Source organism: Trachypithecus francoisi, unplaced genomic scaffold (genome assembly GCF_009764315.1).
Source record: "Trachypithecus francoisi isolate TF-2019V2 unplaced genomic scaffold, Tfra_2.0 Lachesis_group6, whole genome shotgun sequence".
In the NCBI taxonomy this organism is placed as follows: Eukaryota; Metazoa; Chordata; class Mammalia; order Primates; family Cercopithecidae; genus Trachypithecus; species Trachypithecus francoisi.
The window spans coordinates 36,598,253-36,670,341 of record NW_022681471.1 but is presented as its reverse complement, the minus strand read 5'-3'; the positions used below and the strand labels follow the sequence as shown (position 1 = coordinate 36,670,341).

The window sequence follows — 72,089 nt, the reverse complement described above, 5'->3', positions numbered from 1 at the left end:
AGGGATACAGAACACTGGAATGTCATGGATATGTCTGCTATCTTTATTGCACTGATTCTTTCACAGCTGTCACCTATGGCAGTATTTATCAAATGGTACACTTTAAATGAGGGCAGATTCTTGTCTGTCAATTTTTTTTTTTTTTTTGAGATGGAATCTTGCTCTGTCACCCAGGCTGGAGTGCAGTGGTGCGATCTCAACTCACTGCAAGCTCCGCCTCCCAGTTCAAGCCATTCTCCTGCCTCAGCCTCCCGAATAGCTGGGACTACAGGCGGCCACCACCACGCCCGGATAATTTTTTTGTATTTTTAGTAGAGACGGGGTTTCACCATGTTAGCCAGGATGGTCTCGATCTGACCTCGTGATCCGCCCGCCTCGGCCTCCCAAAGTGCTGGGATTACACGCGTGAGCCACCGCGCCCGGCCTTGTCTGTCAATTATACCTGCACTACTACAGCTTACAAAAAAAGAAAACCTGTGTAGCTGGGGCAAACAACTAAGTAGAAAAGCGGTAAGTGATGAGGGCAGAGTAACCGTATCTTGTTGACAACGAGTTGTCGCTGGTTCTTATTTTAATTCTAATTTTAAGGGAAAGCACTGTAGAGTTTTAGGCAGGGGACTGATATGATTCGAATGATGGAAGACACAAGAATCATATATATGTATGAAACTGAAAAACACTGAGCTCTTTGGAGAGGTCCATAGGTGTCCTTGAGGTTCCTGAATTTGTGTGTATGTGCACATCTGCTTTTTATAAAAATCCCACACCATTCACCAGCTTCTCAAAAAGCTCCTTGAAAATAAAATATGGGCCGGGCGCAGTGACTCACACCTGTAATCCTAGCACTTTGGGAGGCCAACATGGGCGGATTGCCTGAGGTCAGGAGATCGAGACCATCCTGGCTAACATGGTGAAACCCCGTCTCTACTAAAAAAGATACAAAAAATTAGCTGGGCGTGGGGGCGGGCGCCTGTGGTCCCAGCCACTTGGGAGGCTGAGGTAGGAGAATGGCGTGAACCCGGGAGGCGGAGCTTGCAGTGAGCAGAGACCGTGCGCCACTGTACTCCAGCCTGGGTGACAGAGCCCGACTCCGTCTCAAAAGAAAAAAAAAATACAAAAAATTAGCCATGCGTGGTGGCAGGCACCTGTGATCCAGCTACTCGGGAGGCTGAGGCAGAGAATCACTTGAATCCAGGAGGCAGAGGTTGCAGTGAGCCGAGATTGTGCCACTGCACTTCAGCCTGGGCAACAGAGTGAGAGTATGTCTCAAAAAAAAAAAAAAAAAAGAGAGAGAGAGAGAGAGAGAGAGAAAGAAAATACTAAGAACCACTCATTTATTGGACCATCATTTTAGTTGAGGTAATTGAAATCTAGAGAAGTAAAATGATTGGTTCAATACCAGGGTGACAAGTTAATGAAGTCATAATGGGTTTATGACGCAGACTACCCTCTCTCACCTGGTCCCCTTATCTCTCCCTGCCTCCAATGCTGTTTTTTTTTTTGTTTGTTTGTTTGTTTTTTGTTTTTTTTTTTTTGTTTGAGACAGAGTCTTGCTCTGTCGCCCAGGCTGGAGTGCAGTGGCACGATCTCAGCTCACTGGAAGTTCCACCTCCTGGGTTCACGCCATTCTCCTGCCTCAGCCTCCCCAGTAGCTGGGACTACAGGCGCCCGCCACCGTGCCCGGCTAATTTTTTTGTGTTTTTAGTAGAGACAGGGTTTCACCATGTTAGCCAGGATGGTCTCCATCTTCTGACCTTGTGATCTGCCCGCCTCGGCCTCCCAAAGTGCTGGGATTACAGAATACTTTTGATAAATAAAACACAATCATAAGGACCTGGCACACAGCCCAACAAGCCAATGTCTGCTGAACCTTGGCTTCAGGGTTTGCCCAAGTCACCAAGAGAGTGTGTGTGCTGATCCATTCGAGATTGGAAGCCAATAGAAAGGTTTGAAAGTACTCTAATGACTTTCTCATGAAATGTGTATAACTTTCTAAATTGCCTACAATAAGCATGTATTATTAAAACCACAAAGAAGGCCGGGTGCGGTGGCTCAAGCCTGTAATCCCAGCACTTTGGGAGGCCGAGATGGGCGGATCACGAGGTCAGGAGATCGAGACCATCCTGGCTAACACGGTGAAACCCCGTCTCTATTAAAAAATACAAAAACTAGCCGGGCAAGGTGGCCGGCGCCTGTAGTCCCAGCTACTAGGGAGGCTGAGGCAGGAGAATGGCGTGAACCCGGGAGGCGGAGCTTGCAGTGACCTGAGATTCGGCCACTGCAGTCTAGCCTGGGCCACAGAGCAAGACTCCGTCTCAAAAAAAAAAAAAAAAAAAAAAAAAAACCACAAAGAAGAATACATCATAAATAATAAACTATTTACCTTTTATTGTTACTGTGAACCTACTCTGTGCTATGGAGAAAAGAATAATATATAATTGGCAGGCTACAGCTGTAGTTTTCTTTCTTGAAATGCACCACAAATAAGTTTATGCTGGATCATTTCCAACAGCAATTTCAGTAAGTTGTAAATAAAACTGCTTAACCACAAGGCCACACAGCAGAGTGCACCTCATATGGGAAGGTTCACACAGCCTTCAGAGATCCCAGAGTAGAATGCCAGGAGGGTCCTTTTTTCAGCAATCCAAGCAGACAAACAGGATCACCTCGAATTGTTTCCCAGCTCTACAGTTTATAGAAATATCAGGCTATTTTGATAGCCTTGCAAGGTCCCAGGTTACTAAAATAACCCTGCCTTTCATTGCTCAATGTTGAGCATTGAGAACATGGCTATGATGCAAGTCAAAGCCTAATGAACATACAGTTTCTATGAAACCTCCATGGTACCAGTACAAACTGGATGAAAATATTTCAGAAAGTTATACTTCCAAATATAAAGGCATTTAGCTCTAGTTAAATATTGACCTTTTCTGGGGCTTTCAGTTTAATCTGAGTTCAGCAGTGTTAGAACTTATCAATAGGTTATTTTCTTTTTTTTTTTTTTGAGACGGAGTCTTGCTCTGTCGCCCAGGCTGGAGTGCAGTGGCTGGATCTCAGCTCACGGCAAGCTCCGCCTCCGGGTTTACGCCATTCTCCTGCCTCAGCCTCCCAAGTAGCTGGGACTACAGGCGCCCGCCACCTCGCCCGGCTAGTTTTTGTATTTTTTAGTAGAGACGGGGTTTCACCGTGTTAGCCAGGATGGTCTCGATCTCCTGACCTCGTGATCTGCCCGTCTCGGCCTCCCAAAGTGCTGGGATTACAGGCTTGAGCCACCGCACCCGGCCCTCAAATAGGTTATTTTCAACTACACAGGGAGAACTCTCATCATCATCATAATTAACAACTCTAACCATAGGATATGGTTAACACGGACACAGTGCCTAACCAGATATTAAGAGAGGAAGTTCAGTGAGGGATGTACCTTTAAAAATGAGTCTATTGAGGCCGGGCACGGTGGCTCAAGCCTGTAATCCCAGCACTTTGGGAGGCCGAGACGGGCGGATCACAAGGTCGGGAGATCAAGACCATCCTGGCTAACACGGTGAAACCCCGTCTCTACTAAAAATACAAAAACTAGCCGGGCGAGGTGGCCGGCGCCTGTAGTCCCAGCTACTCAGGAGGCTGAGGCAGGAGAATGGCGTAAACCCGGGAGGCGGAGCTTGCAGTGAGCTGAGATGTGGCCACTGCACTCCAGTCTGGGCGACAGAGCGAGACTCCGTCTCAAAAAAAAAAAAAAAAAAGGCCGGGCGCGGTGGCTCAAGCCTGTAATCCCAGCACTTTGGGAGGCCGAGACGGGTGGATCACGAGGTCAGGAGATCGAGACCCTCCTGGCTAACATGATGAAACCCCGTCTCTACTAAAAATACAAAAAAAAAAAAAAAAAAAAAAAAAAACTAGCCGGGCGACGTGGCGGGCGCCTGTAGTCCCAGCTACTCGGGAGGCTGAGGCAGGAGAATGGCGTGAACCCGGGAGGCGGAGCTTGCAGTGAGCTGAGATCCGGTCACTGCACTCCAGCCTGGGCGGCAGAGCGAGACTCTGTCTCCAAAAAAAAAAAAAAAAAAAAAAAGAGTCTATTGTACAGAAGGGAGTAAAACACAATCAAAGGGCAATTGAGAATGTGTTATATACATATCAGATGTGGGACATCAGTGTCTGATCTTCATCTGTGCTTGAAGTCTGGGTCCACACCGCCACAGGGCCACACCAGCTGTAAATGATAGTCTTCTATTTTCTTAAAATCGTGTGACCTGAAAATGAAAGAAAATATTGTTGAATTCCTTTGCCACAGACACAAACCAATTTCCCTAAGTAAGTATTCAGCAATAAAAAAAAAAAAAAAAATCAGTATTTTTAACTATTTAAAATATAGCAAGGGCCAATAGATAGCAATGGCTCATGTCTGCAATCCCAGCACTTTGGGAGGCCAAGACAGGCGAATTGCTTGAGCCCAGGAGTTTGAGACCAGCCTGGACAACATAGCAAGACCTCATCTCTATTTAAAAATAAAGTAAAATAAAAAAAAACAACAACAATTTTAAAAACCCTCCAAGCCACTACACACCCTTAGGAGAAATTAGCCTAAGGCTGAAGCTGGTATGGCGTTTATAGGGCCACACCTATTGTGATGTAATCAAATATGACCAATTAGTAACCTCATATGGTAATGTCTGGGATTCATACTTGTGGTCAAAGATACTGAACAGGCTTTTCTGCTTACTTAAGGCATTGTTCCTTTTCTGAAGTCAATGAAATAAATAATCTCTTAGGTCCACCACATCCAAACACACGGAAATGTGTTCTCACCTGTAGCTTATTGATTCCAGTCATGGTTGAGTATCCTGACATTGGGTGCGAAGCAACAGTTTGCAATTCATACAGCATTGTTACTCAAGTAGCTATAAACACCTTACAAAACTGGACTGTACCACTTAAGTGAGAGGTCATTGCAAGGACCTGTTTATACGTATTCCCAAAACATCCATTTTATAGAAGCATACACATTTACTATTTGTGGCTATAGCCTCAATTTGTTCAAAATATCAAAGGTCTGAAACCATGTCCTAATTGTGTGAACCATGAAGGTAACTGTGGCCTTTAATCCTGACCAATTCACATTGCCAAACGACAACACAGCACCCCTTGCATCAAAATTGGGGGAACATTACTATTTGCCAGTGATGAATACATTGACAGGGAAAAATCCATGGGAAGCTTAGGATACTCTCTCTCATTGCAACCCCCATCCCCAGATATCCACAGAACTCCTACATCTCCTCCTTCAGATCTTTCCTCTGGTGTCTCCTTCTCAGCGAGGCCTTAACAGCACAATCTACCCAGAAGTGCAAATCCCACACCCACCCCACAGTGTTCCCCTTCCCGCTCAGTTTACTGTGTAGCACATATGACTATAATGATACATACATATCTTATTGATCCTATTTTTATCAGTCTCGTCTACTAGAATGTGAGCGCCACGTGAATTGGGACTTTTTTTTTTTGGTCTATGTCCTGGCTGTACTTTCTACATTAAGAACATGATGAATTTATACTAGGTGTTCAACAAATGTTTGCTGAACAAATTAATGAAGATCATCTTTGTTCACCAGTCCTAATCTTTATGCTATTCCCAGAAATGACCTTGTAAACAGTATAGTGCACTTTTTTCAGAACTTCCTTCCACTTATTACGTTCCGATTCAAAGACCCAATAAAAATCGATACCTTGTACCTCAATTAAGCTGCTGAATATTTTTACAATACTTTAAACAAAAATCATCTTTCTTCAATCCTCTCTAGAAACCCAAGAAATTATAGCTCTGTGAATGTGACCATAATCAACTCTTTATTTGTATTTATTTATTTATTTATTTAGAGACAGAGTCTCACTCTGTCGCCCAGGCTGGAATGCATGGCCTCACCTCACTGCAACCTCCGCCTCCTGAGTTCAAGCAATTCTCTGCCTCAGCCTCCCAAGTAGCTGGGATTACAGGTGCCCACCACCACGCCCAGCTAATTTTTGTATTTTTAGTAGGGACGGGGTTTTACCATGTTGGACAGGCTGGTCTTGAACTCCTGATCTTGTGATCCACCCACCTCGGCCTCCCAAAGTGTTGGGATTACAGACGTGAGTGCCTGGGGGTATTTTTATATTTTAAGACAGGGTCTCATTTCGTTGCCCAGACTGGAGTGCAGTGGTGCAATCTTGGCTCACTGCAGCCTTGACCTCCCAGGCTCAAATGATCCTCCCACCTCAGCCTGATGAGTAGTGGGGATTACAGGTACATACCACCATAACCACCTAATTTTTGTAAAGATGAGGTTTTGCCATGTTGTCCAGGCTGGTCTCTAACTCCTGAGCTCAAGCAATCGGCCCACCTCGGCCTCCCAAAGTGCTGGAATTACAGGCCTGTGCCACCACACCCAGCCCAACTCTTTTATTTGTGATATTTTCACTCATAGTTCTTACTAATATACTCAAACTCCAATTTAGTTGTTTTCTTGTTTACTCTTTATTATGGACAATTTCAAAGCTGATAGAAGAATGTATCAAAAATTTCATGTACCCATCAACCAGCTTCAACAATAATCATCGTTTTTGCTTTTTTTTTTTGAGACAGAGTCTTGCTCTGTCGCCCAGGCTGGAGTGCAGTGGTGCGATCTTGGCTCACTGCAACCTCCACCCCTGGGTTCAAACAATTCTCCTGCCTCAGCCTCCCAAGTAGCTGGGATTATAGGTGTCTGGTCCCATCCGGGTAATTTTGTATTTTTAGTAGAGACGGGGTTTCACCATATTGGCCAGGATGGTCTTGAACTCCTGACCTCAGGTGATCCACCTGCTTCGGCCTCCCAAAATGCTAGGATTACAGGTGTGAGCAACTGCACTCGGCCTAATAATCACCATTTTCTTGAGCAGATATTGCACCACTGTACTCCGGCCTGGGCATCAGAGCAAGACCGTGTCTGAAAACAAAAGCAAAAACAAAAACAAACCCTAAAAAACAAACAAAAAACATCACAATTTACCAATTATGTTCTATTTTTTTGGGCCGAAATACGTCAAAGTATGTTCCAACTATCATATGATATATGATTCATGTATGAATTCACACATGAATTATAACAAGCTATATAATCCATGCAGTCTACAAAAATATACAATGTAAACAATAAGGACGTTAGGGAAAAGTAATCAAGATGCCATCATTGATTTTAACAAATTATAATTATTATTTAATGGCACATGAAAATATCCATGTCCAATTTCCCTGTTTGACCTAAATATGCCTTTTAAATTTTACTTGTTCTTATTAGGATCTAAAGAAGCATCAGGATAAATAACTAATATATGTGGGGCTGAATATCTAGGTGATGGGTGACAGGTGCAGCAAACTACCATGGCACACGTTTACCTATGTAACAAACATGCAATTTCTGCACATGTATCGTGGAACTTAAAATAAAATAACTATTACAGGGCCGGGCGTGGTGGCTCACGCCGGTAATCCCAGCACTTTGGGAGGCTGAGGCGAGAGGATCACTGAGGTCAGGAGTTTGAGACCAGCCTGGCCAATATGGTGAAACCCCATCTCTGCTAAAAATATAAAACAATTAGCGAGGCATGGTGGTGGGTGACTGTAATCCTAGCTACTCAGAGGCTGAGGCAGGAGAATTGCTTGAACCTAGGAGAGGGAGGTTGCAGTGAGCCGACACGGTGCCACTGGAACTGCACTCCAGCCTGGGCTACAGAGTGAGACTCTGTCTCAAAAAAAAAAAAAAAAAAAAGAAGAAGAAGAAGAAGAAGGAGAAGGAGAAGAGGAAGAAGTATTGCAGATAACATTGATTTAATATTTCCTCTTCATCTTCTAATCTGTAACAACTCTTCCATTTATTTCTTTGCTATTCTTTTGGCAAGAGACTAGTTTATTATTTGTCCTGTAGAATTATTCACCTTCTACATTTCACTGTATCCATTCCAGTGCAAAACATACTCCTTTTTAAGGAGAATATCTTGTAGTTATATCTATGGATTTGGTTAGATTTAGGTACAATTTTTTTTGGCAGGAACATTCATAGTTGATGCTTTGTACTTTGATTGCATGATATCAGCACTCACATATTATTATTATTTTTTGAGACGGAGTCTCGCTCTGTTGCCCAAGCTAGAGTACGGTGGTGCAATTGGTCACTGCCATCTCTGCCTCCTGGGTTCAAGCAATTCTCCTGCCTCAGCCTTCTGAGTAGAGTAGCTGGAACTACAGGCACGTATCACCACACCTGGCTAATTTTTGTATTTTTAGTAGAGACGGGGTTTCGCCATGTTGGCCAGGTTGGTCTTGAACTCCTGACCTCAAGTGATCCGCCTGCCTCAGCCTCCCAAAGTGCTGGGATTACAGGCATGAGCCACCACACCTGGCCACACTCACATATGTTTTGCACATATTTGATGTAAAAGATCAGTGAGTTGCAGTATTCTCACCTTGATTCACCCATATTATAAAATTCCCACCAATCTTGTTCCTGAATTTTACTAAATCTATCTGCTGGTTTATTTTCTATTTTTTTTTTTTTTTGAGACGGAGTCTGGCTCTGTCGCCCAGGCTGGAGTGCGGTGGCCGGATCTCAGCTCACTGCAAGCTCCGCCTCCCAAGTTCACGCCAACCGCCTTTCAGGTTCACGCCATTCTCCTGCCTCTGCCTCCCAAGTAGCTGGGACTACAGGCGCCCGCCTCGTCGCCCGGCTAGTTTTTTGTATTCTTTTGTAGAGACGGGGTTTCACCATATTAGCCAGGATGGTCTCGATCTCCTGATCTTGTGATTCGCCCATCTCGGCCTCCCAAAGTGCTGGGATTACAGGCTTGAGCCACCACGCCCGGCCTATTTTCTTTTTTTTTTTTTTTTTTTTGAGACGGAGTCTCGCTCTGTCACCCAGGCTGGAGTGCTGTGGCCGGATCTCAGCTCACTGCAAGCTCCGCCTCCTGGGCTTTCGCCATTCTCCTGCCTCAGCCTCCCGGGTAGCTGGGACTACAGGCGCCGCCACGTCGCCCGGCTAGTTTTTTGTAGCTTTTAGTAGAGACGGGGTTTCACCGTGTTAGCCAGGATGGTTTCGATCTCCTGACCTCGTGATCTGCCCGTCTCGGCCTCCCAAAGTGCTGGGATTACAGGCTTGAGCCACCGCGCCCGGCCTATTTTCTATTTTTGATAAGCAGTTCATGTACCATATACATTCACCATATAAAAATATACAAGTCAATACTTTTCAGTGCATTCAGAAAATTGTGCATCCATTAGCACAACCAATTTTAGAATATTTTTCTAAAATGAGAAAGCTCCATTTCTTTCTCTTTCTTTCTTTCTTTTTTTTTTTTTTGAGACGGAGTTTTGCTTGTTTCCTAGGCCACAGTGCAATGGCACAGTCTTGGATCACCACAACCTCCGCCTCCCAGGTTCAAGCAATCCTCCTGTCTCAGCCTCCTGAGTAACTGCAATTACAGGTGTACACCACCACGCCTGGCTAATTTTGTATTTTTAGTCGAGATGGGGTTTCTCCATGTTGGTCAGGCTGGTCTCGAACTGCTGACCTCAGGTGATCCGACCACCTCGGCCTCCCAAAGTGCTGGGATTACAGGTGTGAGCCATGCGCCCTGCCAAAATCTCCATTTCTGTTAGAAGTCATTCCTTATTCCCCCTTCCCCAGCCCCTGGCATCTACTAATCCACTTTGTGTCTGTTTAGATTTGCCTATTCTGGCCATTTCATATAAATGAGATCATGCAATATGCATTCTTTTGTTTCTGGTTCTTTAATGTATTACAATTTTTTTTATGGTTAAATTCACATTGTATTATGTATCTGTGCTTCATTCCATGTTATGTCTAAAATAATCCATGGTATGGATATAGCACATTTGTTTAAACCTTCACCAGTTCATGGACATTTGGGTTGTTTCTCCTTTTGGGTTTTATGAATAATGCTGCCACAAACATTCATGCCTAACTTTTGTTTGAATATCTGTTTTTAGCTCTCTTGGGTATATACTTAGGAGTGGAATTGATGGATACATAGTAACCCTATGTTTAACTTTTTTATTATTTCAATAGGTTTTGGGGAAATAGGTGGTGTTTGATTACATGGATAAGTTCTTTAGTGGCGATTTTTTGAGATTTTGGTGCACCCATTACCCGAGCAGTGTACACTGTACCCAATGTGTAGTCTTTTATCCTTTGCCTCCTTCCCACTCTCCCCCCACCCACATCCCCAAAGGCCATTGTATGTATATATATTATATATATATATATATTTTTAGACGGAGTCTCGCTCTGTCACCCAGGCTGGAGTGCAGTGGAGCAATCTCAGCTCACTGCAACCTCCGCCTCCTGGGCTCAAGCGATTCTCCTGCCTCACCCTCCGGAGTAGTGGGATTACAGGTGCGTGCCATCACGCCCAGCTAATTTTTGTATTTTAGTAAAGGTGGGGTTTCCCTATGTTGGCCAGGCTGGTCTTGAACTCCTGACCTCAAGTAATCCATCTGCCTCGGCCTCCGAAAGTGCTGGAATTACAGGTATGAGCCACCCCGCTGACCCATTGTATCTTTTTTTTTTTTTTTTTGAGACTGAGTCCCGCTCTGTCGCCAGGCTGGGGTGCAGTGGCCGGGTCTCAGCTCACTGCAAGCTCCGCCTCCCATGTTTACGCCATTCTCCTGCCTCAGCCTCCCGAGTAGCTGGGACTACAGGCGCCCGCCACCTCGCCCGGCTAGTTTTTTTTGTTTTTTGTTTGTTTGTTTGTTTGTTTTTCTTTTTTGAGACGGAGTCTCTCTCTGTCGCTCAGGCTGGAGTGCAGTGGCGTGATCTCGGCTCACTGCAAGCTCTGCCTCCCGGGTTCCCGCCATTCTCCTGCCTCAGCCTCCCGAGTAGCTGGGACTACAGGCGCCCGCCACCACGCCCGGGTAATTTTTTGTATTTTTAGTAGAGACAGGGTTTCACCTTGTTAGCCAGGATGGTCTCGATCTCCTGACATCGTGATCCGCCCACCTCGGCCTCCCAAAGTGCTGGGATTACAGGCGTGAGCCACCGCGCCCGGCCCGGCTAGTTTTTTGTATTTTTTAGTAGAAACGGGGTTTCACCGTGTTAGCCAGGATGGTCTCGGTCTCCTGACCTCGTGATCCGCCTGTCTCCGCCTCCCAAAGTGCTGGGATTACAGGCTTGAGCCACCGCGCCCGGCCATTGTATCATTCTTATGTCTTTGTGTCCTCACAGCTTAGCTCCCACTTATTAGTGAGAAAAAACGATGTTTGGTTTTCCATTCCTGAGTTACTTCACTTAGAATAATAATCTCCAATTCCACCCCGGTTGCTGTGAATGCCATTATTTAATTCCTTTTATGACTAAGTAGTAGTCCATGGTGTGTGCGCGTGTGTGTGTATACACACACACACACATATATATGTGTATATATATGCGTGTGTGTATATATATATAATATAAATTCACATATATTCTTTATTCACTCATTGATGGGCATTTGGGCTGGTTCCATATTTTTGCATTTGCGAATGGTGCTGCTACAAACATGCGTGTGCAAGTGTCTTTTTTGTATAATGACTTCTTTTCCTCTGGATAGATACCCAGGAGTGGGATTGCTGGATCAAATGGCACTATGGTTAATTTTCTGTGGAAGTGCCAAGTTGCTTTCGATAATATTAAATATCTATCTACATCATTTTACTTTCCCACCAGCAGTGTATGACAGTTTCAATTTCTCTACATCTTCACACACTTGCTTTGTTTTTTTTTGAGACCTAGTCTTGCTCTGACGCCCAGGCTTGAGTGCAGTGGCACTATCTCGGCTGACTGCAAGCTCCGCCTCCCAGGTTCAGGCCATTCTCCTGCCTCAGCCTCCCAAGTAGGGAGTAGCTGGGACTACAGGCGCCCGCCACCACGCCCGGCTAATTTTTTGTATTTTTAGTAGAGACGGGGTTTCACTGTATTAGCCAGGATGGTCTCGATCTCCTGAAGTCGTGATCTGCCCGTCTCGGCCTCCCAAAGTGCTGGGATTACAGGCGTGAGTCACCGCGCCCGCCTCACACACTTATTTTCAATTTTGTTTTTATTCTAGCCATCCTAATAAGTGTGAGGTGTATCTCCTTGTGAGTTTCCTTTGTATTTGCCTATTTGCCTAAATGAATGATATTGAGCAGCAGTTTTTTTTTTTTTTTTTTTGAGATGGAGTTTTGCTCTTGTTGCCCAGGCAAGCATCCTGTACTGAGCTGCTTGGCGGTTTGCATGGAAAAAGCAAAGGATTTGCAGCATTAGAGCCTGGCATGTTTGTATCCATCCTGCCACCTTAATTTACCTTGGCAAAGTCATTTAACCTCTGTCGACTTTGGTTTCTGGGCACGAATGTGCTTATTGAATCTGTGTCCGTTCAGGGAATGTAGACAGAAAAAAGGGTATGACTTGGTTCACTGTGTCAGGCGATGGACATTCCTCCCTTAACGGAGGAGAAAGACAGGAAGTATCCAGAGAGGGGCAGCTGAGATTCATAGCTCAGCTACTTTTTGAGTAATTCCACCTGGGGTGAGGGGACGCTCTTCAGTTTCCGTTTTCTACAACGTGGAGTTGTGGCAGAGCCTTAACCCCTCCCCCAGCTCTCCCCTCAGCAGGTGAAGGCAGCTGCATGACAAGAACGAAACATCACCTGTGCCCATTTATTCTCCTCCTCCCCCCACCTCCTGGTGATTCCTACCCACCTCTGCCCAAACCGCAAGGGAATAAGTAAGAGAAAAGGTCTGGGAGTATCTGGCAGCAGGTGGTCTTAGGGTGGGGGTGGCGGACTGAGAGTGTGAACGTCAGTTGGTGAGGAGTGAAACGGAGCCAGGAAATTGAGAAGTTGGAGCCGGTCAAAGGCCAGTTGTAGTGCCCTCAGAGGCCTTGGATTTCTTTTTGAAGTGTCTCTTTTAAGATGACTTCACTGGAGAATGTATCTGGGCAGGAATGCTTTGGTTCCACTGAAAATACGTTTGTATTAGTGAAAAAAAAAAATTATCCCCAAAACCAATCAAGGACTACATTGTGAATAGGAAAAAACAACAACAAAAAAGCATCCACATCTTCACGGTCAAGTTTTTAAGCAAACCGAATAGTTTGCATGATTCCCATGGGCCTTGGGAACTCACCAGGCTATTATTTTTAAAGGACCTTTATTTGCATCTTCCTTCCCCTTAGGGAACAAGGTGGGAACCAGGTGCTGAGAGAATGCATGCCCCAAGTTAACACTCCTCAGAGTACTGTCATCAACAGATTAGCTTCATTTTCCTTAATACACTACAGTGTCTCCATTCTGCAAGAGGAGCAAGTCCTTTTTTTTTTTTTTTTTTTTTTTTTTGAGACGGAGTTTTGCTCTTGTTACCCAAGCTGGAGTGCAATGGCGCGATCTCGACTCATCGCAACCTCCACCTCCCGGGTTCAAGCGATTATCCTGCCTCAGCCTCCTGACTAGCTGGGATTACAGGTATTCGCCACCAATCCCGGCTAATTTGTATTTTCATTTCAATAGAGACAGGGTTCTCCATGTTGGTCAGGCTGGTCTCGAACTCCCGATCTCAGGTGATCCACCCTCCTCGGCTTCCCAAAGTGCTGGGATTACAGGCGTGAACCACTGCGTAAGGCCGTTTAATCCTTTTTTTCAAAAGAAAATATCAATCGGAGTACAGGTCAGGCAGGGAACCTGCAAGTCGCTGTCACTCCTTTTGGCCTCAGCACATCCCCACCCACCTAGGCGGCATACGCGCCACCAGCAGCATCCCCTGGGAGGCTGCAGAAGCAGCGCTGGGCCCCTAGCAGTTTCAGAAAAAAAGTGGGAGGTGAGACGGCACCGGCAGTGTCTGGTCTTGGGAACACGCCTCTCACCTGGGGAGGGAGCAATTGAAGCTTTCAATAACGTCAGGCATACAGATAATATAAACTTATAACATCGCTTGAAAGTGTACTTGCTTAAGCTTCTTTTTCCTCTAAACAGTTTGTGAATGTTAAAAGGCAAACTTTGCGTTTTCTCGATACATCAGTTCTCCTTTGCCCTCTTGCCAGGGAGGACCTTACTCAAAGGAAACAAATGGGACAAATAGGTACTCCTCAGCAATTAGCTAAGACGAGAGGTTTCCCACCCAACTTTCCAAGGCTGCCTCTCTCCGCCCCTTCTTGCACCTGGGGCAGCCTGAGGACCACCCCCCCCCACGCCCCCCAAATCCTATCCTGGGCGGAGCCGGCTCTAGGAAGACCGGATTCCTCTCCTTTCCCCTCCCAGGATTCTTTCAGCCCTCACCTCCCAGGAATGGGGAGGGGGCATCCTACCGCGTATCTGAGTTGCGACTGCCGGACGTAGAGCGGACTGGGCCTTTCCCGCTGGCGCGTGACCTCAATCAGGTAGGTCTCCTTGGCCTTCTCTTTCTTTTCTTTGCCTTCCCTTTCCCTGACACAGGACACGGGATCAGTGTTTGTGCCGTGGGCAGCCTTTCTGGTACACAGGACTTTCCCTGCCCTCCGGCTTCTGGGCAGCCAGTGCCGGGCGCGCGACCATGCGCAATGGCGGCTGCAGCTGGGCTGGCTCCAGCGTCCTGAGGGCATCGGAGGGCTTTGGGGAGCGTTTTGGACGCCGAGTTCTTGCCGCTGCCTCAGTTTTAGTTCTGGCAAGTGTAGGGAGGTCCTCCTAGTAGAGCCTTTCTGGCCCTCCCCGTCGGGAGCCTGGAAGCTTCTCCTGTGGCAGGGCGGGCAGAGGGAGAAGGGTGCGACCTCAGATTCCTTGGTCCCACTCGTGTTCCCACCTACATGGCTGAGGAGGTGTGCGCTCTCGTTCGATTTAGATTGAGTGGTTGTTAAACTTCATGGCAGCCCTGCCCACAGGGGCTGGGCTCCCCACAATGTAAAACTGAAGAAGAAACATTTCCTCTAACGAATATTTGACCAAAAAGAAATACAGCTTCAGGCCGGGCGCAGTGGCTCACGCCTGTAATCCCAGCACCTTGGAAGGCTGAGGTGGGAAAATCACTTGAGGCCAGGAGTTCGAGACCAACCTGGCCAACCTGGCTTAACCCCGTCTCTACACAAAAGTTAGCCAGGCATGATGGCGTGGGCCTGTAGTTCCAGCTACTCGGGAGGCTGAGGCGGGAGGATTGCTTGTGCCCAGGACGTTGCGGCTGCAGTGAGCTGGGATTGCTCCACTGCACTCCATCCTGGACATCAGAGCCAGAGCCTTTCTTTTAAAAAAAGAAAGAAAGAAAAAAGGCAATATAGTACATTTCCATGTATGCACTTAACAACATGGAAGGACAAGCCTTCAAAATTTTCCTGGACTTGCCCAGGTGAGGTGGCTCACGCCTGTAATCCTTAAACTTTGGGAAGCCAAGGCGGGCGAATCATGGGGTCAGGAGTTCGAGACCAGCCTGGCCAACATGGTGAAACCCCGTCTCTACTAAAAATACAAAAAATTAGCTGGGTTTAGTGGCGGGTGCCTGTAATCCCAGCTACTCGGGAGACTGAGGCAGGAAAATCGCTTGAACCCAGGAGGGGGAGGTTGCAGTGAGCTGATACCGTGCCACTGCACTCCACCCTAGGGACAGTGTGAGATTCCGTCTGAAACAACAACAATAAGAAAATTTCCGGCTTTCCGCATTTTCATCTTTCTACGGTTCTGTAAAATAGGATTTGAAATGACCATGATTATTAATGAAATAAAAAGAAGATATAAATAAATAATTTAAGGTATCAAAGATGATAGAAGATAGTGGTAATAATACAAAATATCGATACAAGTTGGACAAATTATGTAGATAAAAAGTCAAAACGGAAAGAAAACACAATTAAATTGGTTATTTCTAGACGACAGTGCTCAGTGTGTGTGTATCTGTCCTGTGTGTGCACATGTTTCTTGTTACTGATACTGAGGCAAAAGTTTGGCTTTCTTTTCTCTTTCCTTCTCTGATTCTTTCTTCCTTTCTTGAGACGAGTCTTCTTCTGTTGCCCAGGCTGAAATGCTGTGGCACCTTCAAGACTCAGTGCAGCCTCAAGTTTCTGGCCTCCAACAACCCCCAACCATATCCTCCCAAGTAGCTGTGATAACAAGTATGTACTACCACACCGGGCTAGTTTGGTTAGTGTTTGGATGGTTTTTTTTTTTTTTTTTTTTTGTTGAGAGGAAGTCTCGCTCTGTTGCCCAGGCTGGAGGGCAGTGGCTTGATCTCAGCTCACTGCAAGCTCTGCCTCCTGGGTTCAGGCCATTCTCCTGCCTCAGCCCCCCAAGTACCTGGGACTCCAGGCGCCCGCCACCATGCCTGGCTTATTTTTAAAATATTTTTAGTAGAGACGAGGTTTCACCGTGTTAGCCGGGATGGTCTCTATCTCTTGACCTCATGATCCGCCCGTCTCGGCCTCCCAAAGTGCTGGGATTACAGGCATGAGACACTACGCCCAGCCTTGGATGGGTTTTTGTTTTTGTTTAATTATTATTTTTCTTTTTTAACAGAGATGGGTTCCGCCATATTACTCATGCTGGACTAGAACTGCTAAGCTCAAACAATCCACCCACGTTGACTTCCCAAAGTTCTGGAACTGTAGTGCCTGGCTGGCCCCAGCCTTATTAACAAAATATAATAACTCACATAAGTTCTGCGGTGACATGTAAAAACACAATTCCCGTTAGAGCTTTTCCAACTTTGATTTTTTTTGCCGTGATGAATATTATGCGTTCTTATATATCCATGTTGCCTTTAAAGGCACATGTGGGCAAGAAGTTCAAGACACTCCAAGAAACTCAATGATGTAGAGACATGGAAGCAGAAAAGGAGCAGGCCCAGAAGAAGTGGAGTGAGAGGCGCGTTGGGCTGGAATGTGGCAGAAGAGAGACAGAGAGATAGACTGAGACAGACAGAGAGAGAGAACAATGTTGTACAAAAACCCAAAGGAAAGTCCGTGTGGAACAAGAATACTGGAACGGGCCAGGGAGGTAGCAGCTTGGTTAGTGTGTTGCTACTGTTAAATCTGTCTTCAGAAGAGCATTCAATGTCACTGTGTTCCTGCAGCAGATATTAGGCCTCTGCCCACCAACTCACTGCCCAAAGAGGTCAACAAAGGGTTTCTCTCACAGAATATGTTTGGGGAGGAAGATCGGCACACTTGGGGCTGGGACAATCGACCCACGTCGCCATCAGGCACACAACTCAACGACATGCATGCCTCTCTAGGTTATCTATGACAAGTATTCTGGGCAGAGCTGTGGAGAGTAGGAAATAGGACAGATGTGAGGATGACAGGTGGGTTCGGGGTGGCAAGCTCCCCTCCTGTGTGACCAAGGGTGGTGAGGGATCTTTACATAGTCCATGGCAGCTAAATACACGGGAGAAGCGCCTGGGACAAGTACCGCTATACGGGAATTGCAGGTTGACCTCAAGTCTGAGGCCAAAACCCCAGGGGTCAGTGGGACGCCGGTCGCCTTTGACCTCTTGGTCAAGCTGGCCTTGGAGTGACCCGTGAGTACGCCCAAGGGCAAATGTGTCCTGGAGGGCAGAGCTAGGGTTGGCATCCTACTATGTGCCCAGTCCTCCTTCTCTTCGCTGCGGGTTCCACCATCCTCCATACCCTAAAGGGATGTTTAGGGATGTGGATAGTTCGGCTCATCCGCAGGCGCTCAAGGGGACCACTTTCTGGTTTCTCAGGAAGACCGGCTGGTAGAAGGACCCTGCCGAGTCCCGTCTGCCAAGGACAGGGTCCCGCAGGTGGGCCAGCGCTGGCCCAAAGCGGCCGAGATGCTGAAGGGCCATGTGCGGAGCGCTCTTGGCGTTTTTTCCTCAGCAGAGGGCGGAGGGAGTGGACCTGGGGGAAGGGCAGGTGGGCATTTCTGGAGCAATACTGCCATCAAGAGGAACTCGCTTGGCAATCGAGCACCCGTCCCTGTGCTCGCCTGGGGAGGAGTGGCTTGGGAGTGCCCTGGGGGAGCAGGCAGGACTAGGACCGGTGCCCGGACGGACCCGAGGTCTCTGGAGGCCCGAGGGAAGCAGGGTGCGCCGCCAGTTCGGGCCGCGGAAGCCCCAGAGACAGGCGCCAAGTCTAGCTGCACAGCCAGGACGCCTGGCGGTTGCCGTACAGGAAGCCATGGCCCGGGAGCCTGGTGGCGGCCATGATGTGGGCGGGACTAGCGGAGGACTCCGCCAAGGAGCCTGGGCTCGGGGCCGTGGGCAGTTTGCCTGGTGCCCCTTCCCGTGGGAGCACCCGGGGTGACGGCCTAGTCGGGTCCTCGGCCCCGGGAGGCTCCCTCGGCCACACTGCACGCCAGTGAGGAGGGGCCACTGCCGGAGCTGAGGTCCGTGGCCAGTGGCGCCGGTGCCCGCCGGGGCTGGCCGGCGCCGGGGCGTTCCTCCTTGCGGCCTAGGGAGAAGGTGGGCCGCGGGGCATCCTGCCGGGGCCCGTACCCAGACGGTCCTGACGAGGTGGACGCCAAGGCGAGGCCAGGCCCGGCCCGGCCCCCTCAGACACCACGCATCCGCCTCGTTGAGACCTGCCAGCCTGTCTTGTGGTGTCCATGCCCCCAAGTTTGTCTTGGAGGCCGGCCATTCCCGTGGTGCTCATTTCTGCCTGGGGCCTTCCGGGGACCCCGGTTTCTTTTGGGGTGCGCAGGCCCTTGGCCTGTGATCAGAGGCGCACCGACCGATGGTTCGGTGGCAAAGCTTGCGTAATGGAGACTCTCTGGGCATCAGCCGAGGGGGGTCCGCTGCCTTCCTAGGCCTGCTGGGGTCCCAGGAGGAAGGACCCGTCGGACTCTGCCTGCCTGGGACAGCTTGCTCAGCGCTAGAAGGTTCTGCTGCTCAGGCAGCATCCCTGTGCCTCTCCTCCCGTGGGTCCCTGAGGTAGAATCGGGCAGGTCCAATGGGACGGGCAGGAGGAGGCTCGGAAGATGCATCTTTTTTTTTTTTTTTTTTTTAAATCAAGGACGGCTTTTATTGATGTGTCCATCGAGCCACCCACAATTTGGAAGGCATGATGATGTGCATACAGTAATCATCACCAAAGCAAATTAAAATACAAAGATTATCTTCAACAGCTTTGCAGTGACATGATGCCTTTATCAATGAAGGAAACTGGCCGCCCGTCATGGCGGCTCACTTCAGGGTCTTCATGAAATCTTCCCCCTTCTTGATGGAGGCCTTCAGCTCAGGAGTGGCATCCGAGATCATCTTCTCCTCAAAAGAGGAGACTTGGCCAATGCCCAGGTTCTTCTCGATGCCCTTTTTCCCAAGCAGCAGTGGTGTGGAGAAGTAGGTACATTCCGTTTTCCTGTGACTTTAACGAAGGAACTTCCACAACACCTTCCTTTCCATTCATTGCATCCACAAGGAGAAGACGAAGTGGGCCCCGGCATACGCCATGGAGAGGGTGGCGGAGCCTGCTCCGGCTTTAGCCTTGACCACCTCCGTGCCGGCCTCCTGGATCCGCCCCGTGAGTGCCGTCAGCTGGTCCTGGGGAAGTCCCCTTGGGGGTGCACTGAGAGATCAGGGGGATGATGGTCTTCCGGCATGGCCACAATGACAGGGACGTTGACCATCGAGCTGGATCCAAACCCTTCAGCTCTGCAACAAAGGTGTTGGCTCTGACGATGTCCAGGGTCGTCACGCCGAAGATCTTGCTGGGGTTGTATACTCCGTGCTTCTTGAAAACTTCTGCTGTGATGGGGATGGTGGAGTTAACCGGATTGGCAATGATGCAGATCATGGCTTCTGGGCAGTGCTGGGCACAGGCAGCGGCCAGGGTGGCCACAATTGTGGCATTGGTGTTAAACAGCATCCCGGGTCATGCCTGGTTTTCTGGGGACAGCCGGCCGAATAACTACCACATCACAACCTTTTAGGCAGTCAGGCAGCTGTTCAGGTCCGAGGTAGCCTTGCACGACGGCTTTGGTCTCGATGTGGCTCAGATCTGCAGCCACCCCCCGGGTGTGTGCGCGATATCATAGAGGGTCAGGCGGCGCTCCCAAGGGCTGTGTTCTTCAGGAGAAGTGAAAGCGGCTACCCGATGCCTCCAGAGGCCCCTAGCACGGCTACTTTACCATTGTTCTGGGCCGAGGTGCTGAAGCTGTGGCGGAAAGCAGCGCTGGCAGGCCGGGCGAGGGCGGAAAGCATGGCTGGAGCGGGAGGGGGGCCGACGGGCAGACACAGGAGCTGCTGACAGGCAAGTTACTCCAACGAACCAGAAGATGCATCTTTTGCAGGACCCGGTCTGGTACAGCAGCGGGCGGGGCCATTTCCCGAGGCTTTCTGGCGTTTCCGAGAGTGTCCAGGAGTCCCCAAGTGAACGGGGCTCGCGTCCAATGGGTGGAGATCAGCACCACGTTGCTGATTCGGAGTGGAAAAGGAACATAGACGACCCTCCTGAGGTGACAGGTGGAATGTCCTATTTTCGTTCATTTGTTTTTTTTTTTTTTTTTATAGACAGAAAGTTTAAGGAGGTGATGGGCCTCTTCGGCCCGAAACCTTAGAAGCACAGGACCCAAGCAGAAAAAGTCCTGAGGGTTCATGGTCCTCCGTTCCACCTGAATCCAGCTAGAGAGCGAGCCAGGTGGATACGTGTGCCCCTCCTCGGCCTTGTGCAGAGACACTGTCATGCAAAGAGATATCCACCTTCCACGTCAACGCACATTTGAGGTTGAGCGCGGTCCAGCGTTCCCAAGAGGAACGGGATGACATTCAAGTGGGACTCGCCTCACCGTGGCTTGGGGGACCGCGAAAGCAGGCCCCTGGGTTGGTGTTGCTGGTGGTGGTAGAAGCGGAGGGCGTGGTCGGGTTCTTGAGTTCTTGGGCATTTCTCTTGGCGCCTCTCAGCCTATCTGCACCATGTCTCACACGTTCAGTTGCATCTCTTAGCGTTTTAAAGGCACACGTGGGCAAGACGTCCCGGCAGTAGAAGAAAATCAATCACGTTGAGACAGAGAGAGCAGGAGAGGAAGCAGGCCCCAGTAGAAGTGGGGGAGAGAGCGCTGGGCGCGAACCTGGCACGAGAGAGAGAGTGATTATGGGATTGAGAGACAGAGAGATAGAGACAGAGAGAGAGAGAGAGAGAGAGAGAGAGAGAGAGAGAGAGAGAGAGAGAGAGACAGAGAGAGAGAAAGGGAGACAGAGGAGAAAGTATGTCGTGGAAAATCCCAAGGGAAAGTCCATGGGGGTCAGAGTCCGGAAAGGGCCTGGGAGGTAGCAGCTTGGCATAGTGTGTTCCTAGTGTTTTGTCTGTCTTGAGAAGAGCATTCAATGTCACTGTGTCCGTGCAGCAGACGTCAGGCCTCTGGCCACGCCTTGACTGCCCGACGAGGTCAACATCGGGTTTCCGTCACAGAATATGTTTGGGGATGAAGATCGGTACGCTTGGGGCTGGGCCACCTACCGCAGCCCCATGGCACACACCAGCCCTCCACTGCATGCATGCCCCTGTGGCTTTTCTACGTCCAGCCTTCTGGGCAGGGCCGTGGAGAGTTGGACGTAGTCCGGGTGTGAGGAGGACAGGTGTGTTTGGGGTGGCACCTGGCTCCCCTCCTGTCTGACCTATGCTGGCGAGGGCTCTTCCACCAGCACCTTGCCGCTGCTGCCACAAGAGAAGGGCCCGGGACCCGGTCCCGCTATTCCGGAATTGTAGGTTCACCTCAAGTCTGAGGCCAAAACCCCAGGGGTCAGTGGGACGCCGGTCGCCTTTGACCTCTTGGTCAAGCTGGCCTTGCAGTGACCCGTGAGTACGCCCAAGTGCAAATGTGTCCCGGAGGGCAGAGCTAGGGCTGGCACCCTACTATATGCCCAGTCTCCTTCTCTTCCCTGCGGGTTCCACCATCCTCCATACCCTAAAGGCATGTTTAGGGATGCGGTTAGTTGGGCTCTATCCCCAGGGAGGCCCAAGGGGACCGCTTTCTGGTTTGTCAGGAAGACCGGCTGGTAGAAGGACCCTGCCGAGTCCCGTCTGCCAAGGACAGGGTCCCGCAGGTGGGCCAGCGCTGGCCCAAAGCGGCCGAGATGCTGAAGGGCCATGTGCGGAGCGCTCTTGGCGTTTTTTCCTCAGCAGAGGGCGGAGGGAGTGGACCTGGGGGAAGGGCAGGTGGGCATTTCTGGAGCAATACTGCCATCAAGAGGAACTCGCTTGGTAATCGAGCACCCGTCCCTGTGCTCGCCTGGGGAGGAGTGGCTTGGGAGTGCCCTGGGGGAGCAGGCAGGACTAGGACCGGTGCCCGGACGGACCCGAGGTCTCTGGAGGCCCGAGGGAAGCAGGGTGCGCCGCCAGTTCGGGCCGCGGAAGCCCCAGAGACAGGCGCCAAGTCTAGCTGCACAGCCGGGACGCCTGGCGGTTGCCGTACAGGAAGCCATGGCCCGGGAGCCTGGTGGCGGCCATGATGTGGGCGGGACTAGCGGAGGAGTCCACCAAGGAGCCTGGGCTCGGGGCCGTGGGCAGTTTGCCTGGTGCCCCTTCCCGTGGGAGCACCCGGGGTGACGGCCTAGTTGGGTCCTTGGCCCCGGGAGGCTCCCTCGGCCACACTGCACGCCAGTGAGGAGGGGCCACTGCCGGAGCTGAGGTCCGTGGCCAGTGGCGCCGGTGCCCGCCGGGGCTGGCCGGCGCCGGGGCGTTCCTCCTTGCGGCCTAGGGAGGAAGGTGGGCCGCGGGGCATCCTGCGGGGCCCGTACCCAGACGGTTCCTGACGAGGTGGACGCCAAGGCGAGGCCAGGCCCGGCCCGGCCCCCCTCAGACACCACGCATCCGCCTCGTTGGGACCTGCCAGCCTGTCTTGTGGTGTCCATGCCCCCAAGTTGTCTTGGAGGCCGGCCATTCCCGGTGGTGCTCATTTCTGCCTGGGGGCCTTCCGGGGACCCCGGTTGTCTTTGGGGGTGCGCAGGCCCTTGGCCTGTGATCAGAGGCGCACCGACCGATGGGTTCGGTGGCAAAGCTTGCGTAATGGAGACTCTCTGGGCATCAGCCGAGGGGGTCCGCTGCCTTCCTAGGCCTGCTGGGGTCCCAGGAGGAAGGACCCGTCGGACTCTGCCTGCCTGGGGACAGCCTGCTCAGCGCTAGAAGGGTCTGCTGCTCAGGCAGCATCCCTGTGCCTCTCCTCCCGTGGGTCCCTGAGGTAGAATCGGGGCAGTTCCAATGGGACGGGCAGGGAGGAGGCTCGGAAGATGCATCTTTTGCAGGACCCGGTCTGGTACAGCAGCGGGCGGGGCCATTTCCCGAGGCTTTCTGGCGTTTCCGAGAGTGTCCAGGAGTCCCCAAGTGAACGGGGGCTCGCGTCCAATGGGTGGAGATCAGCACCACGTTGCTGAATTCAGGAGTGGAAAAGGAACATAGACGACCCTCCTGAGGTGACAGGTGGAATGTCCTATTTTCGTTCATTTGTTTTTTTTTTTTTTTATAGACAGAAAGTTTAAGGAGGTGATGGGCTTCTTAGGCCCGAAACCTTAGAAGCACAGGACCCAAGCAGAAAAAGTCCTGAGGGTTCATGGTCCTCCGTTCCACCTGAATCCAGCTAGAGAGCGAGCCAGGTGGATACGTGTGCCCCTCCTCGGCCTTGTGCAGAGACACTGTCATGCAAAGAGATATCCACCTTCCACGTCAACGCACATTTGAGGTTGAGCGCGGTCCAGCGTTCCCAAGAGGAACGGGATGACATTCAAGTGGGACTCGCCTCACCGTGGCTTGGGGGACCGCGAAAGCAGGCCCCTGGGTTGGTGTTGCTGGTGGTGGTAGAAGCGGAGGGCGTGGTCGGGTTCTTGAGTTCTTGGGCATTTCTCTCGGCGCCTCTCAGCCTATCTGCACCATGTCTCACACGTTCAATTGCATCTCTTAGCGTTTTAAAGGCACACATGGGCAAGACGTCCCGGGCAGTACAAGAAAATCAATCACGTTGAGACAGAGAGAGCAGGAGAGGAAGCAGGCCCCAGTAGAAGTGGGGGAGAGAGCGCTGGGCGAACCTGGCACGAGAGAGAGAGAGTGATTATGGGATTGAGAGAGATAGAGACAGAGAGAGAGAGAGAGAGAGAGATAGAGAGAGACGAGACAGGGAGAGAGACAGAGAGAGAGAAAGGAGACAGAGGAGAAAGTATGTCGTGGAAAATCCCAAGGGAAAGTCCATGGGGGTCAGAGTCCGGAAAGGGCCTGGGAGGTAGCAGCTTGGCATAGTGTGTTCCTAGTGTTTTGTCTGTCTTGAGAAGAGCATTCAATGTCACTGTGTCCGTGCAGCAGACGTCAGGCCTCTGGCCACGCCTTGACTGCCCGACGAGGTCAACATCGGGTTTCCGTCACAGAATATGTTGGGGATGAAGATCGGTACGCTTGGGGCTGGGCCATCTACCGCAGCCCCATGGCACACACCAGCCCTCCACTGCATGCATGCCCCTTGGCTTTTCTAATGGATCCTATTCAACCATAAAAAAGAATATAATATGTATTTTGCAGCTAAAGATGAAACTGAGGGTCATTATCTTTGTTATCTTCTTCTAGATATAAGTCTCACTATGTCACCCAAGCTGGAGTGTCTTGGCACAAGTGTAGCACACTGCAGCCTGAAATCCTGGGCTCAAGTAATCCCTCCTCCTCAGTCTTCCAACTACTGGGACTACAGGTGCATGCCACAGCTCCAGCTATTTATTTTTATTTTATATTTATAAAGAGAAGGTCTTTTAATGATGCGCAGCCTGGTCTTGAAATTTTGGCATCAAGCAATCTGGCTGCCTTGGCCTTCTAAAGTCCTGGAATACAGGCACAAGCCACCACACTCATCCTGGAAATCATTATCTTAAGTGAAATGATCCAGGCACAGAAAGACATATATTGCCTGTTATCATCTATAAGTGGGTGCTACAAAGTGTGTTCACATGGACGTAGACAGTGGAATGATAGATAATGGAGACTTGAAAGGGTGAGGGAGTGGGAGCGCGGAGAATGATGAGAAATTATTATTATTATTATTATTTTTTTTTTTTTTGAGAGCGGAGAGTCTTGCTGTGTCGCCAGGGTAGTGCAGTGGCGCGATCTCGGCTCACTGCAAGCTCCGCCTCCCGGGTTCCCGCCATTCTCCCGCCTCAACCTCCGAGTAGCTGGGACTACAGGCGCCCTCCACCGCGCCCGGGTAGTTTTTTTTTTGTATTTTTAGTAGAGACGGGGTTTCACCATGTTAGCCAGGAGGGTCTCGATCTCCTGACCTCATGATCCACCCGCCTCGGCCTCCCAAAGTGCTGGGATTACAGGCTTGAGCCACCGCGCCCGGCCTGATGAGAAATTATTTAATGGCTACAGCATACATTATTTAGGTGACAAATACCCTAAAAGCCCTGACTTGACCACCATGCAATCTATGTATGTAACAAAATAGCAAAGGTGACTGATAAATGTATTTAAAAAAAAAATCAGTGAGTCTATACGTTTTACTATCTCATGACCAAAATTCTAAAAGTTGAAAGTATTTTTATATGTGTATATATATGAAAGCATTTTTATATGTGTATATATACATTTAGATGTGTTTACACATAGGTACATATACTGTGTTATATGTTATGTATAAATAATAACATCTGGTATAATTAGCTTGACACCCCTCAAAATATTTTATTTAGATATAATGGGTGCATATACAAAATCAATAGTATACTAATTATCCCATTCAAAAAATTATTGAAACAGTCTTGCTCTTTCACGTAGAATGGAGTACAGTAGCATAATCATAGTTCACTGCAACCTTGAAATTCTGGGCCCAAGTAATCTTTCTACCAAAGCCTCCCAAGTAGCTAGGATTATAGGCACCTGCCATGCCATCTCCCCACCTTTTTTTTTTTTTTTTTTTTTTTTTGTAGTTCACAAGTAAATCTTGAGAAATTGGTTTAAAAATGGTTGAAAAAATAAAATTAGAAATATCTTCAAAACTGTCAACATACATTCTCACTTGAGTCTACTGGTCACACAGTTTTATATATGCCTCTGCTAGATCTTTTAAGGTAATAAGATGATAAACCCTAAAACAACATAATCTTTATTTAACCTTTTGATAATTAAAATTAAATATTGTTGCTTTAATAAAATCAGCTGTGTCTCCTGACTTACTGACAGAATACCTACGTATTTAACCTTAAGGTCTTACTTAGGTAAATTCCTGATATTACCAGGCAATAAAATTGGTTAATAAAAACCTAATAACTAGCTGTGTTTAGTATCTCAATTTTCATGGTAATCAAGGTATAATTGTTAAAAAATAAATAAATTAGGTAATTGCAAATAGAGTAAGCATTTACAAATAAATTTTCATGTAATTTAAAATCTTAAAGTTATGTTAAATTAAATAATACTCATTAAATGTCTGAGCCATATCCAAATAAGAAAAAAAAGAAACAAATTGTTAAGTAAATATAAACTCATCTTGGTTTTTTAAATTTTATGGAAAGACTAAATACATTTGTGTCTATTAATCAAAACATGAATTTAGAAAGAAATAATTTTGTGTAAAAAATTGTATGTGGTAAATTTTTACCTAATTTAAAATTGTTGTTTGTTCCATAATTTTTTTAAAAAGAAAAATCACAGAAATAAGACTTGGGGGGCAGGGGTTGAAAAGTGATGAAAGAACTAAACAAGTAGAAGAGGATTTCTAAAAGATTGGTCTTATGAAAAAAGTTTCATGTGTGATTGGATCCACTGAGATTGAAAAGAAATTGTTTATGCGATATTCTAAAAATTAAATGTTGCTGTCAGGGATGACATGATACAGGACCAGAGTCTGTGTAAACAACAAAGTTTTCTTAAAGTGTTGATACATGCTTTTAAAAATTGCAAGAGGTTTTAAGTTTAATTCAAAAATCTGTTTAACAGCCATTTTGTACACTACAGACAGATTCTGTTCCTGCCACTTTTTCCTGAGATCTATTTAATATCCCTAGTTTCTGGTTTAAAGAAAGTAAGACTGCTGCTGGGTGCAGTGGCTCATGCCTGTAATACCAGCACTTTGGGAGGCCAAGGCAGGAGGATTGCCTGAGCCTGGGAGTTCAAGACCGGCCTGGGCAACATAGTGAGATCTTGTCTCAAATTAAAACAAACAAACAAAAAAAAATTAGCCAGGCATGGTGTTGTGCGTCTGTGGTCCCGGCTACTTGGCAGACTGAGGTGGGAGGATAACTTGAGCCCAGGAAGTTGTGTTTATTTCCCAATGAATCATGTTCTCACCATTGCAGTCTGAGAGATGGAGAGTGAGACCCTGTTTCCGCCCCCCAAAAAGCTATCTTATTTAAAATGGTATTTTTAATTTTTGTGAGCAGTACATAGTAGGTATATGTATTTATGGGGTACATGAAAACTTTTGATACAAGCATGCAATGTGCAATGAGCAAATCATAAAAAAGGATGTATACATCCTCTCAAGCATTTATCCTGTGTTGCAAACAATCCATTATACTCTTTTAGTTATTTTTAAATGGTCAATTATTATTTACTAGAATCACCCTGTTATGCAATCAAATACTAGATCTTAATCATTCTATTTTTTTTTTTTTTTTTTTTGGTACGCATTACCCATTCCAATTTCCTCCCCAATCCAACAAGTGTCCTTCCTAGCCTCTGGTAATCATTCTTCTACTCTCTCTATGAGTTCAATTGTTTTGATTTTTAGATCTCACAATAAGTGAGAACATGTGACGTTTGTCTTTCTGTGCTTTGCTTATTCACTTCAAATAGTGATCACCAGTTCCTTCCTTGTTGCTGTAAATGACTGCACCTCATTCTTTTTGTGGCTGAATCGTACTCCATTTGTATATGTACCCCATTTTTTTAATCCACTCATCTGGTGATAGATACTAAGGTTGCTCCCAAATCTTGGCTATTGTGAACAGTGCTGCAACAAGCACAGGATTGCAGATATCTCTTGATATATTCATTTTCTTTCTTTAGGGTATATACCCAGCAGTGAAATTGCTGGATCATATGGTAGCTCCATTTTCAGTTTTTTTGAGGAACTTCCAAACTGTTCTCCATAGTGGTGGTATTAATTTCTCACTAACAGTATGCAGGGTTCCATTTTCTCCATATCTTCACCAGCACTTGTTATTACCTGTCTTTTGAATATAAGCCATTTTAACAGAGGTAAGATAACTCACTAAAGTTTTGATATGCATTTCTCTAATGATCAATGATGTTGAACACCTTTTCATGTTTGTCATTTGTATGTCTTCTTGTAAGAAATGTTTATTCAGATATTTTGCCCATTTTTTGGTCAGGTTATTGGATTTTTTTCCTATAGAGTTGTTGGAGCTTTTCATATATTCTGATTATTAATCCTTTGTCAAATGGGTAGCTTGTAAATATTTTCTCTCATTCTGTGGGTTCTCAATTTTTTGTTTGTTTCTTGGGCTGTGCAGAAGCTTTTTAACTTGGTGAGATCCCATTTGTCCATTTGTGCTTTGGTTGCCTGTCCTTGTGGAGTATTACTCAAGAAATTTTTGCTGAGACTAATGTCCTAGAGATTTTCCCCAATGACTTCTTGTAGTAGTTTCATAGTTTGAGGTCTTTAAGTTTTAAATCCATTTTGGTATTTGTATACAATGAGAGATAGGGATCTAGTTTCATTCTTCTGCATATGGATATCCAGTTTTTACAGCACCATTTATTAAAGAAGAGACTGTGTTTTCCCCAGTGTATGTTCTTGGTACTACTGTCGAAAATGAGTTCACTATAGGAGTGTGAATTTGTTTCTAGGTTCTCTATTCTGTTCCATTTTCTATGTGTCTGTTTTCATACCAGCATTAAGCTGGTTTGGTTAGTATACTCTGTAGTACAATTTGAAGTCAGGCAATGTGAATTTTCCAGGTTTGTTCTTTTTGCCTAGGATAGTTTTGCCTATTCTGGGTCTTCTGTGGTTCCATATACATTTCAAGATTGTTTTATCTATTTCGTTGAAAAATGTCATTGGTATTTGATAGAGATTGCATTGAATCTGTAGATTGCTTTGGGTAGTAAGGAATTTTAAACAATATTGGTTCTTCTAATTCATAAACATAGACTATCTTTCCATTTTCTGGTGTCCTTTTCAACTTCTTTCATCATTGTTTTATAGTTCTCATTATAGAGATTGTTGATTTCTTTAAATTAATTCCTCGGTATTTAATTTTATGTGTGGCTATTGTAAATAGGATTACGTTATTTCTTTTTTACATTGTTCACATTGGCATAAAGAAATGCTACTGATTTCTGGATGTCAATTTTGTATCCTGCAACTTTACTGAATTTGTTTATAAGTTCTGATTTTTTTGTGTGGAGTTTTTTCTTTTTTTCCTTTTTGAGACAAGGTCTCACTCTGTTGCCCAGGCTGGAATGCAGTGACATGATCTCAGCTCATCACTGTAGCCTCGACCTCCTGGGCTCACATGATCCTTCTGTCTCAGGCTCTCAAGTAACTGGAACTACAGGCACATGTCACCATGCTTGGCTACGAGTCTTCAGGTTTTTCCAAATAAAAGATAATATCATCTGCAAACAAGGATAATCTGACTTCTTCCTTTCCAATTTGGATGTCCTTTATTTCTTTCTCTTCTCTGATTGCTCTAAGTCTTCCAGTACTATGTCGAATAACAGTGGTGACAGTGGGCATCCGTATTGTGTTCCAGGTCCTAGAGAAAAGGCTTTCAGTTTTTCCTCATTCAGTGTGATACTAGCTGGGGTCTGTCATATAAGGCTTGTATTATGTTGAGGTATGATCCTTCTATCCTCAGTTTTTTTAAGGGTTTTTATCATGAAGGGATAAAAATGTCATTTTGACATCAATTAAAATGATCATATGGATTTTGTCCTTTCTTCTGTTGATATGATGCATCACAATGATTGATTTGCATATGTTGAATCACCCTTGCATCCCTGGAATAAATCCCACTTGGTCATGATTAATGAGCTTTCTAATGTATTGTTGAATTTGCTTTGCTAGTAGTTTGTTGAGGATTTTGCATCAATATTGATTAGAGATATTGGCCTGTGGTTTTCTTTTTTTGATGTATCTTTGTCTAGTCTTGCTATCAATGTAATACTGGTCCTGTAGAATAAGTTCGGAAGTATTACCTCCTCCTTTATTTTTTTGGAATTGTTTAAGTAGGATTGGTATTAATTCTTCTTTAAATGTTTGGTACAGCTCTATAGTGAAGTCATCAGTTCCCAAGCTTTTCTTTACTGAGAGACTTTACTATGGCTTCCATCTCGCTACTTGTTATTGGTCTGTTCGAGATTGGATTTCTTACTGGTTTAATACTGGAAGGTTGTATGTGTCTAGGAAATTGTCCATTTCTTCTAGATTTTCCAATTTATTGGCATACAGTTACTCATAGTAGCCACTAGTAATCCTTTTAATTTCTGCAGTAGTCACAATGTCTCCCTTTCAATCTCTGATTTTATATATTTGGATCTTCTCTCTTTTTTCTTAGTCCAGCTAAAGGTTAGTCAATTTTGTTTAACTCTCAAACAACAAACTTTTTATTCATTAATCTTTTGTATTGTTTTCTTCATTTCAAATTTATTTCTGCAGTCATCTTTAGTATTTCCTTTATTTACTGATTTTGGTTTACTCTTGCTTTTCTAGTTCAAGCACACTGTTAGATTTTTTTATTTGAAAATTTTCTTCTTTTTTAATGCAGACACTTATAGCTATAAACTTCTTTCATAATATTGCTTTTGCTGTATTCCATAGGTTTTGCTATATTGTTTTCCTTATCTGTTTCAAGAAATTCTTCAACTTTTTTCTCAGTTTCTTCATTGACCCACTGATTCTTCAGAAGCATACTGTTTAATTTTAATGTATTTGTATGGTTTTCAGAATTCCTTGTTATTGATTTCTAGTTTTATTCCATTGTGGTCAGAGTAGATGCTTGATATTATTTCCATTTTTTGGATATTTTAAAACTTCTTTTGTGACCTAACGTATGGTCTATCCTTGAGAATAATCTATGTGCTGAAGAGTTCATATTCCATAGCCATTGGGTGAAAAGTTTTGTAAATATCTATTAGATCCATTTGTTCTATAGTGCAGATTGAGTTTTTTTGTTAGTATCTGTCTACAAGATTTGCCTAATGCTGAAAGTGGGGTGAAGTCTCCAGCTATTATTGTATTAGGGTCTATCTCTTTCTTTAGCTCTAATAATATTTGCTTTATATATCTGGGTGCTCCAAGGTTGACTGTATATATACTTAAAATTGTTATATATTCTTGCTAAATTGACCTTTTATCATTATATAGTGACCTTGTCTCTTGTTACAGTTTTTGTCTTGAAATATATTTTGTCTGATATAAGTACAGCAACTTTTGCTCTTGTTTGGTTTCCCTTGACATGGAATATACTTTTCCATCCTTTTCAGTGTATGTGTGTCTTTATAGGGGAAGTATGTTTCTTGTAGGAAACAAGTCAATGGGTTTGTTTTTAAAATTCACCCAGCCACTCTATGACTTTTGATTGGAGAGTTGAATCCATTATATTCAATAGTATTATTGGTAATTAAGATTTTACTCCTGCCATTTTATTATTTGTTTTCTGGGTTTTTTTGTGGTCTGTTTTCCTTCTTTTTCCTCCGTCTTCCTTTAGTGAGATGATTTTCTCTGGTGTTATGATTTAGTTTCTTGCTTTTAATTTTTGTCTCCATTGTATGCATCTTGGTTTGAGGTTACCACGAGGCTTGCAAATACTATTTTAAAACCAATTATTTTATCTGATAACATATTAATACAGTATACAGTGTGTAGTTAACTGTTTTTGATTGGTTCATCATTTTACCTTTATACTTAGAATAAGAGTATTTGACACATCACAGTTACAGTGTTATAATATTCTGTGTTTTTATTTACACTTACTATTAGTTTTTTTTTTTTTTTTTTAACCTTCAGGTGATTATTTGTTGTTCTCTAACATCCTTTTCTTTCTGATTGAAGTACTCCCTTTAGCATTTCTTGTATGACAGGTCTAGTGTTAATAAAATGTCTCAGCGTTTGTTTGGGAATGTCTTTATTTCTCCCTCATGTCTGAATGTATTTTTGCTGGATTATTATTCTAGGGTAAAGTCTCTTTCCTTCAGCACTTTAAATATGCCATGCCACTCTCTTTGCCTGTGAAGTTTCCACTGAAAAGTCTGCTACCAGATGTTCCATTACACGTTATTTGTTTCTCTTCTCTTGCTGTTTTCATAATTTCTTTATCCTGTTTCTTGGGAGTTGTAGTATTAAATTCCTTGAGGTAGTCTTCTTTGGGTTAAATCTGCTTGGTGTTGTATAACCTTCTTGTACTTGGATATTACTATCTTCTATCTTTTTCTAGGTTTGAGAGTTCTCTGTTATCTCTTTGAATAAATTTTCTACCCCTATCTCTTTCTCTACCTCCTTTTTAAGGCCAATAACTTTTAAATTTGCCTTTTTCCGCTTATTTTCTAGATCCTGTAGGTGTTCTCCATTGTTATTTCTTGTCTCCTCTATGCATTTTCAAATAGCCTGCCCTATTTTCAATAGCTTGCGCACTAGTTTTCTTCTGCTTGATCAATTCTGCTAGTAAAAGACACTGATGCATTCTTCAATATGCCAATTGTATTTTTCAGCTCCCAAATTTCTGCTTGACACTTTTTAACTCTTTTGATTTCTTTATCAAATTTATCTAATAGAATTCTGAATTCCTGCTCTGTGTTATCTTGAATTTCTTTCAGTTTCCTCAAAAGAGCTCTTCTGAATTCTGTCTGGAAGGTCATGTATCTCAGTTTCTCCAGGATTGTTCCCTGGTGCCTTATTTAGTTCATTTGGTGAGGTCATGTTTCCATGGACTGTCTTTTATACTTGTAGATGTTTGTGTCTGGGCATTGAGGAGTTAGGTATTTATGTTAGTCTTCAGTCTGGGCTTGTTTGTACCTATCCTTCTTGTGAAGGCTTCCCAGATATTTGAGAGGACTTGGGTGTTGTCATCTAAGCTCTATCTGCTTTATGAGGAACCATGAGCCCAGTAACACTGTGGTTCTTGCAGATTCACAGACGTACTACCTTGATGGTCTTGGACAACATCTGGGAGATTTCTCTGGATTCCCAGGCAGAGAATTCTTGTTCCCCTTTTTTTATGTTCTTTCAAACAAATATAGTATATCTCTCTGTTCTGAGCGACTTGAAACTGAGGATGCAATAATATAAGCAACCCTGTGGCCACCACCACTATGACTATGCTGGGTCAGACCTGAAGCCAGCACAGCATTGCATCTTTTCCAAGGCCTGCAGTAACCACTCCCTGGCTACTGCCTATATTTACTCAAGGCCCTGGGACTCTAAAATCAGCAGGTGGCAAAGCTAGGCCTGCACCCTTCACTTCAGGGCAGTGAGTTCTCCCAGGCCCCATGTGGGTCCAGGAGTGCCATGCTGGAGCCAGGAACTAGAGTTCAAAACCTTAGAAGTCTTGCTGGTGTTCTATTGTATTGTGGCTGAGCTGTCAGTGAAAGCACAAAATGCAGTCGTTCCCATTCTCCCCTCCTTTTTCCAAATGTAGAGGAGCCTCACCCTGTGGTCTTCCCCACCACAGGCCCACGGGGAGTATTGCCAGACCACTGCCAATGTTCTCTTTAGGTCCAAGGGCTCTTATGTCAGCTTGTGATGAATGCTGCCTGACTTGGGACTCACCTTTCAGGGCAGTGGGCTTCCCTTTGGCCCAGGACAGGTCCAGGAATACCATTGAAGAGCCAAGTCCTGGAATTGTGGACTCCAAGAGCCCACTTGGTACAGCACCCTGTGGTTGACCTGGTTCCTAAGGTTCAAGACAAAGTCTCCTTTACTCTTTCCTCTACTCTTCTCAAGCAGAAGGAGTCTCGCCCTGTAGCCACCACAGTTGGAAATGTGCTGAGTCATGTTTGAAGCCAGTAAGTCTCAGAGTCCCACTGAAGTCCTTCAAAGTAGTACCTGGATACCTCTGCTTGTTATTCAGTGTCTAACGGCTCTTCTGTTAGTAGGTAATAAATGCTGCAAGGACTTGGTCCTTCCCTTCAACGCAGCAAGTTCCTTTCCGGCCTGGGTTGTGTCTAGAAATGTTACCTGGGAGGTAGGGACTGGAATAGGGGCCTCAGGATTCTGACCAGTGCCCTATCCTGCTGTGGCGGCGCTGGTGTTCAAGATGCAATAAAAAATCCTCTTCACTCTTCCTTCTTCTCTCATCAAGCAGAAGGAAGGGGTCTCTTTTGGAGCTGTGAGCTATGTAGCTTGGGGTTGAGAGGTAATGCCCACACTTTCTTAGCCATCCCAGCTGATGTTTCAGTAGGTTATGTGTCCCACCAGTCCACTGTCTCTGGGCCCATTTCAGCATTAGAACTCATCTAAAGGTTGAAATCCTTGTGGCCTAGCCTACCTTTCAAGTTCATTTAGAGTCTGTGAGCACTTTAGAACACGGTAGTGAGGTTAGAGGAACTCAAGTGGTGATTCCATTCTAGCTAGGTCTGGTTTAAATACTCCCATCATGGCAGGCATCAGATGAGTTTGGTCTGGCTTTCCTTTCTGCTCTAACATGACAGCACTGAGTTCAACACCTCACAATTGCCGTGCTCTCCATTCCCCAGAACACGGAAACTCTCTCAGCACCATGCTGCTGCTGCCAGGGTGTGAGGGAGGGGTGACGTTAGCAATTCAAGACTTTTTTCTATCTTTTCAGTGCTTCTTTCAGTGATTGAAAGGTAAAACCAGGTATTGTGAGTGCTCACCTGATTTTTTATTCTTATCAAGGTGTTATTCTTTGTGTGTATATAGTTGTTAAATTTATGTCCTTGGGAGAGGAAAATGATAGGTGGAGCCTCTTATTCCACCATCTTGCTTTGCCCCCTAATTTCATTTGTTAAAGTTTTACTTTTCAAATTTCTCAGATTTATACCTCAAAGGTACAACTTTTGCTGTACCTCACTGCATGTGATTTGCAGGTCATACGTCATGACATTCAGCCTTTTCTCCCCTTGAGAATGCCTGTTATGAAAACTCTCCTTCAACTTCTTTGTCAGCTCCCCTTTTTTCTCTAGTTCTAACTCGCTGTTATGGCCTAACACTAAAATGTTTACCTTGCAGGCCTAGAAAAACATTGTTCCCCTCCCATAAAACTTGCCTCTGTATTCTTGGCTTTTCTTGATTTATCTGAATTATTCCACTCATAACCTTGGAAACATTATCCCTGTGTCTAATTAAATTCATCAGGTTCAACTTCCAGTTTATCTACATGAGCTTCTGTTAAGGAGAAAAAGTCACAGCGCTGAAGGTTCTTCTTTGTCTTTTTGTTAGTTGGCCTAAGAATCAAAGCCTTTTGTTTTATCAAGAAAATTTGCTGTGTTGCCTTTATTAGGTTTTTGATTACTGAGGATAATTGAGGTTTAAAAGGATTAAGGCTTTTACATTCATGTAACTTTCTGTGTTGCATTTGAAGTCTTTTGATGATCACTTTGGTTAAATGAGTATTATTTTATAGTGGCCTGCGATTCTGTTTGGATCAAGTGCTTTGAGCACTTTAACATCTTTGACAAACTTACTCAAGATCAAATCCTTAATTACGTCTTGTTGACCTAGAATTAACTTTAGGATTTTCCATTCAGACCCCTGGAAAGCAACAAAAGATATATCTTTCATTTTGTAGAGATATTAAATGACTAAGGTTATTTGGAAAACTGTATAAGAAATGTTACTGAAGGATAAGCAATATTAGATATTAGTTGCATTTATAAAAGTACTACTGATAAAAATGTTTCAAAAATTATATAAATTTATAGAAATATGTTATCAATCATAATTCTGGTTGTTACCTAAAAATGCTATATGTAATAGAACTAACTAAATTTCCTCATCAATTACAACTTTTCATCAGATTTTTAACCATGGCCATTCTAAGTTTTTAGAATCCACAGTTATCGTTTTGAATTATTCTCTAAAAACGAAATTCTAAAACCAAATTCATGGACAAGGGCTGGTCACGGTGGCTCACACTTGAAAACTCATCATTTTGAGAGGCTGAGGTGGGAGGACTGCTTGAGCTCAGGGGTTCAAGGCCAGCCTGGGAACCATCACGAGACCTTGTCTCTACAAAAAGCAAAAAAAAAAAAAAAAAATTAGCTGGCTCTGGCAGTACTTGCCTGTAGTCCTAATTACTTGGGAGGATGAGAGAGGAGAATCACTCAAGCCCAGGAGTTAGAGGCTGCAACGAGCTATGATCCTGTCACTGCACTCCAGCCTGGATGACAGAGCTGAAATAAATTAATTAATAAAATTAAAAATCAAATTAATGGAAAAGATTCCAATAAGTACTCTTTTTTTTTTTTGAGACGGAGTTTTGCTCTTGTTGCCCAGGCTGGAGTGCAATGGCGCGATCTTGGCTCACTGCAACGTTCGCCTTTTGGGTTCAAACGATTCCCCTGTCTCAGCCTCCCAAGTAGTTGGGATTGCAGGCACCTGCCACCGTGCCCAGGTAATTTTTTGTATTTTTAGTAGAGACGGGGCTTAGTAGAGACGGGGTTTTTTAGTTCAAGATGAGGCTGGTCTTGAACTCCTGAACTCAGGTGCTCCGCCCACCTTGGGCTCCCAAAGTGCCGGAATTACAGGCATGAACCACCGTGCCTGGCCCACAAGTACTCTTAAATACAGGTTTCTGATAACTTTAGTATCAGTGGACTAAATAAAAACTTCCAGAACTCGAATAAACTGATGGATTCAGAAAACTACTAGTGGAGCTCAAATAGAACAAAAGTTGATTATGAGACTGAATAACTAATGAAGACAATGTTTTTATGATTTTTTACTTGATACACATGGTTCTTAATGTTTTGTTTTTCAGATTTAGGAACATTTTCTCGAGCTATCATTTATAGCAATTTGGTAAGATATACTTTTGTAAAAGAAAATAAAAGGAAAATCATTTGGATTATTTTTCTCCTTGATTCCTCCAGAATTCAAAAAGTATTTGTTAGTATTCTTATGGCAATATGATTATTTGCATAAGCCCAATAAAAATCTGTCTTCTTTATAGCAGAATACAATTTAAAATCATGGTTATTACCAAGGCTTTGATTGAAATGACACATTTGAAAATATGCATAAAATGCCTGACTTTAAGGGTTCCCAGCCTTATAGTGAGTAAATAAAAACTGTCACTTCCAGGCAGGTCCAGGAATACTAAGATTGTAATAAAATCTAAAGTTGGTTTTCGTTTTGCTTTCTAGCCTCATGAGGTTTTAAAATCTGAGATTTCCTATATGATCAACGTAGAAAGAAAAGGTTGTTTCTAAAAAAGAGCTATACTACACTTGTTAAAATTAGAGTTAAAATTAGATTTAAAATTAGAGTTAAAATTAGATTTTAACTCTGCACATTGTTTTCAAGCTCTTATTATCTACTTATACACTACACGTGGTCCGAAATTATTCTAGGTTCCTCCAGTCCAAATTTTTTTCCATAAAACTCCTAAGGCAGGAACTGCTTTGTTTCTAAGGCCCTGTAAGCTAAAACTAGATAAGTTTTAAGGAACAAATCTTGTGCCTGATATATGAACCACACAGAAAGGTCACCAAACTCCCTCATACCAAAACCAGGGACATTCAAACTGTAAACCAGGACAAGTAGTTGACATTTTTCATGCCATAAACGACCTTTCCTAAGACATCAGAATGGCATATCATAATGCAAGTCTTACTTCCCTTAATGATGTTTTTTTCACTTGGCAGGAAGTTGACATAATTAATCTTTTTTTGCAATCAGTAACTGCTATAGATAACTTGACAAAACCTGACCAAAGAAATCCTTTTAGTTCACCTAGTGGGCAACTTTTACAATTTTGTTCAAATTATAATGGTGGTTCCTTTTGTAAAATTGGCATTCTGTGTTTTAATTTTACCAAGTCAGAAAATGCTACTCAGTGGCTGTAACAGGTCTCACCTAGTTTCCTCTATGGTCTTTTGATTTGTTTAGTTGTTGCCCTTAAGTTTGTGCTCTTAGATCAAAACCACTGTACAAACTAATTTTATTATATTGTTTTTTTATTATGATTTTTAAGTGTTGCCCTTATTACCTGTCTAATCTTTGTAAAGCCAGCTCTCTGAAGGGGATAAAATTAGCCCATTGTTTCAACGTGACTGCTGATGCCTATGGAACTGTAAGATGAAACTCGATGCTGGACTCCAGACGAACCTACTCTGACAAAATTTTTCCTTCTAGCCTCCTTGTTACTCCAATATGACCCAAGTCACTGACATACACCCCTATGACTTACTCTCAATGAGGAATAGACAACAGGACAGCTCCATCCCAGTACCGAGGGACAATTAAGCTTAACTTCAAAATGGCTGATCAGTCATGCATTCTAGAAGGATCTTGATCAAAGAGGGGAGTGTGAAAGTTAATCATACACATTGGGTCATTTTTATGATATAAAACTAAAACAGAGTCAAGAGTTCAGGGGGAAGAAGCACTCAGGGCATTATTACATTGCTCTAAGAATTTAATTCTCTACCAGCCTGGATGATAAAAACTGCCCGTTATATCCTGAAAACACTTTTATCTAACAGCTACTGAAACAACCTGCTCAACTCTAAGACCACTTTTACCCAAGACTATCACTCACCCATCAGAGCTTGCTAGCCCCATAATACGTTACCAGTGCCAATGAACTTTCTGGAAAAACTCTATGTAACATTTCTCCTTTTATAAAACCTGCAATTTCCTCTTCCTTCTTCAGAAATACTAAAGGCCACCGAATCTGTGTGTATGCACCAAACTGCAATTTTTCCTTCCCTAATAAAATGTTAAATTTAGATATTCATCTCTAGATTTCTATTTTGACTTTGAAAAAGTCTTCTCACCTGATATAGCACCTGTCAATTCCTACAGGCCCCACAATAGCCTGCCATTCCCTCTAGGGCCTGCTGCTGAGACCTTAAACTAGAAGAGGCTGCTGGACTGCCTTGGGTAAGATTGGCCTGGCTCCATGAGGACAGAAGAGAAGCAGTGACTCTAGGATAAGAGGGGAAATCCAGTTACTCAGCCCATCTCAAGCTACGAGTCAATGTCCCCATAAGAGCAACAATTCTATCTAAGATATCCTATATAAACCCACAAGTGAGCCCACAAGCCACTGACCCATTTACATGATATTCAGACTTAAAGCTCATAAAGGGACAATGTATTAACAGCAACAGATACATGATACATCTGTTCTTTCTGATGATCACTTTCACACAGACATTTACATTAAAATCAAGAGCCCCAGAGAAAGGTATACTCAGCCCCGCCTTGTAGCACTATAGCAGAATAAACTCTGCTTCTAAGGTGAATACTGGCTGTGGACCTGCCTTGGTGTTTTTTCATCCACAAAGGGTGGAGGGAGAGGCCTGGTAGGCCAGGGTGGTTGGCATTTCTGGAATAACAGTGCCACCAAGAGGAAGCTTTTTGAGCATGGCTTCCAGCTCTTCACGGTGTATCCAGAGGGGAAGGTTTCTAATAGAACAAAGGGTAGGTTTGGGGCACTCAGGGAATTCTGGGGCTGGACGTGGGCACCTGACTGGGTGCCTCCAGAGTCAGTGTAAAAGCGAGGGAGTCAAGCTCACCTACCAAGGAACCCTAGGCTGCCAGGTCTGCCAGGCTTGCGAGTCAGCAGAGGCTAGGCCTTAGTGGCAGCCATGTTTGGGAACCTGGAGCTACCACAGGGCATTTTGACTATGGATCTTCGCTCTTGGTGCAGAGGTAAGTTCAAGCGAAGAAAGGGGGCACTGCCCTGGAGGTCCCAGGGCTGTGGAAAACCCGGGAACTGATGTCCCATCTGCAGGGCTTAGAGTGAGCCAAATAAAGGGGAGGTGGCCGTAGCCGCATTGCTAGGTGTAGCCCATAAAGAGAAGAGAAAATTTCCTAATTTGGGGGTACTACAATGAAACAAGAAAAAGTAGTTGAGGTACATTGCACTTCAAATTCTGTCTGGTTAATTGTTGCTCCTGTCGAAGAAAGTCTGGGTCAAAGGCCTCACAGGGTGCCATTCCACACATTTTGTCCCATGGGGCAGAGGGTGCTGACACTCACTGGGGATCAAGTTGACACCAACATTGAGCTCTGGTGTCAGAGGACCCACGTCTGTATTGTGCTGTACTTCAGCTCAAGAACAATCCGGAAGTGCAGTTTTTTTAGGCTCTAGTTCCTTAGTATGATCTGGTTCCTCACTTCGTGGAAGAAACCTGGGTTCAAACCTAAGGATCACTCTTAGAGCATCATGCTCACAGCCTTGAGCTTAGGATCAATCAGATCCTGTAGGTCCAGGTCTTGCCCTGAGGCTTGGAAAAAAGAAGTTTGATTGATCCTAAAAGGCTCTGCCCACATAAGACCACTGGGCAACACTGTAGGAAACTCACAAGTATGAAATTAAGAAAGGCCTGGAGCAGTGTTTGGCACCCATTTGGGAGGTGAGAAAAAAAAAAAAAGGTGGAGAGTTGGGCCTTGGGTCTTCCTACCAGGCCCGTGGGCAAGCACTGACCAGGGAGCATAGCTTCAGTCAATTAACAGCTGGCAAAAGCTCAACCTACCCCCAGATGTTTTCCAGGAGTAGGCAATTAGGAAGATGCAGTGTATAAAATAGGCCACGTACCCAGGAGTATGTACCTCGTTCTTGGCTCTGCAGGGGTGCTTGATGAGTAGATCTGAGAGAAATAAGGAGGAGGCCAGGGCTGGATGCACAGAGAGAAATGGGCATGGAGAAAGGAAGGATGATGACAGAATCCAACAGTGGTTAGATTCTGGCATGGACTCCTGGCCCTTCTTGATTCCCAGCTACCGGGACAAACACAGGTTCAGACTTGGAGAGCCAGGGGTGAATGGGAAGCAAGGTCAATTCCTGCTCATTGCCCTGAGGCTCCTGGGACTTTGAAGGAAGGTGGCCAAGAAGGAGAACTCTACAAAGGCAGGGATCTAGGCACTGGTTCTCTTTGATGTGGGACATACAGCACTAAAAACAGGCTCTGCCAGATGTATGGCAACCTCAGGAACAGGCACTACAGCCAATAAAGGGGCAGGTGGTAAAATGACTGTAACCTAAGGGTGGGGCTCCTTTGCAGAGATTTACGCTAGCCCTACCCAGAAATGGCTACCAACAGAATCATGAGCCAGGGCTTCCAGTACAGGTCCCATCAGGCGCTCTGGGTTTCTTGACCTGGTGCTTGTCTCTGAAGCTTGATAGCCCCAAATGTCCATTGGCCACGCTTCTCCCATGCATCCAGATAGCTCTGTTCCCTCCTGAAACCTCACTTCACTCCCAAGCCACTCCTCAATCATGAGCAAGGGTTCATGGGATTGTCAAACAAGTTCTTCTAGATGGCTGTATTATGCAAGAAATGCCAGCATTCCTTCCCTTCTTTCCTCCCCATATCCTGTCCCTCTGCCATTTGCTACTGAAGACAAAGCCAGCCAATGTTTATCCTGGCTGAATCCTTGGGGCTCCCAGTTCTCATTACTTGACCTCTATCTTGCAGGGCTTCTTCCCAGTGGGGTGGTCTTGAACTTTCCTCTTGGCAAGGAGAAATGGCTTTGATCATTACCTTATGATCATACCTAAAAGCCATGGCTGAATCTTTAGCAATGGAGCTGGTTAAGGCCATAGGAAAATACCTTGAGTCTGGGCAGAGAGTTGGAGCCAGACTTAAACTCTGCTTACCAGGTAACATTTTGACTTGGGCATTGACATAAGCCACTAAAAGGTCAGGTTGACCCAGAGGTCTCAGGATTCAATACCCACAAAGTGGTGGCCCAGTGGCACCAGAACTGGGGTGAACAGTGAGGAAAAACTGCCATCACAAGACAGTGTGGCCTGAGGACCCTGCTCCTTTCAAATGGCTATACCCTCCAGACAAGGAATGGTCTCCAGACAAGGAAGGTTGCACACTTGGGTCAGTGAGGAGGGGAGACAGGAGCCAAACTAGAGATACCCATCCTCGTATGTGATGCAGGGTCAATGGCAGGACAATTCTTACAAGCAGGCTTGTGGTAGGTGTACTTCTGATGGTTTGTGTGGAATAACACCTCTTCAAGATACCATATTTCCCCAACATTTCTCCTCAGTATGTCAAGAGACAGACATAAGGGACATGGAGTGATTGGCACCAGGCTGTGTGAGTGTGGCCTCCCACCCCTTTTAGCCCAATTACCCTCTTACAGTTCAGGCAGAGTGTACTCCATGTCCTCACCAGTCAGGAGGGCCACTGTGCAGTGAGTGGGGCCTAAGAGGGATTGGGAGATAATGGGCAGGACAGGAAGACAGAGCTGTACTCAACACCAATAAGGTGAAGGTCCAAAAGACCTGTCTGTCTTCCTTGGGTCTCCAATGGACTTTTTCTGCCTAAGTGGGGCCAGGATCACTTCTTAAAAGTAAATATGGGAGCCTAAAGGTCCCATAACTGGCAGATGGCCGGCCTCCCAGAGTCCCAGTCCCAACCCATTTCCCCTCTGCCCTACACCACAGGACACTGACCTCAAGTTCCAAGAAATGACCTAAATCCCCTGAGGGAAACATATCTTGCCTAGGTGCTCATCCATGCACTTCCTACTTTGGGCCCCACCATCAGGACCTCATTCAAAAAGCCTTACCTACTAAGCATGGAGGAAAGCTACAGAATAGGGCACCATTGCCCCATGCCAGTTATCTATATGCCTCAGCAGTGTCTCCTTCTGTAGATGTGCTGAAATCCCAGGACCACTGCCCATTTCATAGGACAAAGCAGACTTTTTTTTTTTTTGAAATATAATTATCTGGCCGGGCGCGGTGGCTCAAGCCTGTAATCCCAGCACTTTGGGAGGCCGAGACGGGCGGATCACGAGGTCAGGAGATCGAGACCATCCTGGCTAACACGGTGAAACCCCATCTCTACTAAAAAAATAAAAAAAATTAGCCGGGTGTGGTGACGGGCGCCTGTAGTCCCAGCTACTTGGGAGGCTGAGGCAGGAGAATGGCGTAAACCCGGGAGGCGGAGGTTGCAGTGAGCCGAGATCCGGCCACTGCACTCCAGCCGGGGCAACAGAGCGAGACTCCGTCTCAAAAAAAAAAAAAAAAAAAAGAAATATAATATCTATTTTACTTAACCTTTTTCATATAAATGCCATCAGTGACACTTCATACACAAACATATGATTTTCATGTCATTTCAGCATAAATTCATTGAGCATCTACTTTGTGCTTGTTGCAAAAAGGAATGAGACAAAGCCCTGCCATGAGAGAATCCTGTGTGTGTTACCATATGTCTTAGGGCATGGTTGGAGATCAAGAATAGAAAAGCCACTAAAATCTACTTAGGTAAAAGACAACAGAAGGTAAAAGAGAACCAACAGGCCTGCTCTGAGTGAGTGAAACAGAAAATGACCAAAGATGTTACTTTCCTCATTGCTATGTTATCTCTTCCTCTGCTTCCCTCATTTTACATTTCTCTTTCCCTCACCTTTTCTCCCTCCCCATCCGACCCATTCCCAGATTTCCTTCCTTTGCTCTCCTATTACACCATCCACCATGGCTTACATTGGATGGCACCCTCAGCCTGCAACACGTGCTAGCGACTGTCCAGGTCCAGCATTACTGTCTGTTAACTTGACTCTCTCCATTCTAATCCCAAGTGGCCAGCAAGAGACTCCAAGGGGCCCACCGTGGACAGGTTTCCAATCCTAGCCCAAACAGCTATGGCTGGGGAGTGGGGAAAGGATGCCCAAGGCCATGTTGAATGGTATGCAAGGGACCGCTCTTTCCGGGGTTGGACTCAAAGGTAAGAGATGATGGCTTCCGTAAAATATGTGATAGGGCCGGGCACAGTAGCTCACTCCTGCAATCCCAGTACCTTCAGAGGCCAAGGCGGGTGAACCACCTGAGGTCAGGAGCTCAAGACCAGCCTGACCGACACGGTGAAACCCCATCTTCACTAAAAATACAAAAATTAGCCAGGCATGGGGGCAGGCACCTGCAATCCCAGCCACTTGGGAGGCTATATATATAGTGATAAATGGTCTAATAGTTGCTCTACAGTACATACACCTCAGATTCACATTTTGTAGACTTCACAAATTCATAGAATTTTACAAATGTAAGGGATTCCAGGAATCATTTGACACAATCCCCACACTTGAGCTCATTGTAAACCAAAGTCTGAGAGCAGATAAGGGTGGACCCCATATTCTCTGACTTCTAGTTTACTCCTACATTTACCAAACTAGAGCAGTTTAAGACCATCTTTGACATGAAGGTGACTGAAGATAGTCCGCATTGCATCACAGCATGTGGATTTGTTTGTCGTTTTTAGTAATTTCTGTACCTACTAAGAATTTTCACATATATCATCCTATCTAGTCCTCCCAGCAATCATGAAAAGAATTGTTAAGCCTATTTTGTAGATGATACACTGAGACCCAAAGAAGATTTGGGTCTCAGTGTATCATCAGATTTGCCTACACTTTACAGTTCATAGCAGGCAAAGCCAAGATTTAAACCCATACAATTTGACTTCAGACCTCGCTCTTTCTGCTATGCCACGCTGCCTTTACTCTCTGGGAATCAGTGAAGTGTCAATTTGTATTCTTTGTAATTTTTTTCTATATGTTATGATGTTTAATTAAATTAAATTAATTTAATTTATTTATTTAAGACAGAGTCTTGCTCTGTCGCCCAGGCTGAGGCGCAGTGGCACGATCTTGGCTCACTGCAACCTCTGCCTCCTGGGTTCAAGCGATTCTCCTGCCTCAGCCCCCCAAGCAGCTGGGACCACAGGCACTCGGCACCACACCCAGCCAATTTTTGTATTTTCAGTAGAGATGGGGTCTCTGCGTGCTGACCAGGCTGGTCTGGAACTCCTGACCTCATGGAGGTCAGGCCTCCCAAAGTACCGGGACCACAGGCATGAGCCACCATGCCCAGCCAAAACAGACTTTTTGAAAAGGATAAGGAAGAGGATTCAGAAGGATAAAGAGCACTCAACCATAACCCTAGCATCTAGAGATGACCTGGGATCGCAGAGGTATCCTCTTTTTCTGTCCACTCTGTGTGTCCTGCAACAAGATAGCCAACTGTCCTTCACTGGATTTTGGGCTGATGGTCAAAGTGATAGCCAAAAGGTGGCAGTGTATATATTCAACCTACCCAGCCAACTGAGAGAGTGCTTTCAGGCTAGGATATCAGCTCTTGGATCAATCGTGATTTCTGAAGAAAGTATAACATTAAAATCAACCCTAACTATCTATTGAAAATCCCACAAATGTAATTCAAGGCTGTCATAAAGAGGCAGCTTTCCATGAATAGTCCCATGTGAAACTAGAGGATACCCCTGACTGCTCTCATTTCTGTGGGGGAATCACAACCATCATATCTTGGCATCTATACTCACAGACCTTCCTTCCTGGTCTGTGTACTTGTGTGGGTATGGAGAAATAAATTTCTTCACAAGCATGATTTCTCTAGTGTGCATAAATAAAATAACAGAGGGGAAATGGAAAGAATCTGGGAGTATGTTGACTCTGCACAGAGATGCAAAGTCCAGTGGAGGTGTTTTGTGAAAGCTACAAAGTATAAGAGAGTCTATCACATGTAAGCATCTTGGTGTCAAGAGAAAGTCAAAAGCAGACATACCTCTGCATTTGCCTTCATTCACACTGGACACTAAAAACATATACACAAGGAAAAATGGCATCTAATTCTCACTGTAGGCAGAGTCAGGAGGAGGAATAGAAAGCAGAGGAGCAACTTAGGAGTGGCCATCATACAGTTTTAAGGGTTACCACTTTAACTGGGAGGAATCTCTATCCACAGTGGCATCTCCAAGGTGGCTATGGGAGAAAGGAAGAGAAAAAGAAGAAAACACACACAGATATACATACAAAATTAGGAAGAAAGTAGAGCCATATGTATTTGCATGTGTATATGTATACATGCATGTATGAATGCACAAATGAGTGAATGTGGGGGTGCTGCATGGAGAGAAGAGCCACACTTTCATGTAGAGGTTCCTTGAAGGGGCTGCAGAACCAAAGGCCCCCACCATGGTCACCTGCCTGTGTGGAACCACTGGGCCTTCCTTCTGACCTATGAAACCCCAATCTGGAACACCCAATGGGGGAGTGCCTACCTGAGACCCCTGGAGGTAAGCTAGGGCATCATTTCCTCAGTCTTCACAATTTACACGGTCCCTGCCAATTTCTGCTGCTCCCACAATGGCTTACTACTCCCTCTTGGGTCTCCTGAGCCAGCATACTGGATGAGGTTGTTTTGCTGGGCTTCCTTGGGCTTGGCATGACTCCATCAATACAGAAGAGAGCCAGTGACTCCAGAATAAGAGGGAAAATCTAGGTACTAAGCCCACCTCAAGCTATGAGTCAGTACCCCCATGAAAGAATTTTACCCAAAAGTTTGGTGTGGTGGCTCATTCCTGTAATCCCAGCACTTTGAGAGACTGAGGTGGGAGGATCATTTGAGCTCAGAATTTGAGATCAGCCTGGGCAACATAGCAAGACATGTCTCTAGATATAAAAACAAAAATCTACTTAAGATGATCCTTATAATACTCACAAATGTGCTCAGGAAACTAGGAACCCCTTTATAAAAAATTCAAACTTAAAGCCCATAAGGAGATGATATAGAAAGAGAAAAATAATACATCTATTCTTTTTGATGAATGTTTTCACACAGACATATTTCTCACTGAGGGCCTGAGAAGAAGATAACCCCTTCTGTCAACAAATTAAGCCCCACTTCCAGTGACTGGATTAGTTTTGGGCCTTCCTTGGCATTTTTTCATCCACAAGGGGTGGAGGGCAAGGTATGGCGGCCAAGTTGATTGGCATTTCTGGATCAACAGTGCCATCAAGAGGAAGCTCCTTGAGCATCGCTTCCAGCCCTCCTCTGTGTATCTGGAGGGTAAGGTTTCTTATAGGAGAAAGGGTAGGTTTGGGACACTCAGAAAATTCTGAGTCTGGACGTGGGCACCTCACTGGTTGCCTCCAGAGTCAATGTGAAAGCAAGGGAGCCAGGCTTGCGCACTAAGGAACCCTGGCTTGTCAGGCCTGCCAGGCTTGGGAGGTGGTAGAAGCCAGGTCTCAGTGGCTGCCATGTTTAGACACCTGAAGATACTGGAGGGCATTCAGACTATGAATCTTTGCTCTTGGTGTAGATGTAAGTTCAGTGGAAGAAAGGGAGAACTGCCCTGAAGGTCTCAGGGATGTGGGAAACCTGAGAACCACTGTCCCATCTGGAAGACCCAGACAAACAAAAAAGGGAAGGAAGGAGCAGTCACATTGCCAGGTGCAGCCCATAAAGAAAATAATTTCCTGATTGTTGGGTACTACGATGAGATAAGAAAGAGTAGGCCGGGCGCGGTGGCTCAAGCCTGTAATCCCAGCATTTCGGGAGGCTGAGACAGGCGGATCACGAGGTCAGGAGATCGAGACCATCCTGGTGAACACGGTGAAACCCCGTCTCTACTAAAAAATACAAAAAAACTAGCCGGGCGAGGTGGTGGGCGCCTGTAGTCCCAGCTACTCAGGAGGCTGAGGCAGGAGAATGGCGTGAACCCGGGAGGCGGAGCTTGCAGTGAGCTGAGATCCAGCCACTGCACTCCAGCCTGGGCGACAGAGCGAGACTCCATCTCAAAAAAAAAAAAAAAAAAAAAGAGTAACTCAGGTGTGGTGCATTGCAAGTTTTTTTTTCTGGTTTCTTATCTCTCCCCTCAAAGAAAGGCTGGGTTAAGCATGCCACAGGATGCCATTCTGTCCATCTTCTCACTAGTGCAGACAGTGCCAGTAACCACTGGTTATACATCAATTGAGCAGGACATCATCCTACAGTGAGTAGAACTGAGTCTATATTGAGAATTCATTTCAGTTTGGGAATATTCTAGGACTGCCTGATTTTTTGGTCTCCAGGGGTAATATCCATCTTGGCTCCTCTAGGAAGATACCTAAATCAACACACATGGGGTGGCATGGTCTGTGGGCTTAGCTTTCCTATGGTGTTGACTAAGGCTGAAGGAGCATGCTCAGACAACCAATCTCAAAGCCTTGGGCTGGGGACCCAGAAGATTTTCCAGGTCTGGATTCAACCTCAGGGCTTGGCAAAGATAAGGCTGGTTGACCCCCAAATATTCTGCCTACATACACTTAGGAAAATTCACAAATGAAAAATAAAGTGTAGCAAGCAGAGGATTTCAGCACCTACCTGGTAGGTTTCAAATAAAAACGGTGAATGGCTGGGCTTTGAGATGTCCTACTTGACCTTTGGGAAAGTGCTGACCTGAGAGCAAATCTCTAGGAAGGCAGGAGCTAAAAAAGGGCACAATCCACCCTACAGGTTTTCTAGAAATGGCCTCTGGAGAGAGGCAGAAACTACAGAAAAAGGCTATGTGCCAATGAGTACGCACCTCCTTCCTAGCAAGGCACGCCTGATTGACAGGGGTTTGGAGGATAGGTGGGGGTGGGTGGATCTGGGCAAAATGGGGAAGAAGACTGGGGCTGGGCACACACACAAAAAATTGCAGTTGGAAAACGGGAGGCGACTGAACCCAAAAATGGAGAGGTACATGAAAGGGGTCTTAAACCTTGAGTCTCAGCGACCAGAGCAAGCACACATGGAGACTTCAAAAGGCAGGGGTTAAAGGAAAGTAACTTCCACTCTTGCTGATGGCCTAAATGTCCCCGACTCTTGGAAAAGTCAGTGTGTAAAAAAGAAGTCTGCAAAGGCAGCCAACTAAGCGCATATTCCTCATGGGAGATAGAACCTGCAACACGGAGGACAGGTCTCTGCTACAGTGGCAGCAACCATAAGACTTGGTACTGCAGGCAGCAAAGAGGCAGGAAGAACAATGGCCACAGGCTTCATGAAAGGTCCTGAGCTGCTAGTCCACGACCAGGCTCCTGAGCCATGGCTTCCTGTACAAGAAATGCCAGGCATCCTGGCTGGCCAGCTTATCCTGGCACCTATCTCTGAAGCTTCCATGGCCCCACTTCATTCAGGCCTCCAGAGAGCTCCGATTCCTGCAGGCAAAGGCCACAGTCCTGCCTGGTCCCCCACAGCACTCCAAGCCACTCCTCCCCAGGCAAGCACAGGGAAGGGTACGCAGGATTGCCAAGTGAGTTCCTCTTGATGGCAGTATTGTTCCAGAAATGCTCACCTGCCCTTCCCCCAGGTCCACTCCCTCCGCCCTTTGCTGAGGAAGAAACACCAACCGTGCTCCCAACACAACCAATCTCCATCTCAGCCATTTTGGGCCAGCTCTGACCTATCTGCAGAGCCCTGTCCTTCTACTGCAGGGCAGGGTCCTTCTACTAGCCTGCCTTCCTGACAAACCAGAAAGTGGTCCCCTTGGACCACCCTGCAGATGGACCCAAACTAACCGCATCCCTAACCATGCCTTTAGCATGGGAGGATGGTGAAACCCGCAGGGAAGAGAAGGAGACTGGGCACATAGTAGGATGCAAGCCCTAGTTCTGCCCTCTGGGACACATTTCCACTTGGGCACACTCATGGGTCACTGCAAGGCCAGCTTGACCACGAGGTCGAAGGCAACTGGTATCCCACTGGCTACTGGGGGTTGGGACTCAAACTTGAGGTGAACCTACAATTCTGGAATAGCGGCCCCTGGTCCTTCTCCCATGGCAGCACTGGCAAGGGGCTGGGGGGAGAGTGCAAGCCAGCATACGTCAGACAGGAGGGGAGCCAGGTGCCACCCCAAACACACCTGTCCTCCTCACACCTGGCCTACGTCAACCTCTCAACAGCTCTGCCCAGAAGGCTTGAAATAGAAAACACACAGAGGCATGCATTCCATTGAGGAATCAGAGCAGTAAATTCGCAAGACCCACGTGTTCCGATGTAACTCCCCACATGTATTCTGTAACAGAAACCGTATGATGACCATGTTAGGGAAGTCAAGGCATGGGCAAATGCCTAACTTGTGCTGCAGGAACACAGTGATACTGAACACTACTCTCAAGACAGAAGAAACAGAAGAAATACACTATCTTCAATCTGCTACTTATCATTAAGGAAATTCAGGGTAGGGACCCTGAATCCCTTTTATTTCATGTGACTTGATTCATCTTTGGGTAATAAAAAAACAGTTTTAAAGCTAATTGGTAAAATGCAAATGTCTTCAAAATGTAAACATGTGGTCTAAATTATGTTCAAATATTAGGTTTGCTAAATACTTTAAAGTCATAAACTCCTTCTTTGAATTTTGAAATTTGTTTGATTTTCCTCCTTTACAACAAGGTAAGGCCTGGGAACATGTAGAGTTGGCTACACCTCTAGCTATGCTGGAAACAGTCAAACTTTACCAGCACCTAGTACCTAATTAACATAACTTACTAGGGTTTACATTAAAATTAAAATTAAAATTGCTAAGAGTCACTATTATAGCATGTAATTGAGGCTACTAGAAACAGTTTTACATGCAAGGTGTGTAAGAAAAGTGAAATGTGTTTTTGGTAAAAGATTATAAGGAGGCATGGGAATGTAAATTTTTTAAAACCTTTAACATATTTAATAGGTTTCCCAAAACTGAATTTCAGCTTTAAAATTGTCTTTTATCTCTCTGACATGTTTAGTTACATGGGAAGCATTGTCAAAATAAAAAAATAATGTTTAATCATCTTCAGGTTATATTTTAGTGAATAATATTAATAAATGTTCCAAAATTGTATGGAATTTCTAAAATTTGAATATGTCTGAGTATATGCTATGAATCATAATTATGGTTATTAGGTTGTTATTGTAGACCACAGAAATAATCAAATTTGCTTGTATAAAGCTACTAACCCAAGAGAACCAAAAATTAATTGGACACCAAAAAAAAAAAAAATACTTTGTCAGATTTTCTTGTTAAACCAGCTGATACTGAAATTGTTTAGAAGTACAATTAATGAACTCCACGGTCTAAGTCAAATTACCTATGATAACCCATCAGTTATCAGTGGTATGCACCTAATTGGAGAAACAACTGATATTAAAGAGGATATAAGTCTAATGTTAATTAAGCATAGACTCATGGAGAACCAGGATGACCACCTTGTCCTTCTTGAGTCCTTAAAGCTTTTATTGTTAAAAGTTCTGTATTCCATGACTCATCACAGAAAAGATAAAATAACCCAAATTGAATATATTGGTGTGGTGACTTATAAATTGCTAAAGTAGTTTATAACCAATGTTGTTTCCATATTCCTGGGAAAACAATCAAAGCTTCAGGTACATTTGGTAACCTGATGGGCCACTTAAACATTTTATAAAAGAATTTCATTCAATTGTTATTTTCAATGCATGTTTTCTGGTTGTGTAGAAGCTCTCCCATGCAAGAGGGTTGTTATAATACTAAGTTATTATGCCACCGTGTATTTTCACAAGGTAAAGAAAGCTTTTTATGGTTCACCAAAAGAATTATCCCCTATACAATCTATAACCCAAAGATTGGACCTTCTTTTTTTTTTTTGAGACAAAGTTTTGCTTTGTCTCCCAGGCTGGAGTGCAGTGGTGCAGTCTCGGCTCACTGTAACCTCTGCCTCCCAGGTTCAAGCAATTCTCCTGCCTCAGCTTCCCAAGTAGCTGGGATTACAGGCATGTACCACCATGCCCGGCTAATTTTTGTATTATTATTATTATTATTATTTTAGGAGAGATGGGGTTTTGCTAAGTTGGCCAGGCTGGTCTTGAACTCCTAACCTCAAATGGTCTGCCTGCCTTGGCTTCCCAAAGCGCTGGATATACAGGCATGAGCCACTGCACCAGACCCAAAGACTGGATCTTCTGAGAACATCAGAGAAAGAGTATACTTGCCATCCACATTGCAGCAAAACTTTAGAACCTTGAACTTTGGGTTCATAATCTCACAATTGAGAAGGGTCCCTCCACAGTCTTGGAACTGTACACCCACTGGAACCCTTAAGGTAAAAGTAACGAGGGAATTTTCTCCCTAGAAGAAGATGGTATCCTTGATGTAAATAGCTTTTCAAGAGTTCACAGATTAAGACTTCTACTATCATGAGACTGTTATCTTTGAATACGTTTTCTTGCTTATGTCTCTATGTACAATAGAAGTAGAAAAGGGGTCTGTTATGTGCACTTATAGGGTATACTTTTATTTGTGAAGGAGTTTGGAACTAGCCTTATACATGGATAACCTTACACTTTGAAAGATAAAAGATGAAGGCCCAATATAGGTGAGAAACTTTAATGGTACATACGTTGCCTGGTAATCAGTCGGAAACAGAATATTGGTTCACTCTTCTTCACCCACATCATGGGTTAAAGAAAACATTGCCAGGAGGCCTTCACTCTTCTAGAAGGGCATCATTTGTTAGGTCCTTTTTCCATTGTTTGGAGTAAAAGAAGCAACGTAAAAGGAGAAATGTATCCCTCATGATAGGTTCTATAGCAAATTCCACTGTAAAGGCTACAGTTACAAGCCTGTAATCCCAGCACTTTGGGAGGCCGAGACGGGCGGATCACAAGGTCAGGAGATCGAGACCATCCTGGCTAACATGGTGAAACCCCGTCTCTACTAAAAAATACAAAAAACTAGCCGGGCGAGGTGGCGGCGCCTGTAGTCCCAGCTACTCGGGAGGCTGAGGCAGGAGAATGGCGGGAACCCGGGAGGCGGAGCTTGCAGTGAGCTGAGATCCGGCCACTGCACTCCAGCCTGGGCGACAGAGCGAGACTCCGTCTCAAAAAAAAAAAAAAAAAAGCTACAGTTACACAACAGACTTTAAATTCTCTTGTCAAAGTTATGATAGAACTGGCTGAACAGAGAAGTATCTGTGCAGCTGCTGGCACTTACAGCCTGTGGAGAAAACATCGGGTATTATAGAGATTCAGGTGTAGCGGATTAATGAAGAAACTGCCTAGTTAAGGGAATAGACTCTTTAGCTCATTCTTATATCTATTTGATTTTTGGAGGTTTGGTTTATGCAGATCCTGGGTAAGAAGCATACTCCAAACTCTTGATATAATCTTCCAGACACTCACAGTAATAGTTTCCCTGGTGCACCGTCTTCTCTGAGAGATTTTAAATGCTTGCATGCAGCCATCTCTAGAATGTCAAATGGTTTCTCTTCAACTGGAATGACAAGAGCTGAAAAAAATGTGCGACTATGAGACCACTGTAACCTATGAATGACATGCTGAGACCAGATACCCAAAATGATGGTAACTGAGAGTGTTGCTAAGGACCTAAGTTTTGGTCATACTCTCATCTAAGTGAGAACCTGACCAAAAAGGGAATTTTTTTAAAAAACAAAATTGTAGGAGGCCATTGTTTTGGATTGAGCTTATGCACTAGGCCTCAACAGACCAAACCAAAGCAAAATGGAGTCGCTTGTGCTAAAAATTTAAGGAAACACAGATTCTAAAACAGAGCAGGTTTTGTTTTTCTCCTGCAAATCACTAGAATGAACATTCCTGACAGCATATGTAGACATCCCCTGAAGTTCCCATTAAATCTTTTAACCAAATTCATTTCTTCTCACATAGAGACCATCAAGCTTCAGATAATCATGCAACAAAGGTTCCAGGCAGTTCCAGGTGAAGACATCATCCCTAGCCACTAAGGAGCTACCCTGCCTCCACTAGACAGAGCAGGGTGAGAATTCCATAATTTCCAATTGGTAGGGACTATCCCCCAAGCCATCAGAAAGCAGTTACAGAAGAAAGACCATCAGTCCCTCCATCTCCCATAAAGATTTATGAGGATCACACCTCTCAGGGGGAAATGAGGTAGGAGAATAGGGTCTGGAGGCAAGAAACAAAAGGCCAATTCATGTTGACTTCCTAGAACTAAATCAAATGGAAACACTTCAGCTATGACAGGCAATATCTTCTCTATTTACATAGGGTATAAACCTAGTAAATAACTTTGTAATGTTACTTCATCCTTTTCATTTACACAGGGCATACCCCAGGTAGCTAATAGAAACATCTAGAGGGTATTTAAACCCTAGAAATTTCTGTAATGGGGCTCTTGAGCCCCTATGCTCAAGCCTGCTCCCACCCTGTAGAGTGTACTTTCATTTTCAATAAATCTCTGCTTTTATTGCTTCCTTCTTTCCTTGCTTGGTTTGTGCATTTTGTCCAATTCATTTTTCAAGATGCTAAAAACCTGGACACCCTCCACTGGTAACACTGGGAGTGGCCCATCCTCACTGCTGTGCACTGTGGCCAAGAGAGCCTCCTGGGGCTGAGGACCCAGCTAGGCCATCACGCCCATTGCTCCCAAGAAAAGGGGCACGAGGCAAATTGCCTGCAGCCCCGAGCAAAAGCTCCTTGGCTGAGGCCTCCATTAGTCTCACCCAGATCTTGGCCGCCACCAGGTTCCTGAGCCATGGCTTCCTGTACAGAACCTGCCAGGTGTCCTGGCTGACCAGCTCATCCTCAGTGCCTATCTCTGGGGCTTCCACAGTCCAATCCAGCCACGGGTCCCATTTTCCTTGGGCCTCCAGAGAGCTTGGATCCATCTGGGCACTGGCATTACTTCTGCCCGGTCCCCCACAGCACTCCCAAACCACTCCTCCCCAGGCAAGCACAGGGAAGGGTGCATGGGATTGCCAAACATTCCTCTTGATGGCAGTATTGCTCCAGAAACGCCCACCTGCCCTTCCCCGAGGTCAACTCCCTCTGCCCTTTGCTGAGGAAAAAACACCAACCATGCTCCGAACATGGCAGATCACTATCTCAGCCACTTTGGGCCAGCTCTGGCCCACCTGCGGGACCTTGTCCTGGGAAGACTGGCCTTGGCAGGGTCCTCTTAGCCTGCCTTCCTGAAAAACAGGGAAGCGGTCCCCTTGAACCATCCAAGGGATGGACCCAACCTAAACACATCCCTAACTGTGCCTTTAGCATGGGAGGATGGTGAAACCCTCACGGAAGAGAAGAAAATTGGGTACGCAGCAGGATCTGAGCCCAACCCCTGCTCTCCAGGAGACATTTGCACTTGGGCATTCTCACGGGTCACTGCAAGGGCAACTTGACCATGAGGTCAAAGGCGACCGGCGTCCCACTGTCCCCTGGAGGTTGGGACTCAAACTTCAGGTGAACATACAATTTCGGGATATGCTACTGCAGTTTTGAATAAACATGGTGGTAAGCAGAGTCCCTAGCCTAGGATTCCTGTGCCTTTCAGCTCAGGATCCCTGGCTGGTTGTCTCTTCCTGGTGCCTGTTTGGAGGTTCCAAAGTCTAAGCTGTTCCCAGGAGATGCTTTGTATATGCATTTTGGAGTGTGGTTCTGCTGTGTGTCCCCCTACAGTTCTGCCTAGCACTTTATTTTCCATTTCCAGTGCACCACAGTAAGGTTTGATAGGGAAGGGTGAGGAGTGGTGAGGTGAGTTGGTGTGGGAAAAAATAGGAAGTCAGGGGAAGATGGAAGCGGGGAAGAAGGGTGACTGGTTTGGGAGTTTCCTTTAAGATGGCAGTATTTTACCAGAAATGTTAACATGCCCTTTGGTGCCACCCACTCAGTTACCTCTTCCTCCATCATTTGCCACTGAAAAAAAAGCCAACCAGCATTAAAGTGATTGTCACTAAGTGACTCCAGGTTCTCACAGTTGGTTCTCCAGTGTGCAGGGCATCTGTCTGGTAGAATGGTCTCTAGCTTCCTCTCAGAGAATAAATTTGTTCCCATCATGTAACTCTAGGAATGGATCCAAACATATCTACCCATGGCTCTATCTTTAACACTGGATCTGGTCAAGACTATAGGAAATGTCTTTAGTTTGAGCACAGAGTTGAAGTCAAATCTACTTAGGACCAGTGGGAACATTCTGTCTTGGGCATTCTTACTATAATATAATTTAACCTTGAGGTCTCAGGCAGCTAGACACAAAGAATGGCAGCCCCAAGGCATCAGGACTGGCATGAAGTATGATGCAAAATTGCCATCTGAAGACAACAGGGCCTGTGGACCCAGCTCTACTCACAATGCTGTCCTCTTGTCTTCAAGCTATGATGGTCCTATTTTTAGGTCAGTTAGATATAAGATCTCAGAATACTTGGCACATGAAAACTCTGTTAAAACCTCTGCACTAAAGGATTTACCAAAAGCTAGAATGTCTTCTAGCAGTGTCCCTAGGGTGGCCCAGCCCTACTTATCATGTTTACCACAAAATTCTCACAGTTGAGAAAAAATGTAGTTTTTTTTTCTAGCTAACACGTATTTGATAATATTTAAACTTCCTTTCTTAGAGCACTCCTAAAAAGAGCTTACAATTTCCTAAAAAGAGATCTTTGGGTCATTGATGAAATTAAGACAGAATTAAAAAAAAAATTGAAATCAGGAGAGTGACAGCATCACGGCAGACAAGAGGCAGGACTAGATTGCAGCTCCGGACAGAGCAGCATGCGGTGTCTTGCACTGTGAATTTTAGCTCCAGATCAACTGCAAGAAGAAACCAGCAATCCCGAGAGGATCCACAGACTCTCTAAGGAAACAGACGGTGCCTGCAGGACCCGGGAGATACCCTGAATACTGTGAGTGCTCCAACTCTAGAAGTGGGAAAGGAAAACCCTCCTCTCCTGGGCACACCCCCACTGGACAAGCCAAAGGTCAGTTTGCAGGAGAAGTTTCTGACTTTACCTGAAGCTGAGTCAAGTTAGAGAGACGAGTAAAATACAGGGGTAGAGGAAGTAGCAGAAAGGCCCTGAGAGCTCAATGGGTCCCCAAGCAGCCCATTCCTGCCTGGCACCACAGGGATGCATCGGGAGGGTGGTCAGAGGAACGGGGGTAAAACTCCACAGGGAGAAGAATTCTCTAGCTGAACTTTGTAACAATTTGAATGGGGTGAGAGGCCTCCTGACCACAACTCGGGGGAGGGTGTGAATTGGGCTTGCAGACTTCACAGGAGGGGGAAGAACTTTTCTCTTGCAGCTGGGAGGCAGATGGCCTTGGGCAAGTTTTCAAGCCCAACTTGCCCACCACCTGGAAATAGACTCAGGGCTGTTTGCCGGGGCACAATGGGAATGAGATTGGCCCTACCGTTTCTGTGGGAGCTGGGTGAGGCCTGTGACTGCCAGCTTTCCCCCACTTTCCTGACAACCTGCATGACTCAGCAGAGGCAGCCATAATCTTCCTAGGTACACAACTCCAATGACATGGGAATTTCACCCCCATCCTCCACAGCAGCTGCAGCAAGACCCACCCAAGGAGAGTATGAGCTCAAAGATGCATAGCCCTGCCCCTACTTGCTGGTCCTTCCCTATCCACCCTGGTAGTGGAAGACAAAGGGTATATAATCCTGGGAGTTCTAGGGCCCTGCCCACTACCAGTCCCTCTCCACACTACTATAGCTGATGATTTCTGGAAAGCACCACCTTCTGGCAAGAGGTCAACCAGCACAAAAATAGAGCATTAAACCACCAAAGCTAAGGACCCCCATGGGGTCCTTGCACCCTCCACCACCTCCACTGGACCAGGTGCTGGTATCCATGGCTGAAAAACCCATAGACAGTTCACACCACAGGACTCTGTGCAGACAACCCCCAGTACCAGCCTGGAGCTGGGTAGACTCACTGGATGGCTAGACCCAGAAGAGAGACAATGATCACTGCAGTGTGGCTCACAGGAAGCCACATTCATAGGAGAAGGGGGAGAGTACTACATCAAGGAAACACCCAGTGGGACCAAGGAATCTGAACAACAGCCTTCAGCCCTTGACCTTCATTCTGACAGAGGCTACCCAAATGAGAAGAAACCAGAAAACCAACCCTGGCAATATGATAAAACAAGGCTGTTCAACACCACCCCCAAAATCACACTAGTTCCCCAGCAATGGATCCAAATCAAGACGAAATCCCTGATTTACCTGAAAAAAATTCAGGAGGTTAGTTATTAAGCTAATCAGGAAGGGACCAGAGAAAGGCGAAGCCCAATGCAAGGAAATCCAAAAAAATGATACAAGAAGTGAAGGGAGAAATATTCATGGAAACAGATAGCTTAAAGAAAAAACAATAAAACATTCAAGAAACTTTGAACACACTTTTAGAAAAGTGAAATGCTCTGGAAAGTCTCAGCAATATAAATTGAACAAGTAGAAGAAAGAAATTTAGAGCTCAAAGACAAGGTCCTCGAATTAACCCAATCCAGCAAAGACAAAGTAAAAAGAATAATAAAATATAAACAGTCTCCAAGAAGTCTGGGATTATGTTAAATGACCGAACCTAAGAATAATTGGTGTACCTGCAGAAGAAGAGAATTCTAAAAGCCTGGAAAACATATCTTGGGGAATAATCGAGGAAAACTTCCCCAGCCTTGCTAGAGACCTAGACATCCAAATATAAGAAGCACAAAAAACACCTGGGAAATTCATCACAAAAAGATCTTTGCCTAGGCACATTGTCATCAATTATTCAAAGTTAAGATGAAGGAAAGAATCTTAAGAGCTGTGAGACAGAAGCACCAGGTAACCTATCAAGGAAAACCTATCAGATTAACAGCAGATTTCTCAGCAGAAACCTTACTAACTAGAAGGGATTGGGGCCCTATCTTCAGCCTACTCAAACAATTATCAGACAAGCATTTTGTATCCAGCAAAACTAAACATCATATATGAGGCATACATGAAGGAAAGATACAGTCGTTTTCAGACAAACAAATGCTGAGAACACTCACCATTACCAAATCACTACTACAAGAACTGCTAAGAGGAGCTCTAAATCTTGAAAGAAATCCTGGAAACACATCAAAACAGAACCTCTTTCAAGCATAAATCACACAGGACCTATAAAACAAAAACACAAGTTTAAACAATCATTTACTATGTCATTTTTCTTTACCTTGAAGAACATAAACTGTTGTTTCAGTTCTACAAATCAGCAAGATATTATTTATAGCAAGAAATATTCCATTGAAATGTTGTGCTGTAATGTGGGAAAATGTAAACGTTTTTCATGGTTTCTACCAATGTGAAATAAAATTTAATTCTGACTTTTCTGTGAAAGAAAAAAAAAAGCGAAAACAAAAAACAAAAAACACCAAGTACACAGACAGCAAAAAGCACAATGAAAGTAATGGTACCTCACATTTCAATACTAACATTGAATGCAAATGGCCTAAATGCTCCACTTAAAAGATACAGAATTGCAGAATGGAAAGAACTCACCAACCATCTGCTGCCTTCAGGAGACTCACCTAACATATAAGGACTCACGTAAACTTAAAGTGGTGGAAAAAGGCATTTCATGCAAATGGACACCAAAAGAGAGCAGGGGTAGCTATTCTTATATCAGGCAAAACAAACTTTAAAGCAACAGCGGTTAAAAGAGACAAAGAGGGACAGCATATAATGGTAAAAGGCCTTGTCGAACAGGAAAATATCACAATCCTAAACATATATGCACTTAACACTGGAGCTCCCAAATTTATACAACAATTACTAATAGATCTAAGAAATGAGATAGACAGCAACATAATAATAGTGGAGGACATCAATACTTCACTGACAGCACTAGACAGGTCATCAAGACAGAAAGTCAACAAAGAAATAATGGATTTAAGCTGTGTCTTGAAACAAATGGACTTAACAGCTATATACAGAACATTTTCTCCAACAACCACAGAATACACATTTTATTCAACAGCATATGGAACTTTCTCCAAGATAGGCCATATGATAGGCCTTAAAACAAGCCTCAATAAACTTTAAAAAATTGAGATTATATCAAGCACTCTCTCAGATCACAGTGGAATAAAACTGGAAATCAACTCCAAAATAAACCTTCAAAACCATCCAATTACATGGAAATTAATAACCTGCTCCTGAATAAGCATTGGGTCAAAAATGAAATCAAGATGGAAATTTAAAAATTCTTTGAATTAAATGACAATAATGACACAATCTATCAAAACCTCTGGAATAGAGCAAAGGTGGTGCTAAAAGGAAAGTTCATAGCCATAAACACCTACATCAAAAAGTCTGAAAGAGCACAAATAGACAATCTAAAGTTACACTTCAAGGAACTCGAGAAACAATAACAAACCAAACCCAAACTCAGCAGAAGAAAGGAAATAACCAAGATCAGAGCAGAACTAAATAAAATTGAAACAACAACAACAAAAAATACAACAATCAATGAAACAAAAAGCTGGTTCTTTGAAAAGATAAATAAAATTGATAGACCTTAGCAAGATTAACCAAGAGAAGACAGAAAATCCAAATAACCTCATTCATAAACAAAACAGAAGTTATTACAACTGACATCACTGAAATACAAAAGATCATTCGAGGCTACTATGAACACGTTTATGCACATAAATTAGAAAACCTAGAAGAAATCGATATATTGCTGTAAAAATACAACTCTCTTAGCTTAAATCAGAAAGAATTAGATATCCTGAACAGACCAATGACAAGCAGCGAGATTGAAATGGTAATTAAAAAATTATCAACAAAAAAAGTCCAGGACCAGATCGATTCACAGGAGAATTCTACCGACATTCAAAGAAGAATTGGCACCAATCTTTTGACACTATTCCACAAGATAAAGAAGGAAGCCTCCCTAATTCATTTTATGAAGCCAGCATCACCCTAATACCAAAACTAGGAAAGGACACAACCAAAAAAGAAAACTACAGACCGATATCCTTGATGAACACAGATGCTTAAAGTCCTTAGCAAAATACTAGCTAACCGAATCCAACAACATACCAAAAATATAATCCACCTGGATCAAGTGGGTTTCATACCAGGAATGCAGAGATGGTTTAACATATGCAAGTCAATAAATGTGATACACCACATAAACAGAATTAAAAACAAAAATCACATAGTCATCTCGATAAATGCAGAAAAACCATTTGACAAAATCCAGCATCCTTTACGATTAAAACTCCCAGCAAAATCAGCATACAAGGGACACACACCTTAATGTAATGAAAGTCATTTGTGACAAACCCACAGCCAACATAATACTGAATGGGGAAAAGTTGAAAGCATTTCCTCTGGGAACTGGAACAAGACAAGGATGGCCATTCATCACTCCTTTTCAACATAGTACTAGAAGTCCTAGCCAGAGCAATCAGACAAGAGAAAGAAATAAAGGACATCCAAAATGGTAAAGAAGAGGCCGGGCGCGGTGGCTCAAGCCTGTAATCCCAGCACTTTGGGAGGCTGAGACGGGCGGATCACAAGGTCAGGAGATCGAGACCATCCTGGCTAATACGGTGAAGCCCCGTCTCTACTAAAGAATACAAAAAACTAGCCGGGCGACGAGGCGGGCGCCTGTGGTCCCAGCTACTTGGGAGGCGGAGGCAGGAGAATGGCATGAACCTGGGAGGCGGAGCTTGCAGTGAGCTGAGATCCGGCCACCGCATTCCAGCCTGGGCGACAGAGCCAGACTCCGTCTCAAAAAAAAATAAAATAAAATAAAAAATAAAAATAAAAAAAAATAAAAGAAGTAGTCAAACTGTCACTGCTGATGATATGATTGTCTACCTTGAAAACCCTAAGGACTCCTCTAGGAAGCTCCTAGAACTGATAAAAGAATTCAGCAAAGTTTCTGGATACAAAATTAATGTACAGAAATCAGTAGCTCTTCCATACAACAACAGTGACCAAACAGATAAACAGATCAAGAACTTAACTTTTTTTTACAACAGCTGCAAAAAAAAAACAAAAAAAACAAAAAACAAAACAAAACAAAAAACCCAGAAAACCAAAAAACCAAAACCAAAAACCAAAAACAAAAACCTTAGGAATATACCTAACAAAGGAGTTGAAAGACTTCTACAAGAAAACTACAAAACACTGCTTAAAGAAATCACAGATGACACAAACAAATGGAAACACATACCATGCTCATGGATGAGTAGAATCAATATTGTGAAAATGACCATACTACCAAAAGCAATCGACAAATTCAGTGCAATCTCCACCAGAACACTACCATCATTCTTCACAGAATTAGAAAAAACAATCCTAAAATGCACATGGAACCAAAAAAGAGCCCACATAGCCAAAGCAAGACTAAGCAAAAAGAACAAATCTGGAAGTATCACACTACCTGATTTCAAACTATACTATGAGAACATAGTCACCAAAACAGCGTGATACTGGTATAAAAATAGGCACATAGACCAGTGGAGCAGAATAGAGAACGCAGAAATTAACCAGAATACTTACAGCCAACTGATCTTCTACAAAGCAAATAAAAACAAAGTGGGAAAGGACACACTTTTCAACAAATGGTGTGGGGATAATTGGCTAGCCACATGTAGGGGAATGAAACTGGATCCTCATCTCTCACCTTATACAAAAATCAACTCAAGATGGATTAAGAACTTAAACCTAAGACCGAAACTATAAAAATTCTAGAAGATAACATTGGAAAATCCCTTTTAGACATTGGCTTACGCAAGGATTTCATGACCAAGAACCCCAAAGCAAATGCAATAAAAACAAAGACAAATAGCTGGGACCTAATTAAACTAAAGAGCTTTTGCACAGCAAAAGGAACAGCCAGCAGCTTATACACAAAACCCACAGAGTGGGAGAAAATCTTCACAATCTATATATCTGACAAACGACTAATATCCAGAATCTACAATGAACTCAAATCAGCAAGAAAAAAACAATCCCATCAAAAAGTCGGCTAAGGACATGAATAGACAATTCTTAAAGAGATATACAAATGGCCAAACATATGAAAAAATGTTCAACATCACTAATGCTCAGGGAAATGCAAATCGAAATCACAATGCAATACCAACTTACTACTGCAAGAATGGCCAAAATCAAAAAACAGTAGATGTTGGCATGGATGCGGTGAACAAGGAACATTTCTACACTGCTTGTGGGAATGTAATCTAGTACAGCCACTATGGAAAACAGTATGGAGATTTCGTAAAGAACTAAAAATAGAATTACCATTTGATCCAGCCATCCCACTACTGGGTATCTACCCAGAGGAAAAGAACTCATTATTCGAAAATGATACTTGCATGCACATGTTTATAGCAGCACAATTCACAATTGCAAATTCGTGGAACCAACCTAAATGCCCATCAATCAACAGGTGGAATAAGAAACTGTGTTATATTTGATGGAATACTATGCAGCCATAAGAAGGAATGAATTAACAGCAGTTGCAGTAACCTGGATGAGACTGGAGACTATTATTCTAAGTGATGTAACTCAGGAATGGAAAACCAAACACCATGCTTTCACTGATATGTGGGTGCTAAGCTATGAGGACACAAAGCGTATATAGTGGACTTTGGGGACTTGTGCAGAAGAGTGGGAGTGGGGCGAGGAATAAAAGACTACAAATATGGTGCAGTATATACTGCTTAGGCGATGGGTATACCAAAATGTCACAAATCACCACAAAATAACTTACCATGTAACCAAATATTACCTGTACCCCAATAACTTACAGAAAACATTTTTTAAATACTCTGTTGCCAATAAATAAACACTTAAAAAATTGAAATCAATGAAAATAGAGACACAAAACAACCAACAGCCTGGGATACCTCCCAGACACTTTTGATTGTATGTGCCTATCATCCTGGTGGCCAAGAAAAAATCCCTGCACACTCTGCCTAGTCCTGAGCTGCATAAATCAGGAATCCAGGCACATAGAGTCATGGCTCAGCCAGGGCCAAAGACCGCTTGCATGAGGTTTTCCAGATGCTGATGTGTTGTGCAGCTGAACTGCCACAGTTCCTACATCTCCCATCAGCGTAGAAAATTGGAGACTCCAGCTCTTGCAAGGACCCCACTAGACAGCCTGGTGTCTGCCTTCAGTCAGTGACCACAACCTGGCAGCTGACTCTAGCATTGTGTTCCGTGTGTGTGTGTGTGTGTGTGTGTGTGGCTCTAGAGCTGTGTTTCTACCGTGTGTGTGTGTGTGTGTGTCTGGCTCTAGCATTGTGTTCCGTGTGTGTGTGTGTCTGTCTGTCTGCCTGTCTCTGGCTCTAGAATTGTGTTCCATCTGTGTGTTTGGCTCTAACACTGTATTTCTACTCTGTGTGTGTGTCTGGCTCTAGCATTGTGTTTCTACTGTGTGTTTGTGTGTGTGTGTGGCTCTAGCACTGTATTTCTACTGTGTGTGTACCCACACGCATGCCTCACTGAATGCCAAGGGTCCCCTGAACATCCTTTTCTGCAGAGCCAGGTCTCAGAATGTGTAACAATGCATGTTCAATTCCCCTTACCCCAACAGAAATAGACATTAAGAGTCCACAGAAAAAAAAAATAAGGATCTTAAAATATACAAAAATAAATTTTAGCGACTCATAAAGGAAATCAAAACAAAAACTACACTGTTTTGTATATTTTTTCACATATTATCAATTTCCAACCATGACTTGTCCCCCTCTGAGGAACCTGTATTACCTACCATTTCCTGACCCATCTTGGTTCTGGCTCCTATCAAGTATTCTCAAGTAATCACACTATTTTCTTGCTAGAATTTGTCCTACACATGCAGATAGCCAAATGCCATCTCACAAGGTATGTAAAAACCATATGCTCTGGTGGCAATTGCTTTGTTTTCTTTACTGTTAAAATGGTTATAATCCCACTTAAAACACAGTGCAGTCCCTTATGTGAAACGGCCTCTTATGCAATCAAATCTCCATAGAACTTTGGTCAGTTTTTCTAATCTTGGAAATAAGGCCAAACTTTCGCCTCAGTATCAGTAACAAGAAACACAAAGCTCAACAAGAGCGAACACACAAACACTCTTATTAACATCGTCACCTAGAAATAACCAGTATAACTGTCACAACTGTGTCTTCTTTCCTTTTGAACTTTTTTTTGTCTACATCTAATTTGTTGAGCTTATATTTTGCATTATTACCACTATCTTTTGTAATTTTTGATACTTTAAGAAGCTTCATTCTTTCTTTTTCTTAATCATGGCCGTTTCAGATCCTCCCATTTCACAGAACTGAAAAAAGATGAAAATGTGAGGGAGTCCCTGAAAATCTGGGGGTTGCCTTTCCATGTCTTTAAATGCGTAGGTGGAAACGGAGCTGTACTGCTTTTAGATCAAAATTTCATCGGAGGAAATGTCCCCTCTTTAGGGGTACATTCAGGGAAGCTGAGCCCAGCACTTGTGAGCACGCACGGCGACCACGCAGTTTAACCACCACTCAGTCCAAACCGACACAGCACGTGTACCCTCCTCCAGCCTGGTAGGTGGGAAGCACCTCAGTGGGGCGAAGGAATCTGTGGGCGCACCCTTCTCCTCCTGTTCGCCCCGCCCTTTGGCCCCACAGAAACGCTTCCAGGCCAACCGACGAGGAAGGCTAGAGGGACTCTGCTAGGAGGCTCTTCCTACACTTGCCAGACCTAAAAACACAGGCAGAGGTAAAAACTCAGTGCTCCAAAACGCAAGACCCCGACCCGCCCACACGGCCCTGACTCGACCCTCTGGGACTCCCAGATATCAGCCGAACGCCCGAGCCGGTGGTGAGGCAGCCACCATTGCTCAAGGTCGAGCGCCCGGCTCTGGCTGATCACACGATGGAGGGTGGGGAAGGTCCTCTGCACCAGAAAGGCCGCCTACGGCACAGACCCCGGCCCTACTTCCCCCAGCGTCAGGGAAAGGAATGGCAAAGAAAGGAAAGACGAAGGAAGGAGACCTACCTGGCTGAGGCCGCGCGCCAGCGGGAAAGGTCCGACTACCTGTGATCTGCGCTGTGGGGACGGCTGGACCCCAATGCGCCCCCTGCGGCATCGCGACTCCGGCGTTGCCACAGGGTAGGCTGCCATCCTTCCCTCCATCTTGTGTGTCTCCTGTTCCTCGGAGGGGGTGGGAGCTGAAGGTCAGAGGAAGGGGAGGTGTTGGGAATCCGGGTTGTGTGGTGTCGGCTCCGCCCAGGGGAGGAGTGGGACGTCTTAAGCCAGTACCAGGTACTTGAAGGATCGGGAGAGGTGGGCTTGGGAAAGTCAGATGGGAAATCTTGGATCTTGGCCAGTTGCTCGGTAGAATCTATTTCTTTCCCTTAGAGTAAGGTCCTTGTTGCTAGAGGGCAAACGATGATTGAGACAGAACAATAAAATGGAATATCTATAGTTCAATATTCGCAAAAACATTTAGACGTAAAAGAAATTTAAATATGTATATTTTCAAACGATCAGTTTGTATCATTATATTGCCTGAGGTTATTAAAAGCCTCAATTGCTCCCTCCCCAGGTGAGAGGGAATGAGTAAGAGAAAAGGTCTGGGAGTATCTGGCCAGCAGGTGGTCTTGGGGTGGGGGCGTGGGGCTGAGAGTATGAGGGTCAGTTGGTGGGGAGTGAAATGTCTGGTTCCCAAGACCAGACACTGCCGGTGCCCTGTCACCTCCTGATTTTTGTCTGGAACTGTTAGGGGCCCAGTGCTGCTTCTGCGGCCTTCCAGGGGATGCTGCTGGTTGGCGCACACGCTGCCTAGGTGGGTGATGAAATGCTATGTCTGAAAGAGTGACAGCGACTCGAAGGTTTCCCATGTCTGACCAGTGCCCTGATACCTTCCTCCTTTTGAATAAAAAGGAACACTTTTCTCTTGCAAAATAATAGTCGCAGAATGAAGACACCTGTAGTGTATAAAGAAAAATGAGGATAACCGTGATGACACCACTCAGAGAAGAGGACTGTTGTGGGGCATACATCCTTCTAGCACCTGATTTCTTAAGTGAGAGGGAGGGATGCAAATAAAGATCCTTTTAAAATAATAGTCTGGTGAGCTCCCAAGACCCATGGGAAGCAAGCATGCAGGCTATTCAGTTGCCAACCTATTGATTGTGAAGATATTTTTGTGGACCCATTTAATTTCTATTCATAATATAGTCTTTGATGGATTTTTACTATTATTTTTGTTTCACAAACTCAATGTTTTAGGACCTGATGGACTTAAAAAAAAAAATTTCTGAAGAAAACTGTTAAGGAATTTTTTTCCCTGCAAATAAACAAGTGTTTCAAGTGAGAACTGAAGTCACCGCTGCCCAGGTCCACTCACCAGTATACCCACCTTAAAAGAAACACTTTAAAAAGAAATCCAAGGTCTCTGCACCAACCTGAGGAGAGTGCAACTGGACTTTTACCGCCTCCAACTCCTCAGAATTTTCTGCCTCCATTTCACTCTGCACCAACTGACCTTCACTCTCTCAGTCCCCCATCCCCACCCCACCCCAAGACCACCTGCTGGCCAGATACTCCCAAACCTTTTCTCTTACTCATTCCCTTGCTGTTTGGGCAGATGTGGGTGGGAATTACCAGAAGATAGGGGGAGGAGAATAAATGGGCACAGGTGATACTTTGTTCTGGTCAGACAGTGCCTTCACCTGTTTAGGGGAGAGTTGAGGGAGGGGTTAAGACTCTGTCACAATTCCACGTTGTAGAAAATGTAAAGTGAAAAGAGCTTCCCTCTCCTTCGCAGGTGGAATTAGCTGAAAAAGAACTGGGCTATCAATCTCAGCTGCACCTCTCTGGATGCCTCCCTGTTTTTCTCCTCCTTTATTTAATGTAGGAATGGCCATTGCCCGACACAGAATCAAGTCATAGCCTTTTTTCTGTCTACATTATCTGAACTGACACAGATTCAATAAGCACTCATTGTGCCAGGAAACCAAGGTCCACAGAGGCTAAAGCTTTGCCAAGGTGAACCGGAGTGTCACAGGATGAATCCAAACATGCTAGGCTGCAAATCCTTTGCTCTCTTCATGCAAATGGGCAAGCAGCTCCATAAAGGATGCTCAATATCATTCATTTAGGCAAATACAAAGCAAAATCACGAGGAGATACACTTCACACTTACTAGGATGGCTGGAATAAAAACAAAATTGAAAATAACAAGTGTTATGAAGATGTAGAGAAATTGAAACTGTCATACATTGCTGGTGGGAAAGTAAAATGATGTAGACTTTATGGAAAGGAGTTTGGCACTTCCACAAAAAGTTAAACATGTAATTACCACGTGATCCAGGAATTCCACTCTTAAGTATATACCCAAGATAACTGAAAATAGGTATTTAAACAAAAGTTATGCATGAATATTTGTGGCAGCATAATTCATAAAACCCAAAAGGAGAAACAACCCAAATGCCTATGAACCGGTGAATGTTTAAACAAATGTGCTATATCCATACCATGGATTATTATTTAGCCATAACAGGGAATGAAGCACAGATACATGATACTACATGGATTTAACCTTGAAAATATTATAATACATTAAAGAAACCAGACAAGAATGCATATTGCATGATTCCATTTATATGAAATGGCCAGAATAGGCAAATCTATACAGAGACAAAGTGGATTAGTAGTTGCCAGGGGCAGGGGAAGGCAGAATAAGAAATGACTGCTAATAGAAATGGAGCTTTCAGTTTAGAAAAATTCTCGAAAATTTGTTTTGGTAATGTATACATAATTTTGTGAATATACTAAAAAGCAATGACTTGTATACTTTTAAATGGTGAGTTACATGGTATGTGAACATGTCAATAATAAAAAGTAAACAGCACATAGATTTAATAAAATTTAGGTACAAGATTTGTGGGAAATTTTATATCATGGGTAAATCAAGGTGAGAATGCTGCAACTCACTGATATGATCTTTTACATCAAACGTATGAGAAACATATTATGTGAATGCTGATATCATGCAATCAGAGTACAAAGCATCAACTATGAATGTTCCTGCCAAAAAAAAAAATTGTACCTGAATCTAACGACATCCATAGATCTAACTACAAGATATTTTGCCTATAAAGGAATAGGGTTTGCATTGAAATGGATACAGTAAAATGTAAAAAATGAATAATTCTACAGGAAAAATTATAAACCAGTCTTTCACCAAAGGAATAGCAAGAAAAGAGGGAGGTGGTGTTATAGATTAAAGAAGAAATAGGAGGCTGGGCATGGTGGCTCACACCTGTAATCCCAGCACTTTGGGAGGCCAAGGTGCACAGATCATCTGAGGTCAGGAGTTCGAGATCAGCCTGGCCAACATGGCAAATCCCCATCTCTACTAAAAATACCAAAAATTAGCCAGACGTGGTAGTGAGTGTCTGTAATCCCAGCTACTCGGGAGACTGAGGCAGGAAAATCACTTGAACCCAGGAGGTGGAGGTTACAGTGAGCTGAGATGCTGAGATTATGCCATTGCACTCCAGCGTGGGCAACAAGAGCAAAAAAAAAAAAAAAAAAAAAAAAAAAAGGGTAAAAGGAAAGAAAAAAAGAAAGAGAGAGGAAAGGAAGAAATATTTGAATCAGTGTTATGTAGAAGGAGGCAGAACAAGATAACAGAATAGAAGGTTCTACCTATTGTCCCCACCCCTTGCAAGGACACCAATTTAACAACTATCTATACAAGGAAAACACTGTGAAAAGAACCAAAAATTAGGTGAGTACTCATAGGACCTGGTTTTAACTTTATATCACTGAAAGAGGCCCTGAAGAGGCAGAAAAAAACAGTCTTGAATTGTCACATCACCCCTTCCCCAACCCCTGGCAGTGAGTGTTTCTGTGTGCTGACAGAGGGAGAGTGCAGCCATTGTGAGTCATTGAACTCAGTGCTGTCCTGTCAGAAAGGAAAACCAGACCAAACTCAGCTGATGCTCCCTGCCACCCTAACACAGGGAGTATTTAAGTTAGCCCTCACCAGAGGGGAATCTTCAATGCAGGCTAAAATGCCTTGGGGCCCTTGAAAGGCAGTTTAGGCCAAAAGTATTGCAACTTTTATTAGTCCTAGTGCTGAACTGGGACCAGAGACAGTAGTCTAGGGGGACATGTGACCTACTGACACAGCAGCCTGGGTTGCTAAGTGAGTGCTGGCATCATCCCTCTACTAACCCCAGGCTGCACAACTCATGGCTCCAACAGAGACCCCTTCCTTCCACTTAAGGAAATGGAAGAGTAAGGAGGACACTGTCTTGCAGCTTGAATAACAGCCCAGCAACAGCAGGATAGGGCACCAGTCAGAGTAATGACTCCCACTTTCCAGGCCCTAGTTCCAGGATGACATTTCCAGACATCCTCTGGGCCAGAAGGGAACCTGCTGCTTTGAAGGTAAGAACCCAGTCCTGGTAGCATTAATCATCTGCTAACTGAAGAGCCATTGGGCCCTGAACAACCAGCAGAGATACCTAGGTACTATGTTGAGGGCCTTGGGTGAGGCTCTGAGACTTGCTAGCTACAGGCACCAGCTTTGCCACTGAAGCATAGAGCACCAAGTGGGCTCTTGGAGTCCCTGATTCCAGAACTTGGCTTTTGGATGGCATTTTTGGATCTGCCTTGGGTCAGCGGGGAGCCCACTGCCCTGAAGGGTGACTCCCAGGCCAGGCAACATTCACTACAAGCTGACTCAAGATCACTTGGTCCTTAAGGGGACATTGGTGGTAGTCTGACGGTACTTCATGTAAACCTGTAGTGGCCGTGGCCATGGAGTAAGGCTCCTCTGCTTTTGGCAAGGGGTGGAAAGAGTGGGAAGGAACACATCTTGCAGTTTGAGTTCCAGTGCTGCAGCAGCACAACAGAACACCAGGTAGACTTTTAAGGTTTTTAACTCTAGTCCCTAGCTCCCTGATAGCACTCTGGACCCTCATGGGGACATGGGTAACGCACCACCCTGAAGGAAAAGACATAGGCCTGGCTGGCCTCACCACCTACTGACTTTAAAACCCCAGGGCCTTGTGTGAACATAGGCAGTAGCCAGGGAGTGGTTACAGCAGGCCTTGGGCAAAACCCAGCATTGTGCTGGCTTCAGGGCTGATCCAGCGCAGTCATAGTGGTGTTGGCTGCAGGGGTGCTTGTGTCACCCCACCCTCAGCTTCAGGTGGCTCAGAACAGAAAGACACTTTGTTTGTTTGTGAGAAAGTAAGGGAAAAGAACAAGAGTCTCTGCCTGGTAATCCAGAGAATTCTGTTAGCACTTGTCCAGAACCATCAAGGTGGTACCTGTATGAGTCTATCAGACCCACAACGTTACTGGGCTTGGGATGCCCTGTAAAGCAGACACAGCTTAGATCACAACACCCAAGTCCTTTTGAATATCTGGAAAGCCTTCTCAAGAAGGACAGGTACAAACAAGACCAGACTGTAAAGACAATAAATACCTAACCCTTCTATGCCCAGACACAGACAGACATCTACGAGTATCAAGACAATCCCAGAAAACCTAACCTCATCCAATGAACTAAACTGGACACCAGGGACCAATCCTGGAAAAACAGAGATATATGGCCTTTCAGACTGAGAATTCAAAAGAGCTGTATTGAGGAAACTCAAAAAAGATTCAAGATAACAGAGAAGAAATTTAAAGTTCTATCAGATAAATTTAACAAAGAGATTAAAACAATTATAAAGAATAAAGCAGAAATTCTGGAGCTGAAAAATGCAATTCACATACTAAAGAATGCATCAGAGATTTTTTTTTACAGCAGAATTGATCAAGCAGAAGAAAGTATTAGTGAGCTTGAAGACAGGCTACTTAAAAATAGAGGAGACAAAAGAAAAAATTAAACAAAATAAAGCATGCCTACAGGATCTAGAAAATAGCCTCAAAAATGCAAATCTAAGAGTTATTGGGCCGGGCGTGGTGGCTCAAGCCTGTAATCCCAGCATTTTGGGAGGCCGAGACGGGCGGATCACGAGGTCAGGAGATCGAGACCATCCTGGCGAACACGGTGAAACCCCGTTTCTACTAAAATACAAAAAAACTAGCCGGGCGAGGCGGCGGGCGCCTGTAGTCCCAGCTACTCGGGAGGCTGAGGCAGGAGAATGGCGTAAACCCGGGAGGCGGAGCTTGCAGTGAGCTGAGATCCGGCCACTGCACTCCAGTCCGGGAGACAGAGCGAGACTCCGCCTCAAAAAAAAAAAAAGAGTTATTGGCTTTAAAAGGAGGTAGAAATTAATAGGGGTAGAAAGGTCTTATAAAGGGATAATAACAGAGAACTTCCCAAGCCTATAGAAAGATATCAACATTCAAGTACAAGAAGATTATAGAACACCAACCAGATTTAATTCAAAGGTCACCTCAAAGCATTTAATAGTCTGGCTCCTGAAATTCAAGGATAAAGAAATGATCCTAAAACAGCAAGAGGAAAGAAACAAACAACATATAATGGAGGTCCAATATGTC

At 44.7% G+C, this 72,089-nt stretch overlaps 1 protein-coding gene and 1 pseudogene across 2 annotated transcripts; both read right to left on the bottom strand.

Moving 5' to 3' along the window:
• Positions 1 to 13,716: 13,716 nt before the first annotated feature.
• On the bottom strand, positions 13,717 to 65,786 carry LOC117077515. The gene is made up of 2 exons (XM_033201213.1): positions 65,613 to 65,786; positions 13,717 to 13,901 (listed from the first exon to the last, which is right to left on the bottom strand). Exons 1-2 carry the CDS (start codon positions 65,748 to 65,750, stop codon positions 13,767 to 13,769), a joined length of 273 nt encoding a protein of 90 aa, XP_033057104.1. The 5' UTR covers positions 65,751 to 65,786; the 3' UTR covers positions 13,717 to 13,766.
• On the bottom strand, positions 18,941 to 20,215 carry LOC117077514 (annotated as a pseudogene). Its single transcript, XR_004434790.1, has one exon. The product of XR_004434790.1 is annotated as a malate dehydrogenase, mitochondrial-like (transcript).
• Positions 65,787 to 72,089: the final 6,303 nt, after the last annotated feature.

Coding starts and splice junctions, on each gene's coding strand:
- LOC117077515 (XM_033201213.1), bottom strand. CDS start 65,750: ATGGAGGGAAGGATGGCAGCCTACCCTGTGGCAACGCCGGAGTCGCGA. Junction 13,902..65,612: donor TGGCGCGCGGCCTCAGCCAG/GTAGGTCTCCTT, acceptor CTCCCTCCCCAG/GTGAGAGGCGTGTTCCCAAG.